The following is a 72,089-nucleotide window of genomic DNA, read 5'->3' as shown; positions in this document are numbered from 1 at the left end:
TGTTTACCGAATGGCCAATACCATTTTCTTACCTTCATCAATTTTTTCGTCTTTTTAAATAGGTAAAAATCGAAGACGAGCCGAAACATGTGCAAGCAAACCAGCTGTCAACAATTAACTGAACATTCAAATAGTTGAACAACAACTAAAACAACTTTAAAAGACAGGGTTTAAAAGCTACAAATGCTTTTAAATCTAAAGTGGAACACTAAAGAGCCCCTAAACCTGTTTACATTGTGCTTTGAACCAGTTTTATTTAATTAAGAAATATTGAACACCATCATAAAAATTTAACAACTAAAATCTTCAAAACTAATCGCTCAATGCAAAACCTGCCAGGGATTTATGAATACAATAAATTACTACTGCAAACCGCCAAAACGCATAAAATGCTCTGGGCATAAGCAGTATACCGCAAAAATCCAGATAAAGACAACGAAGCCTCGAAACTTAGTGGCCAACGCGTCATAGTTATGTTTTAAAATTTTAATTTTTTATATGTTATCAATTAATTATACCGAAAAATATTACTTGTTAACTTTTCTAGAAGTAATATTAAGAAATGTAAAGCTTTTTTTATATTTCAATAAAAAAAACTAAAAATCAAAAATCTATTAAATATGCTGGCCGACATGTTGATGGTCAATCTGCCCTGGTAAGAATCAAAATTGTAAGAGCAACTTCGGCTGCCACCACGGTAAAAAGAATTGAGAATTCGAAATCGACAAAATCAGCTGTCAGGTTATGTTTATAAAACAAACTGAGATTGTGTGAATATGTGTGAAATTATAGTGCAAATTGCGGCTGACGATAAGTTTGTGTTACTGATATACGAAAAAAATCAACACAGTCTCCGCTCATGTTGCTTCGTTGCCATCTGAAGAACGACTGATTGGACGAGTGTGTGAATACATGTGAAATCATGGTGAAAAGAATAAAGAAAGTGAGGCATTTACAGACCGTTATCTGCGTCCCAGGGAATTTTACTGAATCAGCTGATGGTCTGACGTAGCCCGGTTTGTTTACGAAAAAAACAAGAAGTGTGTTTAGTCATATATGAAAAAAACATTAACGCATTATCCCTTTGTTGCCGTCTGAACAACAAATCATTGGACGAGTGTGTGATTATGTGTGAAATTGTCGTGCAGATTTCGGCTGGCGATAAGACTGTGTTAGTGCTATACGAAAACGATCAGCCTCCGCCAATGTTGGCTCGTTGCTATCCGACAACAACTGAATGGATAAATGTGTGAATACATGTGAAATGAAAGTGCAGAATTCGACATTCGAATCTCCAGTGACGTGGCCGCCTATTGTTTTCCACCATAGTTATTGGGCAAAACTTGTAAGTCTATCTTCCTTGATTTGAAATGATCAATGCATAGACTGCCGAATCCCCTGTGATGTGGCAGCCGAAGCTCCCTTCACAATTTTCTTTTTCACCATGGTTAATAATATTTTTCTTCTTTATTGGCGCGATAACCGCTTACGCGATTTTGAACGAGTTTATCAAAGCACGCCAGTCGATTTTTTTTCGTGCTAACCACCGCCAGTTCTACACACCAAGTGAAGCCAAGTCCTTCTCCACCTGATCTTTCCAACACAGAGGAGGCCTTCCTCTTCCTCTGCTACCATCCAGTTAATGTAGTCGCTGAATCTTTATTCGCTGCGCTAAGTCTAAATCTTTCTCCCAAACACTCAAAGTGACGTCTCATCGAATGTTGTCACCGTCCAAGCTTTCCGCCATACGTATGGACGGGCATGATAAGAGTCTTGTAGAGTGTTAGTTTTGTTCGTCGAGAGAGGATTTTACTACTCAATTGCCTGCTTCCTCCAAAGTAGCACTTGTTGGCAAGAGATATTCTTCGCTGAATTTCAAGGCTGACATAGTTTTCGGTGTTAATGCTGGTTTCTAGATAAACGAAGTCTCTTACAACCTCGAAGTGCGCCGACTGTTTGTTTGATGACAGGAGGTACTTTGTTTTGTTCTCGTTTACCACCAGATCCAGTATCACGAGCTACGAATAGTGTGAATTGTGAAAAATGAAGCGTAACCGCAAAGACTTTTTCACCTCGCCTAGCTCGACAGCGGGGAAGTTCTTAACTGAGCTGATTACACTGAATTCTGAGTACACTGGCTCTGCACAGTTTTTGGCTTCTGTATGAAATTAAATTGGCGAATGGCCAACAGCATTTTGCAGCGTTTTAGAATATGCATTTCTATGTTCCTTTGCCAAACGAAATTTTATTCAGTTTACTTTATGTTATAGGGAATAATGTGCATTTAGATGATAAATTGTATACATTTTTTAAATTTAGAATAAATAAAAGAAAAACTTCAAGACACCTATAACCATGGACAACTAAGCAAAATTACAATGGCATATATAATTCGTATAATGTTACACACATACATTGTACATATGTACTGAAGTGACTATGACCTGCCTCACGAGGCATCGCCTTATCTTATGTACAAATAATAATGAGGGAGGAAATATCCCAATGATCGAATTCCTGCCTAACAAATCCTAAATCAATTCTCATTTGCACAAACCATTGAAAGCCGAAAAGTGCTCCGTTTATCTCCAGCGAGGCAACCGTTAAGTAGAACTTCACGGGAGGGGGAGCGGCCTATTGCTTCTTCATGGAGATCTATGCTGTTGCTCAGCGGGCCGCAGTTTGGAGACTGCTATGTTTACCATATTACATACAACGGACCAATGTTCTTCTGACTCAATCATAATATCTACCAGATTATCAGGCGTAATTGGCTTCCCCACCCTAGTGCTTAACTCCTCCCTTTCGAACACAAATCGCGGACAAACAAACAAAATATGAACCGCGCCTTCTCCTCTCATTTGGAAATTATAGGAATCAAGCGGTACGTCCAGCGTCCGTTGAGGGACGAACTCTATTTTTCTTGCCGTGAACGCAAGCTCCGCTCTCTTGCTTCCTTGCGTATTATCAGCCGTTCTGAAGTAGCTTTGTTTTTGTAAACTTCAGCATACGCTTTTGCCATTAAATTAATTGATAGTAGTCCTGCAATAACCATAATGGCGTCTTCTGATACCGTGCGAAACGCGCAGCACACTCTGAAGGCACTCAATCGCTACACTGATTTCATACACTTACCATATGAGTTGTGATTGTAACAATGTGGCTTCCGCCCATGCTGGAGCTGCATACAGCAAAATCGATGAGACGACAGTGTTGAGTAGTCTCCTGCAGTTTTGCCTAGGACCTATGATGTTCGCCATTATGCGCGATCATACAGTTACTGTTTCAGCTGTCCTGGTGCTCGGGTACGCCAAGTGTCCTTTGAAATTGAGCCTACGGTCAATTATTACGCGCAGGTACCTAATGAAAGGCTTCGATTCTATGCCGTGATCGCCAACCATTATTTTGGCCGACTCTACAATCCTCCTGCTACTAATTAGCTCTGCTTTAGTTTTATGGTCCGCAAGAGTCAGACCTCTGTTGCACTACCATCATTCCTTTACCGTCAGCACGCTTACATGCTTCTTCGGTTTGAGGGAGTGATTTAGCCACGACCACAATAGCAATATCGTCAGCAAAGCCTAAAATTTGTGACCCTAGAGGTAGATTGAGGAGCAAAACTTCATAACGCTCCATAAAAAGGGGCTTGGGACTGAGTTTTGTGGAACTCTGCCAGTTATTTTGTGCTCCTTTACACCAGCATCGGTTTTATAGCGCAGGGTTCTGTCAGAAAGGTAACTGGCGACAATCCTACGAATGTGCATTCCAATGTGGAAACTAGCAAGCGCGATCAGAATTTTTCTCCATTTCGCCGTTCTTAACAGCGTCGCAATTAGGCAATATAGCCTTCAATTGCCTTCTGCGCAATGGTTTTGACTGCACATACAACATCTGTGGTTGAACAGGTTTTCCGGAATCTGAATTGTTGGGGTGATAGACCTACAAAAATGTCGGTATGACTTTGAATTGCAACTTTTAGTGCCTCGTTGGGGTTTCCATCCCGACCTGGAGCTTTATTATTTTTGATCTGTTTGATAATCATCAAGAGTTCTTCTTCGTTTTTTAACTACAAATTTTGGTAGTCTAATCCGATTCATACTATTGTATAGTGTCTTTTACGGGGAACAGTGTTTGCATGTTGTTGGAAGTGGCTTAAAGACTTTAAGTTTTCTCATAGCAAGCCTGTACCCGAGGCCCCAAGGATCATTATCGGCATCGTCGCATAGCTGAAGAAACCACCGGCGTTTACTGCTTTTAACTTCCTTTTTAGGGTCTTCCTTCTTTGCTTATATTGGAGCTAGTTTCCTTGGAAACTGACCGTACGCCTTACTCTTTTACACTGGCTGCGCAATTCTGCAAATGTCTGCTGTCCACCAGTATACAGGCTCACTGTTGTGCTTATTGGGCCTCATTTTGGACATGGCTGCCTCGCATGCTTCTGCTAGGTGCTTCATGGTTTGCGTAGTCTTCTCAGATACATCGTTACGAGAGTTACATCTGCCGGCATAATTTTAATAATCTCAGCCTCCTTTGTTTTAACTTTGTACGTAGTGTCGTAGTTAATTGAGAACCTTTCTTTGCCGTGCTTCCTTATTTCACAAATTATTGAGAGGTGATCGCTCCGAGGCTAACGAACCATTTCTTGCAGCAAAAAAAGATTAGAACTCACGAAGGAAAGGTCCATTATGGAGCCCGTTCCCGCATTTTGATGCGTCTTCTGATTTACTGTGTTTATCAAGACGCCCCAGAAGAGTTTGACCACTAGGATTTATCTGGGAGCATCCTCAGTTAACAGCCCAAGAGTTGAAATCTCCAGATGCGATTATAGGTCTATGCTTCTTTACAGCCTGGGCGAGATTATCTAGGATGCCTGTTGCTTCCAACAGATTTAAGCTGGGAGGCAGATAGCAACTGTAAATGTATGTGCCTTCAACGCGCGCACGTATAAATACGCGTTCTGCAATCAACCTCATCAGTTGGGATCTATTTTTTACACAGTTCCAGATCGTTGACTATGTATATACGGGTGAACGATATGAAGTGTTACCTATTCAAAACACCATAACTTTTTTGTGTGAAATTAGTTTTTATTGATTTCAAAGACAAAATTGTTCAAAATGATTACAATTTTAACAAATATTCACTTTAGCTCCATAGGACCACCTTTTGCCTTGACTATAGCCTTCAAACGGTCAAAACATGAGTTGCATGCTGCACGAATGTGATCTTGAGGTATTTTGGCCTATTCTCGTATAATCGCTTTTTTCAGCGCATCCATACTGACATATTTTTTAGTCTTCACCTTGCTCTCCAAAATGGATTTAATACTCCGTCGGATTTGCGTCTGGCGAATTCGAAAGCCATTGTGTGGGCGAAAGGAAGTAAGGAACATGATTCTTTAACCATTCTTGATTAACATGAGCCTTATGAGACGGTGCCGAGTCCAGTTGGAACGTCAATGGTCTATGAGCGGAATGTTTGCGTGTCCACGACTCTAAAGCAGCTTCTAAAACATTTTTCCGATAATAAGTCGTCTTCACTTTGACACCAGGCTCGATAAAAACGACTGAAGAGCGTCCATCAGCGGTCACTGCGGCCCAAACCATTACTTGCGATGGGAAATGGCTTCGAGTGGCCATACGTAGGCTCAAATTCTCGTATGAGCATTCGGTCAAGTACACACGATCGTTTTGAGTGTTTATGAACTGCTCAATTGGGAAATTTTTTTCATCAGAAAACACAATGTTAGGAAATTCGCCACGTTCGAGCAAGCGCAACAACTCCTTTGCTCTTTCGCACCGAACTTTTTTTTGCTGGAGTGAAAGCTCGTGTGCTTTTTGGAACTTATAAGCCTTGACCTAGAGCTCATTTTTCAATATGCGTCGAATGCTTTCTTGCGATATTTTCAGTTCTTAGGCCATTTTTCTTCCACTTCGACGTGGATTTCGTTCAAGTCGAGCCTTCACTTTCCGAACCATTTCTGGCGTTGTTGCGGGTTTTTTTGGTCCACCTCCATAGCGTTTTGCAATGCTACCAGTATCATTGTAAAGTTTTATAGTGTGATACACAAACATTTCATTCACTTGGAGGAGGCTGAGCTCACGAACAATGGCTGGTTGTGATTTTCCAGTCAAATATAACGCAATCACACCATTACGTTTAAATTCCATCACAGAAAAAAAATTCAACAAAACTGAGATGCAAATGCTTTTGATGGCTTATAAACAATATATTGAACTGTCAGTAGAACAATTTTGAAGTGGATGTCATGAACTGTTTTACAGATACAAGCAGTGTAAAGTTGGTAACACTTCATATCATTCACCCTGTACATATGTACACTGAAGAGCAAAACTGTAACAAAATGTAATACTTTCTATTTCAACACATTTTTTTTTAGACATGTTTTAACAAATCAAAATTTTTTTTGCATAACTTTATTGGCATGTATGTACTCTCTCTCTCAAACCGGTTTGGTGTCAATGCAACAACAACAACACTAGTAGCAAGCAATAATGCAAATAAAGACAAATGTTACAGTTTTGCACTCAACCCATTTTTTATTTTTTACAATAAATAAAATAAATATTAATAAGATGTCCAATATCCTTTGGATTTTTTCAGCTCGTGGATACGATTGGGCATACTTCGTGTATACCTCAAGACAAAGTCAGTCGGAATAGCATCCCATACATCACGTGTTCGCTCCCACAGCTCATTAACTCCACTGGGCGGACTTGAATATTCGGCAAGCTTCGATTTTACATGACTCCATAAATTTTCGATTGGGTTCATGTCCGGTGATTGTGGAGGCCACTTCAAGTTACGAAATTTTTGGCGTTGCATCCAATTTCGTACAACATGTGCGGTGTGCTTAGGGTCATTGTCTTGCTGAAAAATTACTTTTTCAGCAGCAAGACCCATACTTTCCACTACACCCGGCAGATTTTGTTGCAATATGGCCAGGTATTCCTCTTTCCGCATTATACCGTCTATTCGTACTAAAGGACCCACACCATTTTTGGAAATGCAGCCCCACACCATAATGGAGCCACCACCATGTTTTACTGTCTGCTTGATGTGATGTGGCTGGACTGCATTTGGGTCTTTAACCCAATACCAGGCCCGACCATCTGACTGAAATCGATTGATTTTGGTTTCATCAGACCAAATAACCTGCAATCGTTTTGAAATTTTATGAAAAAAGGTCTTTTATAATCCATTTATAAAGACGTACCTGATCCCAATTTTCAACTGTCCAGCTTTGGTGAGCCGCAACAAAATCCCGCCTCAACCGCACATGTCTTTTTGTCAGCATTGGCTTGGTTTTCTTCTCCGCTGCCTTTAGCCCCAGTTTTGACAGGCTGCGCCTGGCTGTCCACTGACTGGCATCAATATCCAGCATCTTTAGTGCTTCTTTGGGAGTGACCGCCTTGCTGCTTGTTACCAAATTTGCCAGATGGCGGGCATCGCGGTCGCTTATCTTCCTTGGCCGGCCTCCTTTGTTACTGGGAACAGCGTCTGGTACATTTTTCCGCAGCCTTTGCACAGCCATGTGGCTCACTTCGAATTTTTTAGCTATTTTTCTTATAGACTCGCCCTTCTTCAGCAAATCAATTATTTGGCGTTGTACTTCCCGATTTAACATTTTGTCTTATTCACGGTCACGTTTATAATAATTAAAAATCCACCAAATATAGAATTACGAGAAAAATAACGGAAAATTTGAAAATTAAGAGTGAGTACAAAACTGTAACATTTGTCTTTATTTGCATTATTGCTTGCTACTAGTGTTGTTGTTGTTGCATTGACACCAAACCGGTTTGAGAGAGAGAGTACATACATGCCAATAAAGTTATGCAAAAAAAATATTTGATTTGTTAAAACATGTCTAAAAAAAAATGTGTTGAAATAGAAAGTATTACATTTTGTTACAGTTTTGCTCTTCAGTGTATATGTACGTATGTGCGTAGTTGATGCCCTAGTCAATGCACGTACATAATGTTCATATTTGTGTTATTAGTATACACGCATGTATGTACATATAAGCGCACACACAGGGCACTCACTTTATGCCTCTAAATGTGTATGTCGTCCAAAGCTAAAATTCTATGCTTAGCGACTACAAAAACAAAATGCATTAATAGGCGCAGCCGTAACAGCCATCAATCTAGTTGCCATTGTGCTGAACAGCCTAAAATAGTTGCGGCGGCGCTGAACAGTTTCAACAAAAACTCATCATCAAAAAATTCAATTATAAATTCGAGCTCATATTTCTACGAGCAAAGTACTTTTATTCATAAAATGAGCCGCCCATATGCCAACTTTCTCGACCAGTCGAAAATAGTCAATATTGGAATATTTCGCGTAGAATTATTTGCCAATATTTGGTGAATCGTGAATTTTCGTGAAGTCGAGTGCCCGCGGCTCCGTACATATGTATGCATCAATATATATATATGCAACGTTTTGGGCATTTTCGTTGCGCGAGAGAGAAAAAAGATATAACGTAGGCTATTCAGGTCTCTCTTTTTTGTTTTCGCACCATATAAAGAATCATGGCCGCTGCGACTGCGTCTACGAATGTATTTTGTTTTTGTAGTCGTTGGCTTAGATTTTGGGCTTGGACGATAAACGCATATTCAGGCATGAAGTGAATGCGCTGTGTTTTTGTTGTGTTCTAGAACACTTTAGAATTCGTGGTGCCAAAGCGGCCTTCGCGTTGCGCTTGCTGCTGCTTTTGCGTCAATCAAGGTATTTTGTTTTTGTAAGTGCAATATTCGGAATATCGACTGGTGGAAGACAAAAGTACACGGAAGCAAGAAGGGAGCGCTGTGCCCGAAAGTTTGAACGTGCATGGGTGTAGTTACATATGAATACAATTATTTTGTAGGAAGTTTAGAAGGCAAATAGGTATGTGTGTATGTATATATGCTAGGACTTAAAGTGCGTATATATACATACACACCTACATAGGATTTAGAGCAGAATTGTTTTTGCACTTGTTAGGAAGAAATTCGTTCGCTAGTGCGTATGTGTATCTGATTTCTTGTAAGAATGTGATGTGCTGTGACATGTGAATAAATAAGTCAAGGTTATTTGGGCATACATGCATATGTACATATGAAAGGAAGATGATGTTCTTGCGCTTGTGCATTATTCTTTTTCATATACAAATGTACATACATAAATATGTAAATGCTGTCGAAAACATAAACTATAAATTGAAATACAACATAAAATAAGTGTTGATTTTGTCTATTTGTATTCTCTGCAAATGTTGTGAATTTATTTAGATATATATTCTTTCTCTCTCTCTCTCTCATTCTCTCTCGGGTCTCTCCCTCTACCGTTGTTTGCCTTGAAAGTTTCACATGCTACACGCACTTTTTTGTTCTTTGATAGTAGGCAAACAGTTAATTAATATATTACTTTACGTATTAGTTCTACAATTGCTAAAAGTCCACAAAAACTTATGTATATACCTGCAAAGTTAGAAATTTACTCCAAAACCAGAGTGCGGCTTATTCGGATGTTACTGTACATACATTCCCCCTTCGGATGAAGCCGAAAGTGCTGAACATTTAATATTGAAGGAATCAGTCAAGCTTCTTTGAGCTGTGTTCACCTACAGCATTGTTTATAACAACACAGACCAAAGCCTCAAATTCCTGGATAGCTGCTGAGCACCCGCTGGGCAGTGAACGAATGTGTGAGACGAATGCCCCCCCAGGACATTAAATTTGGGGTTTGCACTGGGTTTGGGACCGCCACGGAAAACAAAAAACAACCAGTGAAGACCGCAATAGCCTCGTATAATGAACCCCTCAACGTTGACGACCGTCGCAAACGAAAACTGGACTACGATTTACGGATATGCAACTGGAATGTCTGAACCCTAAATAGGGAAGGTGCCTCTATCCAATTGGCGGAAGCCCTCGAAAAAATTAAGGCTGATATCACCGCCGTCCAGGAGATAAGATGAACAGGACAAGGCTGCTCTAAGCAAGCAGGCTGCGATATCTACTACAGCTGCCATGCGGAGCGGCGCGAATTAGGATGCGGATTTGTTGTAAGCGGGAAGCTTCGGTACCACGTCACTAGGTTCACACCTGTGAGCGATAGGCTAGCCACAATCCGTATCAAGGCACGGTTCTTCAACATAAGCCTGATTTCCGCGCACGCCCCAACGGAGGAAAAGGACGATGCCATGAATGACAATTTCTATGCGAGACTCGAGCAAGTATATGACTGCTGTCCAGCCCACGACGTGAAGATGGTACTCGGGGACTTCAGCGCAAAGGTTGGGCGAGAATCTGTCTTCGATCCCACTATCGGTCAGTTCAGCCTCCACGAGACGTCATCGAACAATGGTCTAAGGCTGATCGACTTCGATGCGGCGCGAAACATGGTAGTTAGTAGCACCAGATTCCAACGCCTCAGCATCCATAAGACCACCTGGCTGTCCCCTGATCAAAGAACGCGCAACCACATTGATCATGTTGTGATCGACGGAAGGCATGCTTCATGTATGCAGGATGTGCGAACGTTCCGTGGAGTGAACATCGACTCTGACACACTATCTTGTCGCTGCCAAGATACGCATGTGGTTATGCAATGCGAAGAACGTGCGCCCCACTACGCAACGAAAGCTAGACGTCACTAAGCTGCTATCACAACGGACTGCCGAAACTTATTCCGCTCACCTCTCGGAGTTGCTCCTCCACGATTCTCTACCTGCAGATGCAGGCGGACTTTGGGCACATATATCCCGCTCTATGCGAGCTGCCGCTGAAAAAACCATTGGGTTCCAACGCCCACCTAAACAAAACCAATGGTACGACGAAGAGTGTCGCGAAGAACGCAGCCTACAAAAGAACTCTGCAGTCAGCTGCAACCCGGGCCGTGCGAGATAACTACAGGGAAAAGAGATCGGAAGAGAGGCGCCTCTTCAGACGCAAGAAACGAGAACAAGAGAAGCGTGAACGTGAGCTGCTAGAGGAGTACAGGGGCAGGAATGATGCTCGAAAATTCTATCAACAAGTCAAGCGTCTGACACAAGGTTTCAAGACCGGCGCATCAGCCTGCAGAGATAAAAACGGAAATCTGGTTATGAATACACAGTCCACACTGGGCATATGGATGGAACACTTCTGCAATTTACTTGCTGGCGATGACGCACACAATTCCGACCCAGTAGAAGATGACCCGATACCGCCGATCGACGATAATTTGGACGTTCCACCACCTAATCATGCCGAAGTCAGAGTTGCCATTCAGCGGCTCAAGAACAGCAAAGCGGCTGGCGCTGACGCCTTGCCCACTGAATTGTTCAAGACTGGCGTGATGTGCTGATAGGGAGCATGCATCAGCTCATCTGCAAAATATGGCTAATAGAAAGCATGCCCGACGATTGGAATCTCAGTGTCCTTTGTCCTGTACTGAAGAAGGGTGACGACGATCTGCACCAACTACCGGGGCATCAGTCTTCTAACCATCGCTTACAAGGTCCTGTCTAGCGTCCTATGTGGAAGACTTAAGCCGTTTGCCAACACACTGATCGGACCTTATCAGTGCGGCTTCAGAAGTGGTAAGTCCACCATCGACCAGATTTTCACATTACGCCAAGTCCTGGAAAAGACCCATGAAAAGCAAGTCCACACCCATCATTTCTTTGTTGACTATAAAGCTGTATTGCCTGTACGCCACCATGTCTGAGTTCGCTATACCAGCGAAGCTCATACGGCTTTGCAGAATGACGTTGAGCAACACAACCAGCTCCGTCAAGGTAGGAAATAACGTCTCCGAGCCATTCAGTACCATTCGAGGTTTCAGACAAGGCGATCCACTGTCATGCAACCTCTTCAACTTCGTGATGGAAGGGGTGCTCCGAAAAGCAGGTGTGCATCGTAATGACACTATTTTCTACAAATGTGTCCAGCTCCTTGCGTACGCCGATGACATTGACATTATCGGCCGCTGTAAGCGAGATGTCACGGCTGGGTCTGGCGGTGAACTAGGGTAAAACGAAGTATATGTTGTCTACAACGCGGAACACACGGCGTGTAGGAACGCACGCCATTGCGGACAACTATACTTTCGAAGTTGTGCCAGAATTTATTTATCTTGGCACCGCCGTTAACAGCAACGACGATATCAGCCTGGAGATCAAACGGAGAATCACCCTTACTAATAGGTGTTACTATGGGCTAAGTAAGCAATTGAGTAGTCAAGCCCTCTCTCTCATGAACTAACTGACATATTACAAGACGCTCATCATACCCGTGTTGCTTTATGGCGCAGAGGCATGGGTAGTGTCACAAAGCTATGCAGCCGCTCTTGGAGTGTTCGAGAGAAAAGTTCTTCGTAAGATCTTCGATCCTGTGCGCGTTGGCGAAGACTACCGTTCAAGAATGAACCACGAGCTGTATGAGCTCTAGGCCGACATTGACGTAGTTCAACGTATCGCCATCCAACGCCTTCGTTGGCTAGGGCATGTTGTGCGTATGGATGAAGAAGCTCCAGCAAAGAAGGTGCTCGAGGGCAAAGTCCAAGGGAGCCGACGCAGAGGAAGACCATTGCTCCGATAGAAAGACCAGGTGGAGGAAACCCTATGCTCGCTTGGTGCACAGAATTGGAGAAGGCGCGCGCGGAGCAGAGGCGCCTGGAGAGAGCTAGTGAGGTCGGCCGTAACTCGGTAACGGGTTGTTATGGCCACCTAAGTAAGTAAATAAGTACTTCTTAGTAAAGGCCTAAAAAGTTGCTTAAGTAAATTATAAATCACTTTTATTGACGCTTCATAAATCATAATTTTTAACACAAAGCTGTGCAGAGCACGTTAATGTATAAAGAAGTCTCACAAGCTACGAATAATGTGAATTTTCAAAAATTAAGTGAAAACGTGGAGACTTTTTCACCTCGTTCAACTCGACAGCGGGGAACTTCTTAACAGAGCTGATTACAGTGAATTATGTAGAAGCAGAGAATGTTAATAAAAAGAGAAGGTGCAAATGTTACTGTGAGTTTTTTTTAGTACAATAGAGGTTTGAAAGACACCTCATTGACTTTTGCCCACACAAAAATTAGAAACACCACACATCTTTCACCTCAACACACAACACATTTCTCACCTCGACATTAAACCAATTAAATTTCTACTATTTCGTATTTTCGTATTTTTGAAATAATAAGCGAATACGTAAAATTTATTTCATAATTTTTTTTTTCAATTACATAAAAAAAAAACGAATTTAAAAAAAAAAATTAATAAAAAAAAGTTTGCGCCGGGAATTGAAATCGAGTCTAACATGTGGCGAGGAAAAATAGGCGGTGCGTTTATATCTTCGACTGCTTAATTTCTTACCATTTTGTTACTTTTGAAATGATAGGCGGATACATAAAATTTATTACAAATTTTTTTACGATTACTTTAAAAAAAAAAAATTTATAAACGAAAAAAAAAAAAATTGCGCCGAGAATTGGTGGCGAGTCAAGTGGGGAGGATAAATACGCAGAGCGTTTATTTCTGCGCCTGCGTTGTGAACAAAAGGTTTGTGATGTCTACGTAGATATGTATGCGCGCGACGCGAATAAGTTTTAATAAATTCTGAAAGTAATTCATGAAGTTTTTCATTACATACATTCATAAATGAACGTATACTCTATATGTATATAAATGATGGTATATGACAATATACATAATATGTACATATGTACATGTCAATAGGAGGTATTTGCATTCAGAAAATAAAACGGTTTAAGATAAATCAACACTTATTTTATATTGTATGTCAATTTATAGTTCATGTATTCGACAGCACTTACATACATATGTATGTATGTACATTTGTATATGAAAAACAATAATGCACAAGCGCAAGAACATTATCTTCCTTTCATACATATGTACATATGCATGTATGCCCAATAACCTTGACTTATGTATGTACACATGTCACAGCACATCACATTCTTACAAGAAATCAAATACACATACGCACTAGTAAACGAGTTTCTTTCTAACAAGTGCAAAAACAATTCTGCTCTGTGTATGTATGCACATATATATACCCACTTTATGTCCTAGCATATATACATATATACATACATATATACCTACTTGCCTTCTAAACTTCCTACAAAATAATTGTATTCATATGTTACTACATCCATGCACGTTCGTACATTCATGCATATATGCGCGAGCACAGCGCTCCCTTCTTGCTTCCATGTACTTTTGTCTTTCACCAGTCGATATTCCTAATATTGTACTTACAAAAACACAATACTTTGATAGACGCAAAAGCAACAGCAAGCGCAACGCGATGGCCGCTTTGCAACCACACATTCTAAAATGTTCTAGAACACAACAAAAACACATACCTCACATGCGTATATCGCCCGAAGCTAAAATCTAAGCCGAGCGACTACAAAAACAAAATACATTCGTACACGCAGTCGCAGCGGCCATGATTCTAAAACGAGCCGCCCATATGCCAATTTTCGCGACCATTCGAAAATAGTCAATATTGGAATATTTCGCGTGGAGTTATTTGCCAATATTTGATAAATCTTTAATTTTTGTCATGCCGAGTGGCCGCGGCTCCGTATGTATGTATGCACCCTTATATGTATTTAAATATGTCTTCTAGCTGTTCCACAGTCGCGAGTTAATGCGACTTACATTCCTTGAACAATTCCAGCGAATCACACATTTCTGTCCGCAAAGCCGCATATATGTACCCTATAATCAAAAAGTACCGGGAATGTTTAAATTAAACAAAACAAAGTTAAATTTGGCCTTCAGCCCCTTCGTCGTACTCTCTTTGATCGGTGCGATGGCGCGTTATCATCCTGCAAAATCTAAGAATTGTTTGCTCACATTTCCGGCGGTTTGCAACACACAGCATCTCTCTAAGGCTTCAAAACGGATAAATAATATTCTTTATTGACTGTCTGGCCCGATGGCAGGTACTCATAGTGGACTATGCCTTGGCAATCGAAGAAAACAGTCAACATCACCTTCCCGGTTATATTTGCTCATAGGGTGTACATATCCCATCTTTTCACTGACGGACAAGAAGACGGTCGCAGTTGTTGTTTTTTATATGCATACATTTTGCGTTCGTTGAAGGTTTGTATATATTTATATATATGTATATACATATGCGTGTATGCGCGTTTGGCTTTCTGGATGCATCCATGGATATTAGAACATTTTCTCATCAATATGTGTATGTAAGTAGTTCAGATTTGACTAAAGAGATTAAATATAGGAATGCATATTCATATGATTGCCTTTATGGCTGTTTTACATATAAATTAATTCAAAAGAAGTATGAATAATGTTATATAGAAAATAAATTTCTAAATAACAGGTATTAGAAAAACCTGAATACACTATTTTAAATCAATTCTAATTAAACCAAATACAAAAAATTAAATAAAAATATCGAACAAAGAAAAATGTGTACAGGATTTGAACCTGAGTCAAATATGGGACGATGTACTGCATACACAACACGTCTTTCACGATTGCGCTAAACTACAATTACTAATTAACTTTTCTAAATCACTCATTTATTCGATTCGCAGTTTTATATGCACATATTCTGCGTTAGTTGATGGTTTGTATGCGTAATTATATGCATATGTATGTGTGAATGCGTGTTTGGCTTTCAGTCGAAGAAATAAAAGAACGACGCCTTTCTTCTTTTGCAATATTTTTACGACTTGCTCCACCGTCGGGCTCGGATAGCCTTAAATATACTCCTTGCATTTCTTTCGCCCAAAACGTCTACGGGTACTAGACCGACTATAACGAAGGGAGCATCATCCGAAATTGTATGGATGCCGCACATAGTCCGCAAAGCGCTTAGCCGATAGACAGCTATCAGTTTGTTTGTGTAACTATTTGTGCTCAGTACATCAGCCCAGATCGGTGCGGCACATACGAGAACCGAGCTGACTGCCCTGCTATATAGTATTCTTTTGTTGTAGCTTGGTCCGCCGTTGTTTGGCATTATTCGCAACTGACGGGACTGCACACTCGATGCCTTCTTCGTAGGATATTCCAGATGCGTTTTGAAGTTTAAACGGCTGTCAATCATCACCCCTAGGCATTTAATAGCGGGTTTTGAACTAATAGTTATAGTCCCAACATTTACATATACATAGTTTCCACTATCTTTCTGCTGCTTATTAGGACTACATCGGTCTTATGCTCAGCTAATTCCAACTTCATAGACCTTAGCCAAGTCTTGATCATGCTTATTGATTCGCTGGCGATTCTCTCAATTTCATGGATTGCCACCATTACCACCGCGATGCCATCCCCGAATCCACTGATCCCTGAGGTATCCCTGATGTTACGATCTACTCCATAGCGCCTTTGTCGCTTCAACCCCGCAGTTTGCGGTCCGTGAAATAGCTCTCAATTATTCTGATTATATAACTAGGCGACCCTATTTTTGCGAGGGTTTTCACTATACGTTGCCAGCTAACTGTGTTAAAAGCGTTTCTAACGTCCAGAGTTACCACAGCTCAGTACTTTTTTTACCGCCGCGCCATCTCTTGCCTTCAATGGCTTCTGTTGCTAAATCTACAACGCATCTGATGGCGTCCACTGTTGAGCGGGACTTCCTGAAGCCAAACTGGTATGTGGATAGAATACCTTCATCTTCAGTGAAAGACGACAACCTATCGCAAATAATACTCTCGAGAATTTTTCCCATTGTGTCTAGTAGACATATTGGTCGGTAAGACAAGAGGGTTCGCCAGGCTTTTTGTTACCCTTGGGTAAAAGCACATGTGTTTGCTTCTTCCATCTCTTTGGAAAAGTGCCTTCGTTAAGGCAGGTTTGCAATACTGCTGGAAATATTTCTGGACGTTCGGAAATCACTAATTTCAGGGCCCTATTTGGTATACCATCTGGAGCTGGAGCTTTCTTAGACTTTATTTTATTTCACACCGCTTGGAGTTTTTCTTCGGTGACACGAGGGATGTCACCTGCTTCGTGTTTTGTGCAGGATGGCAAAATGTTTTCAGATCTTTGAGGGAAAAAGAGTAGTAAAAATTTTGCGCAGTCTAATTAGGCAAGTAATTTGGGGTGTGTACGCTTTTCGTTTTGAATAATTCCACCCGGTACACGGTGCCCCAAGGGTTGGTATCAGCTTCCTCACAAAGTTTCTAGAAACTTTCTTTCTTGCTAGTTTTAATGGCCTGTTTTAGCGCCTGCCTGGCTGATCTAAGATTTTGAAGATTTTCAACAAAACCAGGGCTATCTCTACTGCGCTGCATCTTGCGTCTAGCGCGGAGGCATTGAGATCTTAATGATAAGATGTTTTTGTTCCACCAGTAGCATGGGTATATGTGTTGCCACATTACTCGCTTGGGCAAGCTTCTCTTAGTCCTTCTACTAGGAGTTTCGTCCTTTTCTTGGCAGAACCAGCAGGCGGTTGAAGTTGCTCAATAATATATTTTAGGGCCTCGCTATCAAGCTTCTCGTCCTACTACTTTTGACCTGTCGGCTTGGGTGCAATTTTAAGCTTCCTTTGAGTAATGATAATGTACATAGTTTGGATAGCTTGATGACCACTGTGGGTGTAGCCCTCGCTCACCCTCCATTTCATCTTTTGAGCGAGGGAATCATTTACCAGGGCAATATCTATAACTGATCCCACTCCCATCTTACGGTAGTTGTAAGTTGACCCGCTAATTAGAACAGTAATGTGGAGTGGATCGAATGCTTCAAGAAGCATCTCTCCTCTTTTGTTTGCGCGCCGGCTGCAACATTCGGTTGCCCAGGCATTGAAATCGCCTGCTATGATTAAAGGCGATGTCCCACTACCAACAATGTTTTGAAGAAGATATTCGTACTGCACTGTTGTCAGACTGGATCGTACGAACCCTTCAGCAGCACTATGATTCTCTTGGAAAACGAGCCCTCCCCAAAACCAAATTGCCGTGCAGTTTTTGCTGTCGGAGGCCCATGTGCTGTTGTTTTCACACTTGTAGGGCTCACTTATGATGGCAATATCTGCTCTAATTTCTTTAGCTCTTTGTGATAATAGGTCTTGGGCGGCCTCACAGTGGTTAAGATTTATCTGAACATTTCTCATTTATTTTTATTTGTTAGAGCTCTCCTGAATGCTGGCAACCTATAGCTCCCGGCAATGTGGTTTATGTTCTCCTTTCTGTCGGTCTCGCAGAGCACACATTTCGGACTATTTTGACAATCCTTAGCGAAGTGACCGTCAACACTACATTTCCTGCACTGCTTAGATATATCGAGTGTACTAGCACAGTTTCGCGACATGTATGAATCTATAGCATTTTTGTAACGAGACACATTCTCGCAAGCGACAGACGACCCATCCAATTTTGACTTTGCCAATCTCCATTAGCTTTTCAGCTTTCAGAGCTGGCAGGCTAATGGTAGCCGTTTGAGTGACCGCATAAGCTGTTCGGAGTGCAGTTATATCGGCCAGCTCCACATCGCCAAAAGATTTAATCGCGTTGTGCACCTCTTCCTTGGAGGTCACTTCATCGAGTCCGTGCATTCTATTATGATGCCATGAGTAAGTGCCTTTACTGTTGCTTCGCTACCTAAGGTGGCACCCACAATAGTTTTAAAATCTGTAGATTTCTTGCGTGATTTCGTCAGTTCGATTCAGTGACCACCTTTTTGGGTTCTCCTTATTTTCAGTACTGAATCAGCGAAATTCTTGAACTTTTCGTCGCTTTCCACTTTTTTTTTAATATCAGCGTAGGAGCAATCACCCGTTTTTCAATTATTATGGCATCGGGTCTTACTCTACCCGTACTGCTTTTATTAATAGTTTGTTTGACCTTGTTGGGTTTTTTTTACCAGTGTCCACTTGTTTGTTGGCTTCGGCTGGACTGGGTGAGAAGAAGCTGATACATGAACCTTTCCAGCTGGTTACATTTTTTCCACTGCTTGCGTTTTTTTTTTCATTTTCCTTCTCGGTGAATCCTCAGTGAATGCCTTTTTGCGTCTATTCTCTATTTGATGTACGGTGCGGCGCTTTCCTTGGTTTTCACTTAGCATGTTCACGAGGGCTCTTACTTGTTCCCCCAACTTGCTAAACCAGTTTTTCGTTTGCAGATCTTGCTTCTGCGTTGATCTGTTAGCGGGTGAGCCAACACCCGTAAAGCTCTGAGGCTCTCCGACTCGGCAAGTCCGATCCGTAGGGGACCTTGCCGATGAATGAGCCAACCGTGAGCTTTTCCTGAAGGTATCTATGTCCTCCAAGGCAAGCATATTTTCTTTTTCTCTATTCTTTAATTCATTTGATTCGTTTTTTCTTTTTTTTGGTTTAATTGATCCATATTTTAGTTTTTGGGTCCCCACTCAGAGTCGTTATCTTTACTCGTATGCGTAGTTACCTATTTGATCCCATGGTTATCTATGTAAACAGGGAGTCATGCGAGGGTTGACACAATCCCTTATGAGGAGTTGTGTTCAGAGCCAGATCCGTAGTAGTCAGGATTAAATCAACTGACCTACGCGACCAACTTAATGGCAACGAATAAAGAGCGTTTTCTGAGTCCTGCCTGGGTTTTAACGGGACGGGGGCAAACTTGGCATTAGCCTGCAAGCCATTTCTGCAGGATGTCACTCCTACATACAAGCAGAATACCAATCTCACCAGCTCAAAGCGAACATAACAAAAATGGGTTTCCAGTATACCATTAAATTCAAACCTTACTGTGCTCGTTTCTAGCATGCAAAAATATTTGTGGGAGCTTTGGTTATTAAATGAATTTATTATAATATATTACTAATAACATGTCTATCTTATTAAGGTAAGAGTTTTGTCCATTGCTACTTCTTCTACTTTTCCTATTGGGTTGTCGTGCACGATTCCTACTGGGATACATTTCATCATATGTACGTATGTACGTGTGGGAGTACAAAGCAATAAAAGAATAAAAATTCTATTGGGTTATATTGCTGTTTAAGAGCGAGCATAGCGGTTAAACATATGATAACGCTATTAGCCTGCATGGTTGTGTATACAATATTACCTACAACAACTTCAGCGGCGTAAGCGATGTACATACTTCGCTATGTACGCATATGGGCACGATCAAGTGTTAGGACCAACGTGAGGAATATACATAATTAACCTAACCTAGCCCACACAGTAGGGACAGAACGGAAAATATAATTTATTTATTATCATTATTATTATTATCATTATCTTTATCTATATATATAAAAAGAATTTACATTTCCTTGGTAATCTTATAACTCAAGAACGGGCTCACCTATCCAAACCAAATTTTTAGGCTTTGTTTGCACTATTCAGTAGATGGTTTGTGTTTTGAAATTTTAAGAATCGGATACCAGGGTCTCGAGAAATAGGCCAAAACGTGAACCCGGGTAACCCTAGGATTTGTTTGTACGATATGGGTAGCAAATGGAAGCTGCTGATGATTCTATAGTAGAGTATTTTTGATGCCGCTCCGAGACTAGGGTCTCGAGATATCGGCCAAAATGTGGACCCCGATAACTTAAGGATGTGTTCGTACAATATGGGTAGCAAATGGGAGCTGTTGATGATTGCTATAGTATAGAGTATTTTTAATGCCCCTCTCGAGATATAGACCAAAACGTGGACCTGGATAACCCTAGGATGTGTTTGAACCACATGAGTATCCATTGTAAGTTGTTGATAAATGCTAATGAAAAGAGGACTTTTCTTTTCGCTGGGTAACTAAGGACTCCAGATATAGACCAATTGGGAACTCGCCTTCAGGTTAAGAGATTGCATTCTTATGTACTACAACCAGTTAAAATGTTTTTAAAAATTCAGATCCGTTATCTACATATATTTCTCGAACTTTACAGATTCAAGGTCAAATATACCATAGAGCTGGGTCTTTGCTACCATTCCCAGATGGTGACCATCAATTTTTGCAAATATATTTTATTGGTGATGAGAATCGTGAATTAGATCAGCGCTGTGCAATTTCGACGAATACGAGAAGATCAATCGTGAATGAATTGCAAACAATGTTCCATCAACACAATGAATTGGTGAAATTGTTCAAAGTGGCACTCGATCTGATGCCCACCGATGGCCACAATATCATAATAAAAGCCGATAAAACACCAATTGGGAGCACGCCAGACGATTCAATGTACCAACGATTGATGAAGTAGCTATTGTTGCGGTTGGTGAACAGTTTCAGCCACGAGATATTGTTTTGTATCGTAGAAATGAGCAATTACAACGTATTTCAGAACTCCATCGCTGTTATGATGCATTGCAATACCCCATTTTGTTTTGCAGAGGGGACGATGGGTATCATATCAACATACCAATGATAAATCCAATAACTGGTACATACACATTTTATTTTTGTTTAAATATGATTTTTAAATAATTTTCATACGCTAATTAATTTTTGCATCGCAGGTCAAAAATCAACGAAAACCGTAAGTGCAATGAATTTTTATTCGTATCGATTGATGATTCGCCCTCAAGAAAACAATTTTATTTTGCGATGCAATCAACTTTCGCATCAATTTTTTATCGAATTGCAAGTCATTTTGGACGTAAATATAATAAAATATTGAATGCTCCAGGAGGAACTGGAAAAACATTTTTAACTTTATTTATTTTAGCATAATTTATTTAGCGTAAAAAATTGAAATGGAAATTAAAGAATCAAAGTTTATTTACAAGTTTTTATCGGCTCTTTCACCTTACCTGTATATATGTAGGTGACTACAACAATAAAATTTAAAAAAAGTACAGAAAAGGCTATTGTGACATCTTTAGAAAGTATGTTGAATGAAAAAAATCAACTAATTCAACTGTTTAAACATTTTACGAGTTCTATAAAGAAAACTTAATATGAAAAATTTCTTGCGATATAAAAAAACATTTTATGTATGGTGGTGCGAAGCCCACTGGGTAATGCTAGTTATTATATATAAATAAATGTTTTTGACGTGATAATGTCTTATAATTCGATGTAGCTGGCAGTACGGACCAAAAAATGCGTCGTTATCTTGCTCGTGCGTCGTTACCTTGCTTGAACTGCAAGCGAGAGCGCGGAACGAACGACAAAGAGGCACACGACCCCCGCGTTCGGCAACGTTCGACATCTGGCTCTCTCCTACTTGAGTGAGCATATATATGTATGTATATGCGCATTTGTATATAAATTCAAATATTTGTATTTGCATATGCTTTCTTCCTGTGTGCATGGAAATTTCTCTATGAGGATTATTAATTTGATTTACTTGAAGAATTTAAAATAAAACCAATTGTATCATCACCATCCTTACCGAATTTATAATTATGTAGTGACGACTAGTTGTTAATGATAGCTGTTGTTTTAATGTTTTTATTATTAATTTATTATTATATAATATATGGAGGAAAAAATGTATGGTAATATTAAAATTATCACATACCTTATAAGATATGTTGTATACTAATATATGTATATAATCATGCATACATATACTTTGGTGCAATTTGCATAGTCTAATATACATACATATGTATGTCCTATGCCAATACATATGCATATATACAATTTCGCTCAATTTGCAAACAAAAAGAACAAATCTACATATACATATGTAAAGATGCATACAAATCATATGGGCATATCAAATGTACGAATCTATTCTGTACGCAAGCAAATGTACAAAAAGTGCAAAATAAACTTCGGTTTGACATACGGAAGGCCCAGCCGAAGATATTCCGTTCTGCGAATGCGATTAAAAAAAATTCGAACTAACATAAAAAAACGGCGCGATACGGGTCTTCCGCCATTCTCAGAATGGGCCTAATTTTTGCTAACTTGAATTTGTTCCACAGTGTTATTTTATTTTCAAGCATTTCTTGAATTTGCTTCTCTACTTCTTTTTTATGAATAAAGGGATATCTATAGGATTTAGTAGAGATTGGGATATTATCAGTAGTCCTAATTTGATGTTTAATCGCTGATGTAAAACTCAATTTGGTATTTTCCTGATAGAAAATATCTGAATATTTGTTTATAACTGGCCAAAGTTTAGCTTTTTCTTGAAGATTAAGGTACTGAATCCTGATCTGTTCTCTTAATGGTTTGTATTCCTTTTCTTCGATGATATTAAAATTTGCATTATCTTCCTCCTGCGTGAATTCGCTGTACAGGTGGCCGATGCGGATTTTCTTTGGGATGCTCGATCAAGCAGCGGTCAATTCTCGGATTATGTGAAAACTGAACTGGCACACGGGAATCCACTTCTGCGATTATCGGTTTGAAAATGCTCATCTCACCTTCCCGATGCTACGCCAGAGATTGGAAGGACAATTTCTTCGAATTTGGGGCTCAGAAAATCCACACGTTACTGTAGAGAAGCAAATGCATCCACAACGAGTCACTGTTTGGTGCGGTTTTTGGTCTGGCGGCATCACCAGGCCATTTTTTTTTTTTTTGAAAATGAGCGAAGAACCGCGGTTACAGTAAATGGCGAGTGTTACCGTGACATGCTCAACGAGTTGTTTCCAAAAATTGAAGAGGCTGACATGGACGACATTTGGTTTTAATAGGACGTCGCAACTTGTTACACTGCCAAAGTTACACTCGAACTTTTGGCTACTGTTTTTGAAAACCGAATAATCAGCTTAAATTCCGATATCAATTGGCCGCCTCGGAGCTGTGATTTAAGCCCGTTGGACTATTTTTTGTGGGGAGCCGTTAAGGGCAAATGCTATGCGAACCATCCAGAGACGATTGATGCTTTAAAACACGAAATCGAAGTTGCCATTCATGAAATTGGAGCCCAAACAATCCAAAATGTGCTTAAAAATTGGGTTGATCGAATGGCCTACTGTAAAGCCAGTCGTGGCAGTCATTTTAACGATATTCAGCCCAATCCTAAATAAAATTTCCGAACGAGTTTTTCCCCTTTCCGTAATCCTACTATCCTAAATAAAAATGTTTTTGCGGAATATCCCCCTTTCCGCTTTCCTCTTATCCTAAACATCTTCGAAAAATTTCGAACACGAAAAGTAGGTATTTTAAACATGAAATAATTGCGGAAACTGCTCACATTTCGTTAGAAATTTTTCATCTGTATTTTGAAAGGGAATTTGCAGTAAAAATGTGAGTATTTTAAACAATTAGAGAAAAATACAAAATTTGTTTATTTAAGGACGAAATCAACAAATAAAACGCAAATGGGAATGCTGGTAAATATGATGGAAGGTAATCCTGCTATTGCGCGGGGATTTTTTAAGGGAAGTAAGGAGGAGGCCGCCAGATTTTGGGAAAAGGTGAATGTGCAGCTGAATGCGGCAGGTCCCCCAATTAAAACAATTGTGGAATGGAAAAAGGTAACTTGAAGGTTTATAAGTTCTTAGTGGCAATGACTCGTTAGTTGCCAATGTTTCAAATAGTTAATCAGTGTATGCATGCCAAATTAGGAGAATAATTTGTAAATGCTTCAACTATACAAATGCGTACGTTGTTTAATTGTTGAATCCTATATTTAGGTATGGGCAGACCAGAAGAAATATGTTCGCCAAAAAGTGGCAAATAATATAAAAATACAAAAAGGTACTGGGGGCGGCCCAAATATGGAGAAGGTACTTTCCCCCCTTGAAGAAGCAAGTTTCAAATTGATTGGCATTAAGCAGTCCGTAAAGGGGCTGACGGTTAAGAAGTTTGGAATTCAGGAGAACTTGGATATGTCCTGTGAAGAAAACTGCCCAGAAGTGGAGTCACTAAATCTGACCCAAACTGGCACATTGGATGGATTTATGGACATCAGCGGAGTAAGTCCTATAAGTCCACCAGTTGTCTTTGTAGATTCTTTGGCGTTTACGAATGAAGACCCCTCTGTAGATAAAAGCGAAGTGGCATCATCAAGTAAAAAATCATACTCTAGCTAAAAGGCTTCGAAAAAAGAAAGTTCCTTATATGCACTAGAAGAGGAAATAAAAATACAAAGGGAGATCAGCGCTAATATAAAGTCTGCGGTTACAAACCAGGACGAGCAACGTGAAAACTTAAAAAAAATATAGCAGCGGTTAATATTAATTTTACAAAAATTTATAAGTAATTAAACATTTTCCTTCATGCAGGCTAGATAAATTATATGTGCTAAAGAAGACGCATTTGAAGGCAATCGAGGCTATTAAAAAGGAGAAACTGGAGGAAATCAAAATTGCTAATGCTATCAAAAGAGAAAAGCTGGAAAAAAAGGCATAACTATGTAATGGAACAAATGAGAAGGAAAGAGATTGAACACAAATTAGAAAAAAATAAAAGACTGCTTGGAATACAAGAACTGGAAACGCCAAACAATTAATTAATTTAATAATGAGACTTTTAAGCTAAGATTTTATGTAACTGAATTACCTATGTTTCGTTTTTTATTTAATATAATTTTTTATTTAAATGATTTTTTATAAGAACATAAGCATTTTACTTATAACTAAACTTACGAAAATTAAATGATCGAGTGTAGAAATAGCAAACATTTCTGTTCTTACATTTTAGTTATTGAGGGAATCACGGATATTATTTCTTATTGATCTCGCAACCTCCATATTTTATGTTGGTATGTTGGAATGGACGTCGTGAATTTCAGGAAGGTTAAACTCCGCTTCGGCATCGGGTGTATCGGGTATATTCGCTCTGAAATGAATGCAGATGTTATGCAAGCAACAAGTAACATTTACAATTTGTGCTGCTTTCTCTGGAGCGTAGTGTAGTTCTCGTCAACCAAGAATGCACCTCCATCGGTTCTTTAAAACCCCATTAGTTCTTTCAATTATGTTGCGACATTTTGAATGCATTTCGTTGAACTTAATTTCTGCTTGGTTCGGCGTCCGATAAGGAGTAATAAGCCATGGTTCTTACGGATGTCCAGCATCACCTTAATAAATAATTGGAAATAGATTTTCTCGGTTAAGATACATTTATAAATATGTGAGTATATAAATTTATAAAATAAAATTTTGTAAATAAACAATTTTTACAAATGTATATTAAAATTTTACCTAACAACCAGAAAGTTCTTTGGTGGTTTGAAAATTGTGTCTCAAAATGTGAACGTAATTCGCTAACGTTCCAAATTAGCGAATCATGACTAGCACCCGGATGAGAAGCGTCGACGTAGCGTATTTTTAATTCATGGTCACATACCTATTATTATAAAGAATCATCAAATGTACTTCAGAAAGGATTTAATAACTTATCAGCAATACATTTAAGCTGTAATAACCCTTTCTGTAGTAGTATAGGTGACTATTTTCGGATGGCGCAATTATCTTAACGTGCTTTCCATCAACGCAACCGACAACAGATGGAATTTTATGCTTAATGTAAAAAGCAGTCGCAATTTTACTTTTTTCTTCGGCTGTCACTAGAAACTGTATCCACCTTGGACATAGATATGGTTCAAATATAAAGAGGACGTCCGCAAGTGCTTTGCAGAAACTGGACTGCGCTAGCCCCACGTCGTGGTCTTTTCCCACACCCGTCTGGTAACCGCCTTCCGCAAAGAATCCCAAACGTGCGCTTAACTTTACTACTGAAGTAACAGCAAACTGCTTCCTAGCTGGTTGTGTATGAGTCGTCACCACTTTTAGCAAGTACTCAATCGCTGGTTTATTCAACCTGAAATACTTCTGAAATCTGTTTAAACAATTAAAAAAAAGTTGAATATTTAGTAATTTTAACACACTTTTCTTCACTCGTTTACTTACAAAGATTGAGGCATCTACAAGGGGTTCATTAAGTCCAGGAGTTTCCTCCTCGCCACTCGTGGCCCGTTTAATTGCTCCCTTTCCTCTTCATTTAATTCACTCACTAACATATTTAATGCTAAGCTATTCATTTTTCAGTTTCCTATTTAAATGCAATTTATATTTCGCAAAAATAAACAATATTCACATTTTAAACGCATTGCAAATTGACAACAATAAGCAAAACAGCTGATTTCGAAAAACACAAGTGAGAAAAAATCCTACTCGCCAAAAATCCTTTTCCTTAAGGGTTTAAAATTGGAGGAATTTTTCTTAGGGGAATTAAAAATGCGGAAAGGAGAAATTCCGCGAGAATATTTAGGATTGGGCTGATTATTTTTCATTCATAAATGACAATGTTCAATCTTCAAAATAAAAAAAAAAGTTTAAAAAAATATTTATTAGTTTTTTTTTCATAGCCGATCATAAAGCAAATTTTACATTCATGACTACTTTTTAAAAACCCGTTTGTTAATTCAGTAATAAAAATCGTAAGAAATGTTAAAGGAATATTAAACAAATAAAACAACAGGTTATACATATGTGTTAAAACATCGAAATATTCTGTAGAACCGAATGTTTCAGCGTGGGGTAATGAGTTACCCCGGTGTGGCCGCTATGTGGGCTGGCTGAGGTGTGGCCGGTGAGGGTGAAGGAAACAAATGGCAAAATAATATTTGATAATATTTATTGTACTTATGTAGCTGATTTTGTTTCCATATTTTACTTTGCTCGCTTAATCGCACATTCGCACGTTTGTATTTCATTTCAGCGCTTTAAACCATTGATAATTAAAAAATTTATCCTCCACTTTAACATACACGTCCAACTTAAGTTGTCGTTTCCTTATTTTGCGATAAAAAAACAAAATTTAAAGTTTTTCTTTTATTTATATATTAAATTCGATTTGACCGGAGAAACAAGACTGACTTAAAACTATTTACATTAAGTACTTTTATAGGGTAATTCAACATTGCATTTTTGTAATGGGAACGGACATGCAATGAATGAGAATTTTACAATTTCTTATTTTCTTCTTTTCTTTTTAAGTTAATTTGTGAAACGGTGGCAATTCTTGGAACTGCGACCGATAAATAGCTTTCCAAAATATTGCATATTCGTTATTGGAACGGAAATGCAACAAATGCGAATTTGAAAATATTTGTTAAAATTTATTATTTTCTTTTTTCTTCTTAACGTTAATTTTTGAAATTGCGGGATTGCGATCGATAAATAGCATTCAAAATATTATCTTTTCTCTATTTTTGCTATAAATTCGTCAATTGGATCATTCTTAATGTATGTGTGTGTTTGTATATGTAACTTCTCCTTCCTTTAGATTAGAATTCTCCTGAATTCTTTTATTTAGTATTACTTTAATATATCTTTGCTTTATAATTACAAAAATTAAGATAATGGTTATTATTATTGCTAATAGAAAATTAAATCCATAAGATACATTACTATGATATTTTAATGCTTTAATATTCATAAAGTTATTGTTGTTTTCTTCTTTAATTTCTTTAAATGTTATTTTATGTGAAAAGCTTTTTACTATATGTGTGTTTTTAATTACATGCTTTTCTTTTTGGTTTTCAATTATATTTGAAAAATAATAATCTTTCATTCTAACTGAACAATTATTCAAATTTATTAAATAATTTCCATTTAAAATAATTTTCTCAAAATTACAACTTTGATTGATACTAATAAATATTTTTTGCATTCTTAACTATGATTGTATGATTTCTAAATCTTTATTCTTTATTGACAATTTTTATTAGTTTTGTTTGTTTAGTGTTTGTTTTCTTCGAATTTATATGTTTTATTTTCAAATTCAATTGTTTGCTCTATTATAGTGGAACAATATATCTTAGCTTAACAGTTATGAATGTTTTGGGTATTTTTCATCCAAAAATTAAACATGAATTATTAAAAAATGATGTTCCTTTTTGAATATATTTTAGCTTATTATTATATAATCTATTGCATATTTTTCTATTTCACTATAAGTTAAAATGCTCGGATGTACAATACCGTATTTTGCGGAAATTACATTATCCTTTAAGTGTTCCATTCTATTTTTAATTAATTGTATGTTTGTCAATTGTTCTAAATATACATTTATATCATCTTCAGTTTCTACAATTTTATTCATACTATTTAATTCTGTTGGCGGCCGCCGTGGCCGAATGGGTTGGTGCGTGACTACCATTCGGAATTCAGAGAGGAAACGTCGGTTCGAATCTCGGTGAAAGATCAAAAAATTAAGAAAAAGTTTTTTCTAATAGCGGTCGCCCCTCGGCAGGCAATGGCAAACCTCCGAGTGTAGTTCTGCCATGAAAAAGCTCCTCATAAAAATATCTGCCGTTCGGAGTCGGCTTGAAACTGTAGGTCCCTCCATTTGTGGAACAACATCAAGACGCACACCACAAATAGGAGAAGGAGCTCGGCCAAACACCCAAAAAGGGTGTACGCGCCAATTATATATATTTAATTCTGTTTCTATTATTTTTCTGTCGTTTTTAACAATAATTTTCAAATGGCTTATAGTTTTATTAAAGTAATCATTAATTAAAATTTAATGGTTGTTATTATCTATAATTTCATCAATACTAAAAGGATGTTTCTAAATGTTCTGTCTGTCTTCGTCGTAACACTACCTATTCCGTTAACTAGTCCTCTTCGCTGTCTGTTTTGTTTTGGTATGAAAGTAACTAATTTATTTTTAGCATCCAACAATTATAATTGAAGTAAATGTTTATTTTTTGTTTTCATTAAGGGGTTACATGGATTTCGTCGGGTAAAAAAAGGCCTATTTTCAATATTTGTTTTTCTATGTAAAAAATTATTTATTTAATTCAAACTTTTTTTTGTCTTATAGATACATATTTAGAGAATAATTTCTGAAATTTAAAAAAAAAAAATTAAAACTACCCCATTGTGACGTCATTTCCGGTGACCCCGGTGCGTCCGTGTTGACATATGTAACTCCTGACAGACTCAGCAAAAATGAAAAAAAACAAAAATTAGTGCTTTAGTTAAGACCATAAACTCGTGCTTGAACGAAGGAAAGAAAAAAAAGTAAAAATTGGAATTTTGGCAGACATTTTTCCAAAAAAATGAAAATTTCGGTCAAATTTGCTTGACATTTTGTTTTTTTTTTAAAAGTTGTTTAATATGTGTTCTATCTCGTGAAAGTTTACTATATGTAGTATTATATCTGATTCATTAACTATGCCTACTTCTTTCATGTAAATGTTTATAAATCCATCATGTTCCGTAAGTCGTCTTGTAGTCAGCTCTCCGTCAGACAATGGTGTCCATGTTATCGTTAGTAGGAATATGATCGTTATCTGTGAATTTTAACGATCGTTTGATATTGCAATGATGTATTCCTTCCAATTTGTTTCTTTTATATTTCGGTTGTTCTTTATGTCTCAGAGCTTTGTAATTTTTATAAACCCTTTTTCTCTTGTTTCCCTATAATCTTATATTTTCAAGTTAAGTTTATCAATTCTCTTTTTCTTACATGCGTCTAATTTCTAATTGCTCGTTGAATTAATTGGTATATCGGTAAATCCTTGCTGGTTTGGTATAAGATTCTAAATTCTTCTGCTATAGTGTTATGGAATCTTTCTATGTCTGAATTTCCTGTGTGACTATTTGGTTTTGTTGAATGCAACTCTATCCCTTGTTCTAGTAAAAATTCTTTTATTCTTAGTGTTTGTATTGTTCGCTATTATTTTATTTAGTTTTCCGGTTTGTGTAATGTGTTCCTCCAGTTTTTCCATTATGGTTAAATGATTTCTGTCGCTTAGTGCATAAGCGGTTCTAAATATGGAAAACTTGTCTATTGTTGCTAGAAAGTGATGACCTTGAATTACATATGTGCCGATATGTATAATTTGGTTCCTATCTGAGGGGGTCTCGGTAAGCTGAAATTTATTTTAAATTGGATGTCTATCATATTTCACTTGTTGCCAAGGTCACATTGAAATATTACTACTTTAATTAACTCCATAAGTTTTGGAAAATATATGTATCTTGTTTTTGATATTATTATAAGATTCGTTGATTCCCGAATGTATACTTTCTTTGATGTGATACAGAGAAATTTGCTTCACTGCTTCTACTTCTGTTTCAATGTTTCGTGCTCTAATTGTACATTTGACAAACTGAATTTGGTTATTATTTGAGAACATATTTATGAGTTTTTCCTGTACTACGTTGTACTTACGTTCTGATAGTTTCTATCTCTCCTTTCGTAATATAATTAATAAATATATCACCTATTGTATTAAAGTCGCATTCTGCGATAAAAATTATTATTTTTCCATGCAATATCTTTACTTCCTCTGTTTTATTATTGGTTAGTATTATTTGAGTTTGGTATTTGTTAACGATTTCTTCTTTTTTGTAAAAATGATCTAAAATATTTTCATCTGCCGAATGAATGGTTGCCATTGACACATTATCTTCTTCAACGTTGTGTATTAGATTTAGGCTGAGTTCGGTATCCTTGAAATTATTTTCGTCCGTCGCATTTTCAAGTCTACTTAGGAAGTCTGCCACTCTATTTTCTTTCCCTTTTATACACTTAATTTCAAGGGCGTATTCTCCTAACTTGAGTAACCATCTTTGATGTCTTGGAGACATGGCTTTTCCTCTATATTTTGAATGTAAGAATTTTATTGGTTGGTGCGGATTTTGAATTTTCTTCCATAAAGATAAGGTCACAGATACTGCACACTCCACAATATGGCAAGAAATTCCTTGTCGGTGGCGGAATAAATCCTTCCACGATTGTTTAGCGTTCTTGACGCCCTTCTTGGGGCCAAACAGCGCATAATTTGATTCGTCTGTTGTTAGCGTGAATTGTTTCTCAAAATTTGGATATCTCAGGATCGGATGTGAGATTATAAATAGTTTAAGTTTTTCAAAAGCTTCTTTATATGTGGGGTCTTAAATATTTATTTTTACTTCTTTCTTTAAATACTTTGTTATAGGTTGAGCAACTTTCACGTAATCCTTTACGAATTTACGGTAATACGCTGTGAGTCCCAGAAAACTTTTTATTTGTTTTTCGGTTTTCGGTAGAGTCAAGTCCTCGGTAGAGTTTGTACTTTTAAGTTGGCCTGGTTCAGAACTCTGAAAATGTCTGTTATTGATTTTGTATGTTCATTCAGAGATGTACTGAAAATGAGGATGTCATCTAGGTTAGTTTACACGTTTTGTTAATGAAATCACGTAGTATTTCGTTCATCAGTCTTTGAAAAGTTGCCGGGAATTTTTCAACCCGAACGGCATCCGTATGAATTCGTATAGTCCATGGGGTGTCACCAAAGCTGTTTTTTTTCTATCTTGTTCCCTTATCAAAATTTGATGGTATCCTTTCGCGAGGTCCAATGCTGTAAAGTATTGTGCTCTTCCCAATTTATCTAAGAGTGAATCTATATTTGGGAACGGGAACTTGTCGTCAATTGTCACTTCGTTAAATTTTCTGTAGTAAATTACTAACCGATATTTTTTCTCTCCTGAATTGTCAGTTTTTTTAGGTACTATTATTAAAGGGCTTGAATATCTTGAACAACTTTTTCTTATTATCCCCTGCTCTTCCATTTCCCGTATTTGTGTCGTCACTTCCATTTTGTGTTGCGGGGGGTATCCATATAGTTTGGAATTTATTTGTTCACCTGTTACCGTTCTAATCTTATGTTGGATTTCCACTGTACTAGTTAACTTATCACCCTCCTTGAAGAATAGTCCTTTGAATTTATTCAACACTTTTACTATTTCGTCATGCTCTTCTTTATTTAAATGGTCTAATTGTATTCTGTTCCAATCAAAGTTAGCTGCTTCTAATGCACACACTTTTACGTTTTTATACGGATTTATTATAAGACTAGTTGTTTTTATTATTGAACGATATTTGTTCTTCCACTAAATCTATTATTATATTGAAACAATTAATTAAATCAATCCCAATTATGAAATCATATCTTCTTCCTTTTAGTTGGGTCATTTTCCAACTGATTTTCGCGTTTTTCTCTACATTGAATTCTAGAGGTGCATCTGTCACTACTTCGAATTTAATGTCTTTTCTGTTTATCGTACTAAATTCCAATGGCTCTCTTAGTAGCGTTTTCTCAAATCCTTTTATATCTTAATCAATTAAACTTATATTTGCACCTGTATCTATTAGTGCGTTGTATTCCTTATTTTTAATTGTTAGTTTTATGATTGGTAGGTAATCTGACGTCGTTCTGAAAAAAACTGATCCTGGCTTTGTGGGGATAGAGCTGTGTTACTGTGACACAGGTCTGGTTCCGAGTGTCCTGCCAATTGATCATAGTTTATTTCTTCAGGATTATGTTCAAGAAATCCGTTTCGTTCTATTCTAGGTTGCGGCAAGTGATATTGGCTGCCTTTTGTTCTAGGGTTTCCTAACTTGGCGGTTTCTTGATTATTATTATTTATTTTATTAATTTCATTATCATTTCCTTCATTCATTTAAACATTATCTAATACTTCCATGGGCTCAGCTGAGCTTTGCCTCGCATGATTCTAACTATTTTGATGGGAATTTGGTCCAGGGTGTCCTGAATCTGTGAACCTTTGGAAGTTACCCGAATTAGAAAATGGGTTGAAATTGTTGACCCTTCCATTGAAGTCATTGTTCTGTCTATATTGTCCTGAATTGTTCATGGGTCTATTGTTGTGATTGTAGTTATCATTGGGTCCAAAAATAAAATAGCCCTGTCCTTTGTTCTGATTATTCTGATTTCTATTGTAATTAGGATTGACGTTATTATATTTATTTGCCTGTTTAAAGGTACTGGAATTGTTTGCCCTAAATTTTCTAAACTCCTGCCTAATACAACTATCTTCATATCTTCTTTTCCTCATTATGTCTATTATGGTACCTAATTCCCTTTCCGAGTATATTTTATCCAGTAGTGCTCCCTGCCTCATTTCCTTAGCTATATTGGTCAACAAACTGTCCACATTAGATAAGTCTATACACTGATCCTCTCGATAATAGATACTTATTTTACTTTTATACTTAAGATTCTGTAGCTCTACAGCTAATTCACTTACCGTATTAACTCGGAGCTCATCAATTCTTCTGTAAATCTGGTGGGGTTCCATGTCCGGCCTGCATTTCACCTTCAAGGTCCTTTTTATTAGTTGCCAATTGTCAGGTTGCTGTATATTGATGATCACATTTTTGGCTTCTCCTTCTTCTTCGGTTCTTCCTCTTGTAGATTGGATAATAAGTATTCTACGCTGCTCAGGAACGAATTTATTGCTATATCTCCACTTCCCGTAAATACTGGTAGGCATGCCACATTTTTGTGAATTCTATCGAGTTGATGAAGTTCCGGCTGTTGTTGTTGTTGGAATTGTAGTTGCTGTTGTAGTTCCAGATATGCCACTCTTAAGCGTTCCAGTTGGGCATCTTTTCGGGCTAGTTCGTCTGCCATATTTACTGTGGCTGCTTGAGCTTGCTCCTCCATTGGTCGTCTTTTATCGAATAGCTGCTGCCTTTTAGAATACACTTTTATTCTTTTTTTTCTGGTCCTGTTCATTTAATGTGCAGGATACTCAGAGTCACGTAGTGAAGAATGTATGTACTTTTATTCTTTTTTTTCTGGTCCTGTTCACTTAACGGAGGATGGTTACATATGTAGAAGTCCACGCAAGTGGGGAAAGTTACTGATTGCCATTCACTTGGGAGTGGCCAGGACGATTCTTCTACATATGGTTCAAGCAGCTCACAACATCCGGGATTAGCCCACGTATCCTCTGGTTAGCTTCCGAACACCCGTTCGGGAGTGAGCTAACGTGAGAAGGCGAAACATTCCAGAATAGCTGGTTGTGCGCTGGGTTTGGGACCCACCACTTAAAAATCCCCCCCAATGAAAATATTAAAAAAGCCTCGGATGAGAGCTCCCTATACTGATGACGACCACTGCAAACGAAATAAGGATAACGATATGAGGGCATGTACCTGGAATGTCCAGTCCCTTAATGGGGAAGGTGCCACTACCCGGCTGGTTGATGTCCTCGTGCGAGTAAAAGCTGCCTCCACTGCCATTCAAGAGACGCGATGGAGGGGGCAAGGCAAGAAAAGCGTAGGACCTTGTGACGTCTACTACAGCTGCTATGTAAAGGAGCGCAAATTCGGTGTTGGATTTGTTGTGGGAGAGAGACTTCGTCGCCAAGTACTGTCGTTCACTCCGGTGGACGAGCGTCTCGCAACAATCCGCATCAAAGTCCGTTTTTCTAACATATCGCTAATTTGCGTCCACGCCCCGACGGAAAAGAAGGACGATGCGACCAAAGACTCCTTCTGTGAGTGCTTGGAACGTTCCTATGAGCGCTGCCCCCGCCACGACATAAAAATCGTGCTAGGCGACTTCAACGCCAGGGCGGGCAAGGAGGGAATTTTAGGTCCCACAGTCGGAAAATTCAGCCTGCACAACGAAACATTTGGTAACGGACAGAGGCTGGTCGACTTCGCCGGGGCCCGAAACATGGTAGTCTGCAGCACCATTCTCCTGATCGAAAAACACGAAACCAGATCGATCATGCTGTGATAGATGGAAGACACGCTGTAGTGTATTAGATGTACGTACGATCCGAGCACCAAACATCGACTCGGATCACTACCTTGTTGCAGCCAAACTGCGCACATTCCTCTGTGCAGCAAAATACGTGCATCTACGTACGCAAAGAATGTTCCTAATCGAACAGCTGCGATCACAACAGACAGTCAGACGATTCGCCACTCGACTCTGACTCCTGCTCCCAGAGAGTACTGCCCAACAAACCGGCATGCACGAACAATGGAGCAACATTTCTCGTTCCCTACGTACCGCCGCCGAAGAAGAAATCGGACTCCGACGAGCCCGAAAAAAAAGTTGGTACGACGAGAAATGTCATGCTGCCGCAGAAAGAAAGGATGCCGCCTATAGGACACCGCTGCGATCGGGCGCAACGCGAGCCATGTGGGATCGCTACAGAGAGCTAAAAAAGCAACAGAGTCGTATTATCCGAAAGAAGAAACGACAGGCCGAAATACGTGAGTGCGAGGAGCTTGAGATGCTGGCCAACAGGAACTACGCCCGAAAATTCTACCAGAAAGTTCGGCGGCTTACAGAAGGTTTTAAGACCGGGGCGTTTTCCTGTAAGAACAAAGACGACGAACTGGTGACTGACGAACAGAGCAATCATAAATTATGGAGGGAACTCTTCTCGAACCTGTTAAATAGTGACAGCTCCAACCATGACGAGGTGAGAATAGCAATATCACGGCTAAAGAACAACAAAGCCGCGGGCACCAACGGACTGCCGGCTGAGCTATTCAAACATGGCGGCGAGGAGCTGGTAAGGTGCATGCATCAGCTTCTATGCAAAATATGGTCGGATGAAAGCATGCCTGCCGATGGGAATTGAAGTGTGCTCTGCCCAATCCATAAGAAGGGCGATCCTGCAATCTGTGCCAATTACCGTGGGATTAGTCTTCTTAATATCGCCTATAAGGTTCTAGCGAGCGTATTGTGTGAAAGTCTGAAGCCCACCGTCAACCAACTGATTGGACCTTATCAGTGTGGCTTTAGACCTGGAAAGTCTACCATCGACCAAATATTCACAATACGCCAAATCTCGGAAAAGACCCAAGAAAGGAGAATCTACACGCATTATCTTTTCGTCGACTTCAAAGCTGCATTCGACAGTATGGAAAGGAGTTACTTGTATGCCGCGATGTCTGAATTTGGTATCCCCGCAAAACGAATACCTCTATGCAATATGACGTTGCTCAACACCAGCAGCGCCGTCAGAATTGGGAAGGACCTCTCCGAGCCGTTTGATACCAAACGAGGTTTCCCACAGGGTGACTCGCTGTCGTGTGACTTCTTTAACCTTGTATTGGAGAGCATCGTACAAACCGCAAATCTTAATCGCTCAGGCACAATATTTTATAAGAGCGTACAGATGTTGGCGTATGCCGATGATATTTACATCATCGGCCTTAACAACCGCGCTGTTAGTTCTGCCTTCTCCAAACTGGATAAAGAGGCAAAGCTAATGGGTTTGGTGGTGAACGAGGACAAAACGAAGTACCTCCTGTCTTCAAACAAACAGTCGGTGCACTCGCGTATCGGCACCCACGTCACTGTTGACAGCTATAATTTCGAGATTGTGAAAGACTTCGTCTATTTAGGAACCAGCATTAACACCGATAACAATGTCAGCCTTGAAATCCAACGTAGAATCTCGCTTGCCAACAAGTGCTACTTTGGACTAAGTAGGCAACTGAGCAGTAAAGTCCTCTCTCGACGAACAAAACTAACACTCTACAAGACCTCTCATCATGCCCGTCCTAACGTATGGCGCAGAAGCTTGGACGATGACAACATCCGATGAAGCGACGGTTGGAGTGTTCGAGAGAAAGATTCTGCGTAAGATTTTTGGACCTTTGTACGTTGGCAACGGCGAATATCGTAGACGATGGAACGATGAGCTGTATGAGCTTTACGACGACATAGACATAGGGCATCGAATAAAGATCCAGCGGCTTCGTTGGCTGGGTCATGTCGCCCGAATGGATACAAACGCTCCGGCTTTGAAAGTATTCGATGCGGTACCAGCTGGTGGTAGCAGAGGAAGAGGAGGGCCTCCTCTGCGTTGGAAAGATCAGGTGGAGAAGGACTTGGCTTCACTTGGTGTGTCCAATCGGCGCCGGTTAGCACGAGAAAGAAACGACTTGCGCGCTTTGTTAATCTCGGCCAAAATCGCGTAAGCGGTTATCGCGCCAATTAAGAAGAAGAAGAAGAAGTAATACAACACTAGCAGACATACAAATTTAATCCTTTTATCTGAAACAAATAGAATACGAAAAAACACTACAACAAGCACTACATACAGATAAAAATTCAAGATTAATTAGTTATAGTACGAAAATGCAACAGAAAGCAAAATAATAATATTAAATTTCTTAACTTTATGTAATTGTATTTTTCCCCCCAAAATATGTATATTTGTCCAAATGCATTTCCGCTAACGAAAATGCAACAGAAAGCAAAATAATTGTACTAAATTTCATAACTTTATTAATTGTATTCTTTTCCCACAATATGTGTCAATATGTAAATTTATTTGTCCAAGTGCATTTCCGGTAACTAAAATGCAACGGAAAACAAAATAATAGTATTTAAGAAAGTGTAAAATAAAGAAAGACAGTTCATTATTGATTCAACCTTAAACCCATGTGTTTTATTTTTTTTTCGTTGTTCTCCGCTCCGGGAATAAACGTGGCGTAGTCGGTAGGATACCCGTGTATCCTTATGTAAATCATTCAGTTTCGAGGATATTGGATATTTTAATATCCCTAACGGGAACTTTAGTTAAAGTGACATTTTCGAATCCTTTAAAAGATTAAAGGAAATTATTTGTGAAAAGAAAAGAACTTTAATTAAAAGTGACATTTCCCAATCCTTTAAAAGATTAAAGGAAGCACAAATTTTTTGTAAAAAAAAAAAAAAATTACTTTAGTTAAAGTGACATTTTCAAATCCTTTAAAAGATTAAAGGAAACACAAAATTTTAATTGAACTTCACAAAAAAAAAAAAAACAACAGAACAAGTTTGGAAAATTGTTCAATACAGTGTTCGATTTAACCATCGGAAAGTTACATTCTTTCAATTACATAAATCTGCACATATTTGTGCGTGTGCAAAGCGAACAACAACAAATAATAAAAAGTAAAACATTACCAAATTACCATTAAGTTTAACCATCGGAAAGTTACACACTTTCAATTACATAAATCTGCACATATTTGTGCGTGTGCAAAGTGAACAACAACAAATAATAAACAAAGAAAACATTACCAAATTACCATTAAGTTTAACCATCGGAACCTTGTCATGTCGGTCTCCTTGCCGCGGGGATGAGGCTTAAGTGGCGAGTTAACCCCATTCTATGGAGATTAACTTACCACGAACTAAGAGGGCAGCTCCATATAGGAATTGGGTATCCACTCAACCGCGGAACGGCGGAATTGGTGGCCACCCAAGTACTATGTGGAGAGTACCGTACCGACAACCTGGCAGGAGGTATAAAATGCATTTCATCGCAATGTGGAGGTTAACAAAGGATCTCTCTGCACGAGGTAACCCACTTTCGGGAAATCCTCCCGTCGAGCAATCGACGGCTCGGGCATCGGATGTGCAGGCCCGAACCCCACATTCCCCTATGACCGGAACTGACACCCAGGGTTCCGGAGGAAGCGCACTACTAGTGGTGAAACATGGCACATTGGCTATGCCAATGGAGAGCCGAGTGAGTTTGAGCGATATACCGCCGTCGAAACGATCTCAAGCAACTGAACAAGTTGTGGAGGATGTGGAGATGGCGGACAATCTCTCAGTAGACTCAGACGAATCTCTGGTACCGAGTAAGTCTTTGACAACGGTTAAACCTAGTGTGAATCAGGTAAGTACCGGTAAAAAGACCGAAGTTATTGGAGAGTCGAACGCAGGTGTTGGTCTAACCGCAAGGCAGATCAAACGAAGAAGACAGAAGGCGAGGCAAGCCGAAGCACTAGCTAAGGCAAGGACTCAAGCTCCGTCAACTTCGACACCTGTAACGGAAACGGGAAAGCGTGGCAGAACAGAGGATTCCTCTGTAGCGCTGCGCTCTTCCGAGAACGAAACGGGGTCTGTGCCAACGACCGGGAAGAGGAGAAAGGCAAAGAAGAGGAAAGTCGAGAGACGGAATTCGGAAATGCCTGCATCCTCGACCCAATCCAAGGCAGACAAACCTTTGCCTGACAAGGCAAAGGCTAAGGGACCTCAAATGTCGAATGACACTCTTCCGTCAACGTCTGGCGAATCATTCGCGAGAATGGCAGCAAAGGCAATGACGGTGGAGATACAAACCGACAAACAAGATGGTCAACTGTCCAAAGGGCAACAAGACTATCTTGACAGCTATCTTTGGAAAGCTATCGGTGAGTCGAAAGACGCGCCGACTTTCGAGGGGAAAAGCGTGGTGGACGGCATCGTAAAGGTGCACTGTTCCAATGCTTTTTCCCGAGAATGGCTAGAAAAAGCGATAGCAAAGATTTCAGCCTGCGAAAACAGCAAGTTTATTCTTGTTGAGAGTCGCAAAGAAAGGCTGGTACGAGCGAGTGTCTGGATTCCGGGTCCTTCCTGTAATTCAGCAGAACTCCTCAAACGCATCCGTGTTCAGAATAAGGATCTTGACACGACTCTCTGGAGAGTATACTCGTGCACCAGGCAGAAATCCGCTACCACTTCGGAGGCGGGTTCCCACCTGGTACTGGGTATCGATCTTGGGTCCCTCAAGGTTCTTAAGTCGAAGTACGGGTGCCGTCCTCACCTTCATCTGGGGCGGATCCAGTTCCACGTCCAGGATAAGGTGGAGGACAAATGTAGAGTACCTCCACTTCACTTTCAAACTTCTTTCGAATTCTTAAAATATATTCTTAACACTCAAACTCAAATTATGTAAACCATGTCAATTCAATTTGCTCTACTTTAATGACATAATTCTTTTCAATTTCAATGACATAAACTCTTTGCCTTTTTTTGAAACCCGAAACATAAGTAAACACATGGCACACACCAAATACACTTTTTGTCACATGATACCCCACTCCAAAGCAAAGCCATAGCTCACTGTGAAGTAAGCTAACCCTGAACAAAATTTAAGTCAACCTAAGCAGAATTTCATTTGTATAGTATTTTTAAGTGTTTACAATTTTGTTATTGATTTTTATTTGTAACAATGTTTGATTGTAATTATATATATATATTTGATGACAAGGCGAAAAGAAAGTATAAAAATAAAGCCATTCTATCAGAAGGCAGCTCAGTCAGCTCAGTCGCTACCTGATAGTTGGAAGGCAGTTATTTGCCCTAACTAAAAAAATAAATCTTTTATTTACAAAGGAATCTTTAGTCGGCAGGTTTGCCCTAAAATAATAGCACCTACACATTGACGATCCTGCTTCACATTACATGCATCACCTTTACATGGCGATCCTGCGGACGATCCTAAACGCTAAATAAATCATTAGTAAAAATGGCTGTCTGGGAAGGAAAGAAATACAAATTAGAAAAGAGTGAAAACTTCGACGAATACATGAAGGAATTGGGTGTCGGTATGGTTCTACGCAAAATGGGTAACAGTGTCAGCCCCACCGTTGAACTGAAGAAGGATGGTGATAATTACTCTTTCACCACTACATCAACCTTCAAGACAACTACGGTCTACTTCAAGCTGGGCGAGGAATTCGATGAAGAGACACTTGACAGTCGCAAAGTGAAGAGCGTCTTCACTCTGGTTGGCAACAAATTGGTGCAAGAACAGAAGGGTGACAAACCATCGACCATTATTCGTGAATTCACTGACTCCGAGCTAGTGACTACTCTCACCCTCAACGACGTGAAGTCCGTCAGAGTCTACAAGGCTGTATAAATGCCTCAGTGCACTACATGCGAAGTTCAAAACAACAGTAACAAAAAGCTAAAGTAATTTAAAATAAAAAATGCTACTTCTTGCGATAAACTAATGATTGAAAAACTAACTATCATACTGCATACATTTTACTTTATATAACTACATATACATATATATATATTTTGGATTGTGAATATCCCAATTTTGTTTATGACTGATTATTTGCTGATTAATGCATAAAATAATGTAATTAAAAGTATGAAGTTGTTATTAGGTAACAATTAACTATTTTTATGTGATTAGGCGGCTAATTAAAGTGAAATAATTCTCAATATTATTAACGACGCGCACCAAATTGTTCACACATGCTATGATAAATATTGTTGAACAGAGATTTTTCGTTAATGCATTTAAATATATTAACATTTAATTTAAAATTTTTATCATTGACAAATAGAATATTTAAGCACAAAACAGGCATAAGAACAAATGTGACTTTTTGCATTCAGTTAAATAAATATAAAATTGAATATTCGTGCGCCTTTTTTTTTTTTTTTTTTTTTTTTTTTATTTCAAACATAATAAGTAAATTACAATGTTTAATTACACTACAACTAGTTCAGAAACTAACGAGCAGTTTGATTCGAAAATAAATTACAATTGATAAAAAGAAATTACAAACAATATTTCTTATTTTCTGTTAATAGCCAGCAAGTTCATGTGGTTTTTTCCTCTTTAATCTTCGAACTGGGCACGGGTTACTAAGGATGCTCCTAGCTTCTTCGTTTACATGCCCTTGAAGTCGAATTTGGTGCGCTTCTGCTATTTTCTTAATTTCTTCAGTTACAGTGTTAACTTTAAGGTCCCGATGAATATCAGCATTTCTGACGTACCAGGGTGCTTTAACGATGATTCTCAGCACTTTGTTTTGAAAGCGTTGTATTACATTGATATTTTCTTCACTGGCGCAACCCCAAAGCTGTGCACCATAGGCCCATAATGGTTTTAATGTTTGTTTATAGAGCAATAATTTGTTATATATGGATAAATGCGATTTCCATCCAATTAGCCAGTTCATTTTGTTTAGCCTGATGTTAAGCTCATTTCGTTTTATTTTTATATGCTCTTTCCATCGCAACTTCGCATCTAGGGTAATACCTAGGTATTTTGCAGTATTAGCGAATGGGACTTTTTCATTAGAAATCATTATTGGTTGGTATTTTGTAATTTTATTTGTAAAATTCACGTGAATGGATTTACTGTTATTAAGTTTGATTCCCCATTTTCTCGTCCATGATACCATAGAGTCGATTGCAGTTTGAAGGTTCCTTGCAGCTTTTTCTTCTGTCTTTTCAACACATAAAATTGCAGTGTCGTCAGCGAAGGTGGCAGTTAAACAATTTGCCATTAGTGGTAAATCTCGTGCGCCTTAATGAAAAAAAAAAAAAAAAAAAAAGTGTAGAATTTATATTAACTTTAATAAAATGCACAATGGGGTTAAAAAAAAAAACAATTTAAAATAAAATTTTTTTTTTTTTTCAAATTTTTAATGTAGATATTAATAAAACAAAAAATATATATCATACAATAAAATGCCGATGCATTATCACGAATAAAGATAGACTCAGACATACTAAAAAAAAAATGATACCAACGAATTGTGATGACAATAATAAAATGTTTGTAATAACAAGGGGAATGTCTGCCAAAAATAACACCAGGGTAGACAAGGAGAACTACAACTCTCATTCGAAGTCAGGCCAACTTCACATTTGGGAATGTACGTCCACAGCTGATATAAGAAATATAAAAAGATTAAAATTCGTATACGAAGAAAAAATGAAAGGATCCGAAATACAGATAAATAAATAAGGGGATATAATAGTCCGATATAGTGAGGAGCCTCTGAAATACGTTTCAATCATGGCGAAACTATCATCAATAGCGACTAAAAGAAATATAGAAAAGCTAGCGCTAGCAAAAGATAATTTATTAAGAGAAATGAATATTGAAAATTTTAAGAATGCATTCAACAAGTTACAAAGTGAAAGATTAGAACAAAAATTAAGACCCTTAAGAATAATTTTATATAAAGCCCCAAAGCAAATTAATGACGAAGAAATTATAAAAAAATGTAATCTTTGAGTATCACAATTCAGCACTAGGAGGACATCTGGGTATAAGAAAAACTATATTATCTTAAAATTAAAACAAAAATACATATGGAAGAACATGAGGAAAATGATAAAACGATATGTAAACAGTTGTAAAGAATGTACTCGAAACAAACAGACAAAGTACATAAAAGAAAAAATGACAATAACGGACACACCTAGTACAAGCTTTGAAAATTTAAGCATAGATACAGTAGGACCATTGATTATATCAAATGGTTTCCGATATATTTTAACGGTACAATGCGAACTGACAAAATACGTATTCTTATTCCCAATGAAAACTAAAGAAGCAATTTCTATCGCAAAGACACTAGTAGAACAGGTAATACTAAAATACGGACTTTTTAAAACATTAAAATCTGATCGAGGTACAGAGTTTGCAAATGAATTAATGAAAAATATATGCGAAATACTAAATATAAAGCAGACCTTTTCAGCACCCTATCACCATCAGACAATAACAGTTGAAAGGAGTCACAGAGTCCTAAATGAATTTCTGTTACACTTCGTAGAAAATCACGAATGGGACCAATGGCTACCTTATTTTGCATTTGCTTTTAATACCACGCCGAACATAGAGACGGAATTTTCACCGTACGAGTTAATATACGGAAAACTTCCACGCTTACCAACTGACATAATCGAGGACAATCAACCAGTATATAACTTAAACAATTACGCAAATGAGATGAAACTTAGACTAAAAGAGCCACTTCTTAGGGCACAAGAACTGATAAAAGTAACAAAACAAAAGAGAAAAGAACTATATGACAAGAACAGTAACACATCAGAATTAAAAGTAGGTGACTGGGTATTTATAAAACTAGAAACTAGAAGAAAACAGCAAAGTCCATATCATGGCCCTTATCTCATAGTGGAGCGTAAAGGAGTCAATTCTGTATTACAAATTAACAATAAGCTTAAGGAATATCATAATAATACCCTTAAGAAATACAAAATCACCTAAAATATTATCATATTAAATAAATTTAAGAAAAATGTACTATAAAACATAGAATTAAAAATAGATTTAGATATACTAAGAAACTTTTAAAGTCATAAAATTATTTTTATTGAAAACCACTGTACTTGCAAAATTTAAACAAGTTTTTTAGCACAGTAATTTTCAATCTTAACCATAGGGGTGTAGAGTACCTCCACTTCACTTTCAAACTTCTTTCGAATTCTTTAAATATATTCTTAACACTCAAACTCAAATTATGTAAACCATGTCAATTCAATTTGCTCTACTTTAATGACATAATTCTTTTCAATTTCAATGACATAAACTCTTTGCCTTTTTTTGAAACCCGAAACATAAGTAAACACATGGCACACACCAAATACACTTTTTGTCACATGATACCCCACTCCAAAGCAAAGCCATAGCTCACTGTGAAGTAAGCTAACCCTGAACAAAATTTAAGTCAACCTAAGCAGAATTTCATTTGTACAGTATTTTTAAGTGTTTACAATTTTGTTATTGATTTTTATTTGTAACAATGTTTGATTGTAATTATATATATATATTTGATGACAAGGCGAAAAGAAAGTATATAGTAAATATATCACCTATTGTATTAAAGTCGCATTCTGCGATAAAAATTATTATTTTTCCATGCAATATCTTTACTTCCTCTGTTTTATTATTGGTTAGTATTATTTGAGTTTGGTATTTGTTAACGATTTCTTCTTTTTTGTAAAAATGATCTAAAATATTTTCATCTGCCGAATGAATGGTTGCCATTGACACATTATCTTCTTCAACGTTGTGTATTAGATTTAGGCTGAGTTCGGTATCCTTGAAATTATTTTCGTCCGTCGCATTTTCAAGTCTACTTAGGAAGTCTGCCACTCTATTTTCTTTCCCTTTTATACACTTAATTTCAAGGGCGTATTCTCCTAACTTGAGTAACCATCTTTGATATCTTGGAGACATGGCTTTTCCTCTATATTTTGAATGTAAGAATTTTATTGGTTGGTGCGGATTTTGAATTTTCTTCCATAAAGATAAGGTCACAGATACTGCACACTCCACAATATGGCAAGAAATTCCTTGTCGGTGGCGGAATAAATCCTTCCACGATTGTTTAGCGTTCTTGACGCCCTTCTTGGGGCCAAACAGCGCATAATTTGATTCGTCTGTTGTTAGCGTGAATTGTTTCTCAAAATTTGGATATCTCAGGATCGGATGTGAGATTATAAATAGTTTAAGTTTTTCAAAAGCTTCTATATATGTGGGGTCTTAAATATTTATTTTTACTTCTTTCTTTAAATACTTTGTTATAGGTTGAGCAACTTTCACGTAATCCTTTACGAATTTACGGTAATACGCTGTGAGTCCCAGAAAACTTTTTATTTGTTTTTCGGTTTTCGGTAGAGTCAAGTCCTCGGTAGAGTTTGTACTTTTAAGTTGGCCTGGTTCAGAACTCTGAAAATGTCTGTTATTGATTTTGTATGTTCATTCAGAGATGTACTGAAAATGAGGATGTCATCTAGGTTAGTTTACACGTTTTGTTAATGAAATCACGTAGTATTTCGTTCATCAGTCTTTGAAAAGTTGCCGGGAATTTTTCAACCCGAACGGCATCCGTATGAATTCGTATAGTCCATGGGGTGTCACCAAAGCTGTTTTTTTTCTATCTTGTTCCCTTATCAAAATTTGATGGTATCCTTTCGCGAGGTCCAATGCTGTAAAGTATTGTGCTCTTCCCAATTTATCTAAGAGTGAATCTATATTTGGGAACGGGAACTTGTCGTCAATTGTCACTTCGTTAAATTTTCTGTAGTAAATTACTAACCGATATTTTTTCTCTCCTGAATTGTCAGTTTTTTTAGGTACTATTATTAAAGGGCTTGAATATCTTGAACAACTTTTTCTTATTATCCCCTGCTCTTCCATTTCCCGTATTTGTGTCGTCACTTCCATTTTGTGTTGCGGGGGGTATCCATATAGTTTGGAATTTATTTGTTCACCTGTTACCGTTCTAATCTTATGTTGGATTTCCACTGTACTAGTTAACTTATCACCCTCCTTGAAGAATAGTCCTTTGAATTTATTCAACACTTTTACTATTTCGTCATGCTCTTCTTTATTTAAATGGTCTAATTGTATTCTGTTCCAATCAAAGTTAGCTGCTTCTAATGCACACACTTTTACGTTTTTATACGGATTTATTATAAGACTAGTTGTTTTTATTATTGAACGATATTTGTTCTTCCACTAAATCTATTATTATATTGAAACAATTAATTAAATCAATCCCAATTATGAAATCATATCTTCTTCCTTTTAGTTGGGTCATTTTCCAACTGATTTTCGCGTTTTTCTCTACATTGAATTCTAGAGGTGCATCTGTCACTACTTCGAATTTAATGTCTTTTCTGTTTATCGTACTAAATTCCAATGGCTCTCTTAGTAGCGTTTTCTCAAATCCTTTTATATCTTAATCAATTAAACTTATATTTGCACCTGTATCTATTAGTGCGTTGTATTCCTTATTTTTAATTGTTAGTTTTATGATTGGTAGGTAATCTGACGTCGTTCTGAAAAAAACTGATCCTGGCTTTGTGGGGATAGAGCTGTGTTACTGTGACACAGGTCTGGTTCCGAGTGTCCTGCCAATTGATCATAGTTTATTTCTTCAGGATTATGTTCAAGAAATCCGTTTCGTTCTATTCTAGGTTGCGGCAAGTGATATTGGCTGCCTTTTGTTCTAGGGTTTCCTAACTTGGCGGTTTCTTGATTATTATTATTTATTTTATTAATTTCATTATCATTTCCTTCATTCATTTAAACATTATCTAATACTTCCATGGGCTCAGCTGAGCTTTGCCTCGCATGATTCTAACTATTTTGATGGGAATTTGGTCCAGGGTGTCCTGAATCTGTGAACCTTTGGAAGTTACCCGAATTAGAAAATGGGTTGAAATTGTTGACCCTTCCATTGAAGTCATTGTTCTGTCTATATTGTCCTGAATTGTTCATGGGTCTATTGTTGTGATTGTAGTTATCATTGGGTCCAAAAATAAAATAGCCCTGTCCTTTGTTCTGATTATTCTGATTTCTATTGTAATTAGGATTGACGTTATTATATTTATTTGCCTGTTTAAAGGTACTGGAATTGTTTGCCCTAAATTTTCTAAACTCCTGCCTAATACAACTATCTTCATATCTTCTTTTCCTCATTATGTCTATTATGGTACCTAATTCCCTTTCCGAGTATATTTTATCCAGTAGTGCTCCCTGCCTCATTTCCTTAGCTATATTGGTCAACAAACTGTCCACATTAGATAAGTCTATACACTGATCCTCTCGATAATAGATACTTATTTTACTTTTATACTTAAGATTCTGTAGCTCTACAGCTAATTCACTTACCGTATTAACTCGGAGCTCATCAATTCTTCTGTAAATCTGGTGGGGTTCCATGTCCGGCCTGCATTTCACCTTCAAGGTCCTTTTTATTAGTTGCCAATTGTCAGGTTGCTGTATATTGATGATCACATTTTTGGCTTCTCCTTCTTCTTCGGTTCTTCCTCTTGTAGATTGGATAATAAGTATTCTACGCTGCTCAGGAACGAATTTATTGCTATATCTCCACTTCCCGTAAATACTGGTAGGCATGCCACATTTTTGTGAATTCTATCGAGTTGATGAAGTTCCGGCTGTTGTTGTTGTTGGAATTGTAGTTGCTGTTGTAGTTCCAGATATGCCACTCTTAAGCGTTCCAGTTGGGCATCTTTTCGGGCTAGTTCGTCTGCCATATTTACTGTGGCTGCTTGAGCTTGCTCCTCCATTGGTCGTCTTTTATCGAATAGCTGCTGCCTTTTAGAATACACTTTTATTCTTTTTTTTCTGGTCCTGTTCATTTAATGTGCAGGATACTCAGAGTCACGTAGTGAAGAATGTATGTACTTTTATTCTTTTTTTTCTGGTCCTGTTCACTTAACGGAGGATGGTTACATATGTAGAAGTCCACGCAAGTGGGGAAAGTTACTGATTGCCATTCACTTGGGAGTGGCCAGGACGATTCTTCTACATATGGTTCAAGCAGCTCACAACATCCGGGATTAGCCCACGTATCCTCTGGTTAGCTTCCGAACACCCGTTCGGGAGTGAGCTAACGTGAGAAGGCGAAACATTCCAGAATAGCTGGTTGTGCGCTGGGTTTGGGACCCACCACTTAAAAATCCCCCCCAATGAAAATATTAAAAAAGCCTCGGATGAGAGCTCCCTATACTGATGACGACCACTGCAAACGAAATAAGGATAACGATATGAGGGCATGTACCTGGAATGTCCAGTCCCTTAATGGGGAAGGTGCCACTACCCGGCTGGTTGATGTCCTCGTGCGAGTAAAAGCTGCCTCCACTGCCATTCAAGAGACGCGATGGAGGGGGCAAGGCAAGAAAAGCGTAGGACCTTGTGACGTCTACTACAGCTGCTATGTAAAGGAGCGCAAATTCGGTGTTGGATTTGTTGTGGGAGAGAGACTTCGTCGCCAAGTACTGTCGTTCACTCCGGTGGACGAGCGTCTCGCAACAATCCGCATCAAAGTCCGTTTTTCTAACATATCGCTAATTTGCGTCCACGCCCCGACGGAAAAGAAGGACGATGCGACCAAAGACTCCTTCTGTGAGTGCTTGGAACGTTCCTATGAGCGCTGCCCCCGCCACGACATAAAAATCGTGCTAGGCGACTTCAACGCCAGGGCGGGCAAGGAGGGAATTTTAGGTCCCACAGTCGGAAAATTCAGCCTGCACAACGAAACATTTGGTAACGGACAGAGGCTGGTCGACTTCGCCGGGGCCCGAAACATGGTAGTCTGCAGCACCATTCTCCTGATCGAAAAACACGAAACCAGATCGATCATGCTGTGATAGATGGAAGACACGCTGTAGTGTATTAGATGTACGTACGATCCGAGCACCAAACATCGACTCGGATCACTACCTTGTTGCAGCCAAACTGCGCACATTCCTCTGTGCAGCAAAATACGTGCATCTACGTACGCAAAGAATGTTCCTAATCGAACAGCTGCGATCACAACAGACAGTCAGACGATTCGCCACTCGACTCTGACTCCTGCTCCCAGAGAGTACTGCCCAACAAACCGGCATGCACGAACAATGGAGCAACATTTCTCGTTCCCTACGTACCGCCGCCGAAGAAGAAATCGGACTCCGACGAGCCCGAAAAAAAAGTTGGTACGACGAGAAATGTCATGCTGCCGCAGAAAGAAAGGATGCCGCCTATAGGACACCGCTGCGATCGGGCGCAACGCGAGCCATGTGGGATCGCTACAGAGAGCTAAAAAAGCAACAGAGTCGTATTATCCGAAAGAAGAAACGACAGGCCGAAATACGTGAGTGCGAGGAGCTTGAGATGCTGGCCAACAGGAACTACGCCCGAAAATTCTACCAGAAAGTTCGGCGGCTTACAGAAGGTTTTAAGACCGGGGCGTTTTCCTGTAAGAACAAAGACGACGAACTGGTGACTGACGAACAGAGCAATCATAAATTATGGAGGGAACTCTTCTCGAACCTGTTAAATAGTGACAGCTCCAACCATGACGAGGTGAGAATAGCAATATCACGGCTAAAGAACAACAAAGCCGCGGGCACCAACGGACTGCCGGCTGAGCTATTCAAACATGGCGGCGAGGAGCTGGTAAGGTGCATGCATCAGCTTCTATGCAAAATATGGTCGGATGAAAGCATGCCTGCCGATGGGAATTGAAGTGTGCTCTGCCCAATCCATAAGAAGGGCGATCCTGCAATCTGTGCCAATTACCGTGGGATTAGTCTTCTTAATATCGCCTATAAGGTTCTAGCGAGCGTATTGTGTGAAAGTCTGAAGCCCACCGTCAACCAACTGATTGGACCTTATCAGTGTGGCTTTAGACCTGGAAAGTCTACCATCGACCAAATATTCACAATACGCCAAATCTCGGAAAAGACCCAAGAAAGGAGAATCTACACGCATTATCTTTTCGTCGACTTCAAAGCTGCATTCGACAGTATGGAAAGGAGTTACTTGTATGCCGCGATGTCTGAATTTGGTATCCCCGCAAAACGAATACCTCTATGCAATATGACGTTGCTCAACACCAGCAGCGCCGTCAGAATTGGGAAGGACCTCTCCGAGCCGTTTGATACCAAACGAGGTTTCCCACAGGGTGACTCGCTGTCGTGTGACTTCTTTAACCTTGTATTGGAGAGCATCGTACAAACCGCAAATCTTAATCGCTCAGGCACAATATTTTATAAGAGCGTACAGATGTTGGCGTATGCCGATGATATTTACATCATCGGCCTTAACAACCGCGCTGTTAGTTCTGCCTTCTCCAAACTGGATAAAGAGGCAAAGCTAATGGGTTTGGTGGTGAACGAGGACAAAACGAAGTACCTCCTGTCTTCAAACAAACAGTCGGCGCACTCGCGTATCGGCACCCACGTCACTGTTGACAGCTATAATTTCGAGATTGTGAAAGACTTCGTCTATTTAGGAACCAGCATTAACACCGATAACAATGTCAGCCTTGAAATCCAACGTAGAATCTCGCTTGCCAACAAGTGCTACTTTGGACTAAGTAGGCAACTGAGCAGTAAAGTCCTCTCTCGACGAACAAAACTAACACTCTACAAGACCTCTCATCATGCCCGTCCTAACGTATGGCGCAGAAGCTTGGACGATGACAACATCCGATGAAGCGACGGTTGGAGTGTTCGAGAGAAAGATTCTGCGTAAGATTTTTGGACCTTTGTACGTTGGCAACGGCGAATATCGTAGACGATGGAACGATGAGCTGTATGAGCTTTACGACGACATAGACATAGGGCATCGAATAAAGATCCAGCGGCTTCGTTGGCTGGGTCATGTCGCCCGAATGGATACAAACGCTCCGGCTTTGAAAGTATTCGATGCGGTACCAGCTGGTGGTAGCAGAGGAAGAGGAGGGCCTCCTCTGCGTTGGAAAGATCAGGTGGAGAAGGACTTGGCTTCACTTGGTGTGTCCAATCGGCGCCGGTTAGCACGAGAAAGAAACGACTTGCGCGCTTTGTTAATCTCGGCCAAAATCGCGTAAGCGGTTATCGCGCCAATTAAGAAGAAGAAGAAGAAGTAATACAACACTAGCAGACATACAAATTTAATCCTTTTATCTGAAACAAATAGAATACGAAAAAACACTACAACAAGCACTACATACAGATAAAAATTCAAGATTAATTAGTTATAGTACGAAAATGCAACAGAAAGCAAAATAATAATATTAAATTTCTTAACTTTATGTAATTGTATTTTTCCCCCCAAAATATGTATATTTGTCCAAATGCATTTCCGCTAACGAAAATGCAACAGAAAGCAAAATAATTGTACTAAATTTCATAACTTTATTAATTGTATTCTTTTCCCACAATATGTGTCAATATGTAAATTTATTTGTCCAAGTGCATTTCCGCTAACTAAAATGCAACGGAAAACAAAATAATAGTATTTAAGAAAGTGTAAAATAAAGAAAGACAGTTCATTATTGATTCAACCTTAAACCCATGTGTTTTATTTTTTTTTCGTTGTTCTCCGCTCCGGGAATAAACGTGGCGTAGTCGGTAGGATACCCGTGTATCCTTATGTAAATCATTCAGTTTCGAGGATATTGGATATTTTAATATCCCTAACGGGAACTTTAGTTAAAGTGACATTTTCGAATCCTTTAAAAGATTAAAGGAAATTATTTGTGAAAAGAAAAGAACTTTAATTAAAAGTGACATTTCCCAATCCTTTAAAAGATTAAAGGAAGCACAAATTTTTTGTAAAAAAAAAAAAAAATTACTTTAGTTAAAGTGACATTTTCAAATCCTTTAAAAGATTAAAGGAAACACAAAATTTTAATTGAACTTCACAAAAAAAAAAAAAACAACAGAACAAGTTTGGAAAATTGTTCAATACAGTGTTCGATTTAACCATCGGAAAGTTACATTCTTTCAATTACATAAATCTGCACATATTTGTGCGTGTGCAAAGCGAACAACAACAAATAATAAAAAGTAAAACATTACCAAATTACCATTAAGTTTAACCATCGGAAAGTTACACACTTTCAATTACATAAATCTGCACATATTTGTGCGTGTGCAAAGTGAACAACAACAAATAATAAACAAAGAAAACATTACCAAATTACCATTAAGTTTAACCATCGGAACCTTGTCATGTCGGTCTCCTTGCCGCGGGGATGAGGCTTAAGTGGCGAGTTAACCCCATTCTATGGAGATTAACTTACCACGAACTAAGAGGGCAGCTCCATATAGGAATTGGGTATCCACTCAACCGCGGAACGGCGGAATTGGTGGCCACCCAAGTACTATGTGGAGAGTACCGTACCGACAACCTGGCAGGAGGTATAAAATGCATTTCATCGCAATGTGGAGGTTAACAAAGGATCTCTCTGCACGAGGTAACCCACTTTCGGGAAATCCTCCCGTCGAGCAATCGACGGCTCGGGCATCGGATGTGCAGGCCCGAACCCCACATTCCCCTATGACCGGAACTGACACCCAGGGTTCCGGAGGAAGCGCACTACTAGTGGTGAAACATGGCACATTGGCTATGCCAATGGAGAGCCGAGTGAGTTTGAGCGATATACCGCCGTCGAAACGATCTCAAGCAACTGAACAAGTTGTGGAGGATGTGGAGATGGCGGACAATCTCTCAGTAGACTCAGACGAATCTCTGGTACCGAGTAAGTCTTTGACAACGGTTAAACCTAGTGTGAATCAGGTAAGTACCGGTAAAAAGACCGAAGTTATTGGAGAGTCGAACGCAGGTGTTGGTCTAACCGCAAGGCAGATCAAACGAAGAAGACAGAAGGCGAGGCAAGCCGAAGCACTAGCTAAGGCAAGGACTCAAGCTCCGTCAACTTCGACACCTGTAACGGAAACGGGAAAGCGTGGCAGAACAGAGGATTCCTCTGTAGCGCTGCGCTCTTCCGAGAACGAAACGGGGTCTGTGCCAACGACCGGGAAGAGGAGAAAGGCAAAGAAGAGGAAAGTCGAGAGACGGAATTCGGAAATGCCTGCATCCTCGACCCAATCCAAGGCAGACAAACCTTTGCCTGACAAGGCAAAGGCTAAGGGACCTCAAATGTCGAATGACACTCTTCCGTCAACGTCTGGCGAATCATTCGCGAGAATGGCAGCAAAGGCAATGACGGTGGAGATACAAACCGACAAACAAGATGGTCAACTGTCCAAAGGGCAACAAGACTATCTTGACAGCTATCTTTGGAAAGCTATCGGTGAGTCGAAAGACGCGCCGACTTTCGAGGGGAAAAGCGTGGTGGACGGCATCGTAAAGGTGCACTGTTCCAATGCTTTTTCCCGAGAATGGCTAGAAAAAGCGATAGCAAAGATTTCAGCCTGCGAAAACAGCAAGTTTATTCTTGTTGAGAGTCGCAAAGAAAGGCTGGTACGAGCGAGTGTCTGGATTCCGGGTCCTTCCTGTAATTCAGCAGAACTCCTCAAACGCATCCGTGTTCAGAATAAGGATCTTGACACGACTCTCTGGAGAGTATACTCGTGCACCAGGCAGAAATCCGCTACCACTTCGGAGGCGGGTTCCCACCTGGTACTGGGTATCGATCTTGGGTCCCTCAAGGTTCTTAAGTCGAAGTACGGGTGCCGTCCTCACCTTCATCTGGGGCGGATCCAGTTCCACGTCCAGGATAAGGTGGAGGACAAATGTAGAGTACCTCCACTTCACTTTCAAACTTCTTTCGAATTCTTAAAATATATTCTTAACACTCAAACTCAAATTATGTAAACCATGTCAATTCAATTTGCTCTACTTTAATGACATAATTCTTTTCAATTTCAATGACATAAACTCTTTGCCTTTTTTTGAAACCCGAAACATAAGTAAACACATGGCACACACCAAATACACTTTTTGTCACATGATACCCCACTCCAAAGCAAAGCCATAGCTCACTGTGAAGTAAGCTAACCCTGAACAAAATTTAAGTCAACCTAAGCAGAATTTCATTTGTATAGTATTTTTAAGTGTTTACAATTTTGTTATTGATTTTTATTTGTAACAATGTTTGATTGTAATTATATATATATATTTGATGACAAGGCGAAAAGAAAGTATAAAAATAAAGCCATTCTATCAGAAGGCAGCTCAGTCAGCTCAGTCGCTACCTGATAGTTGGAAGGCAGTTATTTGCCCTAACTAAAAAAATAAATCTTTTATTTACAAAGGAATCTTTAGTCGGCAGGTTTGCCCTAAAATAATAGCACCTACACATTGACGATCCTGCTTCACATTACATGCATCACCTTTACATGGCGATCCTGCGGACGATCCTAAACGCTAAATAAATCATTAGTAAAAATGGCTGTCTGGGAAGGAAAGAAATACAAATTAGAAAAGAGTGAAAACTTCGACGAATACATGAAGGAATTGGGTGTCGGTATGGTTCTACGCAAAATGGGTAACAGTGTCAGCCCCACCGTTGAACTGAAGAAGGATGGTGATAATTACTCTTTCACCACTACATCAACCTTCAAGACAACTACGGTCTACTTCAAGCTGGGCGAGGAATTCGATGAAGAGACACTTGACAGTCGCAAAGTGAAGAGCGTCTTCACTCTGGTTGGCAACAAATTGGTGCAAGAACAGAAGGGTGACAAACCATCGACCATTATTCGTGAATTCACTGACTCCGAGCTAGTGACTACTCTCACCCTCAACGACGTGAAGTCCGTCAGAGTCTACAAGGCTGTATAAATGCCTCAGTGCACTACATGCGAAGTTCAAAACAACAGTAACAAAAAGCTAAAGTAATTTAAAATAAAAAATGCTACTTCTTGCGATAAACTAATGATTGAAAAACTAACTATCATACTGCATACATTTTACTTTATATAACTACATATACATATATATATATTTTGGATTGTGAATATCCCAATTTTGTTTATGACTGATTATTTGCTGATTAATGCATAAAATAATGTAATTAAAAGTATGAAGTTGTTATTAGGTAACAATTAACTATTTTTATGTGATTAGGCGGCTAATTAAAGTGAAATAATTCTCAATATTATTAACGACGCGCACCAAATTGTTCACACATGCTATGATAAATATTGTTGAACAGAGATTTTTCGTTAATGCATTTAAATATATTAACATTTAATTTAAAATTTTTATCATTGACAAATAGAATATTTAAGCACAAAACAGGCATAAGAACAAATGTGACTTTTTGCATTCAGTTAAATAAATATAAAATTGAATATTCGTGCGCCTTTTTTTTTTTTTTTTTTTTTTTTTTTATTTCAAACATAATAAGTAAATTACAATGTTTAATTACACTACAACTAGTTCAGAAACTAACGAGCAGTTTGATTCGAAAATAAATTACAATTGATAAAAAGAAATTACAAACAATATTTCTTATTTTCTGTTAATAGCCAGCAAGTTCATGTGGTTTTTTCCTCTTTAATCTTCGAACTGGGCACGGGTTACTAAGGATGCTCCTAGCTTCTTCGTTTACATGCCCTTGAAGTCGAATTTGGTGCGCTTCTGCTATTTTCTTAATTTCTTCAGTTACAGTGTTAACTTTAAGGTCCCGATGAATATCAGCATTTCTGACGTACCAGGGTGCTTTAACGATGATTCTCAGCACTTTGTTTTGAAAGCGTTGTATTACATTGATATTTTCTTCACTGGCGCAACCCCAAAGCTGTGCACCATAGGCCCATAATGGTTTTAATGTTTGTTTATAGAGCAATAATTTGTTATATATGGATAAATGCGATTTCCATCCAATTAGCCAGTTCATTTTGTTTAGCCTGATGTTAAGCTCATTTCGTTTTATTTTTATATGCTCTTTCCATCGCAACTTCGCATCTAGGGTAATACCTAGGTATTTTGCAGTATTAGCGAATGGGACTTTTTCATTAGAAATCATTATTGGTTGGTATTTTGTAATTTTATTTGTAAAATTCACGTGAATGGATTTACTGTTATTAAGTTTGATTCCCCATTTTCTCGTCCATGATACCATAGAGTCGATTGCAGTTTGAAGGTTCCTTGCAGCTTTTTCTTCTGTCTTTTCAACACATAAAATTGCAGTGTCGTCAGCGAAGGTGGCAGTTAAACAATTTGCCATTAGTGGTAAATCTCGTGCGCCTTAATGAAAAAAAAAAAAAAAAAAAAAGTGTAGAATTTATATTAACTTTAATAAAATGCACAATGGGGTTAAAAAAAAAAACAATTTAAAATAAATTTTTTTTTTTTTTCAAATTTTTAATGTAGATATTAATAAAACAAAAAATATATATCATACAATAAAATGCCGATGCATTATCACGAATAAAGATAGACTCAGACATACTAAAAAAAAAATGATACCAACGAATTGTGATGACAATAATAAAATGTTTGTAATAACAAGGGGAATGTCTGCCAAAAATAACACCAGGGTAGACAAGGAGAACTACAACTCTCATTCGAAGTCAGGCCAACTTCACATTTGGGAATGTACGTCCACAGCTGATATAAGAAATATAAAAAGATTAAAATTCGTATACGAAGAAAAAATGAAAGGATCCGAAATACAGATAAATAAATAAGGGGATATAATAGTCCGATATAGTGAGGAGCCTCTGAAATACGTTTCAATCATGGCGAAACTATCATCAATAGCGACTAAAAGAAATATAGAAAAGCTAGCGCTAGCAAAAGATAATTTATTAAGAGAAATGAATATTGAAAATTTTAAGAATGCATTCAACAAGTTACAAAGTGAAAGATTAGAACAAAAATTAAGACCCTTAAGAATAATTTTATATAAAGCCCCAAAGCAAATTAATGACGAAGAAATTATAAAAAAATGTAATCTTTGAGTATCACAATTCAGCACTAGGAGGACATCTGGGTATAAGAAAAACTATATTATCTTAAAATTAAAACAAAAATACATATGGAAGAACATGAGGAAAATGATAAAACGATATGTAAACAGTTGTAAAGAATGTACTCGAAACAAACAGACAAAGTACATAAAAGAAAAAATGACAATAACGGACACACCTAGTACAAGCTTTGAAAATTTAAGCATAGATACAGTAGGACCATTGATTATATCAAATGGTTTCCGATATATTTTAACGGTACAATGCGAACTGACAAAATACGTATTCTTATTCCCAATGAAAACTAAAGAAGCAATTTCTATCGCAAAGACACTAGTAGAACAGGTAATACTAAAATACGGACTTTTTAAAACATTAAAATCTGATCGAGGTACAGAGTTTGCAAATGAATTAATGAAAAATATATGCGAAATACTAAATATAAAGCAGACCTTTTCAGCACCCTATCACCATCAGACAATAACAGTTGAAAGGAGTCACAGAGTCCTAAATGAATTTCTGTTACACTTCGTAGAAAATCACGAATGGGACCAATGGCTACCTTATTTTGCATTTGCTTTTAATACCACGCCGAACATAGAGACGGAATTTTCACCGTACGAGTTAATATACGGAAAACTTCCACGCTTACCAACTGACATAATCGAGGACAATCAACCAGTATATAACTTAAACAATTACGCAAATGAGATGAAACTTAGACTAAAAGAGCCACTTCTTAGGGCACAAGAACTGATAAAAGTAACAAAACAAAAGAGAAAAGAACTATATGACAAGAACAGTAACACATCAGAATTAAAAGTAGGTGACTGGGTATTTATAAAACTAGAAACTAGAAGAAAACAGCAAAGTCCATATCATGGCCCTTATCTCATAGTGGAGCGTAAAGGAGTCAATTCTGTATTACAAATTAACAATAAGCTTAAGGAATATCATAATAATACCCTTAAGAAATACAAAATCACCTAAAATATTATCATATTAAATAAATTTAAGAAAAATGTACTATAAAACATAGAATTAAAAATAGATTTAGATATACTAAGAAACTTTTAAAGTCATAAAATTATTTTTATTGAAAACCACTGTACTTGCAAAATTTAAACAAGTTTTTTAGCACAGTAATTTTCAATCTTAACCATAGGGGTGTAGAGTACCTCCACTTCACTTTCAAACTTCTTTCGAATTCTTTAAATATATTCTTAACACTCAAACTCAAATTATGTAAACCATGTCAATTCAATTTGCTCTACTTTAATGACATAATTCTTTTCAATTTCAATGACATAAACTCTTTGCCTTTTTTTGAAACCCGAAACATAAGTAAACACATGGCACACACCAAATACACTTTTTGTCACATGATACCCCACTCCAAAGCAAAGCCATAGCTCACTGTGAAGTAAGCTAACCCTGAACAAAATTTAAGTCAACCTAAGCAGAATTTCATTTGTACAGTATTTTTAAGTGTTTACAATTTTGTTATTGATTTTTATTTGTAACAATGTTTGATTGTAATTATATATATATATTTGATGACAAGGCGAAAAGAAAGTATAAAAATAAAGCCATTCTATCAGAAGGCAGCTCAGTCAGCTCAAGCAGCTCAGTCAGCTCAGTCACTACCTGATAGTTGGAAGGCAGTTGTTTGCCCCTAACTTAAAAAAAAATCTTTTATTCTCAAAGGAATCTTTAGTCGGCAGGTTTGCCCTAAAGCTCTTCCATAAGATAATAGCACCTTTACTTTCACGATCCTGTTTCACACACGTGACGATTCAGTATCACTTCACATGACGATCATTTAAGCACTTTACACAAAGCGTAAATATACTCAGTCTCATGACTGAAGTAATATTTACACAGATAAATCTGCAGCATAGCAAAGCGTCTACGGCTCTCTTGTGCCGTAGGCATGCAAAACTGCAAACAAACCCACACATAATGCTTATACAAGAACCATGGGTATGTCACAAGCGTATCTGTGGTCTAAGTGCTATGTCGTGGGGACAAATACTTCATTGTGAAGGGAATGTGAGACCGCGAGCATGTATTATCATGCCGAGGTTGATCGAACACACGATGTTAAAAGAGCTATGCTCCGGAGATATCGTTGCTGCAAAAATAAAGTACTTGAAAAGTGGGAACAGTGTCGAAGCTATCATAGTTTCGGCCTACCTACCCTATGACTCTTTACAGCCACCTCCTTCGAGGGAGCTAAGAGAAGTGGTCAAGTACGCAGAATCCAATAATCTGGGGCTAATAGTGGGCTGTGATGCAAATTCACAGAACATTGTGTGAGGAAGCAGCAAATGCAACTCCAGAGGTCTCAAGTTACTGGATTTTATCCTGTCATCCGATTTGGTCATTCAAAACACTGGTAACAAACCAACTTTTGTGACCAGAAGGAGACAAGAGGTGATTGATTTAACACTTACCAATAGGTCAGTTGGAAATCAAATCAACCGATGGCGAGTTTTGGAAGAGGACTCTCTTTTTGATCATCGTCTTATCGAATTCTGACTGGGAATTGACACAATATCAATACCTTCCGGTAGCAATCCTCGAAATGTGGACTGGGACAGGTATGGTGAGCTTGTAACAGAGCGATTACCAAACCTGAAAAAACTCAAATCAGCAGAAATGATTGAAGATGCTACTAAGAAATTAGAAGGTTCTTTAATCAATTGCTTTGAGGAACTGTGTCCACTCAGGCAAAGCAGACAGGGGAAAGCGGTTCCTTGGTGGAACCCTGAACTGTCGAAGCTTCGTGTACGGTCCAGGAAACTTCTTAATAAGGCCTTGAAGACCAAAACAGAAGAGGACTGGGCCAATCATCGACTTACACAGAGAGAATATAAGAAAAATGTACGGCAAGCCAAACTTGAATCCTATAGAAATTTCTGCAGTAACGTCGAAGAAATGAGGGAAACAGCGAGACTTTGTAAGGTCCTTCATTTAGACCGCTCAGTAAGGCTGGATTCCATTCGAAAACCTGATGGTTCATACACCATTTCCAAATCGGAAACGTTTAATGCTCTTCTCGAAACCCATTTTCCTGGTAGTAGAACTCTCTCTGAAGTTGAGAGTGGCATGAACAATAACGGTGGCAACGGTGGAACCTCTAGGTACAGCTGGTATATTGCTAGTCGGATAGTGACACGGGAATCGATAAGGTTTTCCTTATCTTCCTTTGAGAACTTTAAGTCCCCTGGACCTGACGGAATATATCCAGCAATGCTTAAAAAAGGAGGAGACAGGCTGAACGAGGCCCTGAAAAGGATCTTCACAGCCTGTCTTGCATTTGGTTATATACCATCCCAATGGCGACGCGTAAGAGTAGTATTTATTCTGAAACCAGGACAAGATGACTATTCCCTAGCAAAGTTTTAAACCAATCAGTTTGACATGGTTCATGTTGAAAAGTCTGGAACGAGTGGTGGAGAAACATATTCGAGTGGGAGTATTGCCGAGAAGTCCACTTAGTAGAAATCAACACGCTTACCAGAGTGGAAAATCATGTGAATCAGCCTTACACGATCTTGTTAGCAAGATTGAAGCTGGGCTGGAAGCTGACGAATACACAATGGGCGTGTTCGTGGACATTGAGGGGGCTTTTGATAATGCCACTTTCGGCTCGATATGTTCTTCTGCCGAACGACACGGAGTTAATCAAGCCATTATAAAATGGATATACTCCATGCTCTCTGAGAGGCTATTAACCGCTGGTGGGAGCGATGACGAGCAAATCACAGTCAGGGCCAAGCAAGGATGTCCCCAAGGGGGTGTTCTTTCTCCGCTGCTGTGGTGCTTCGTCGTAGACTCCCTATTAGTGGAGATGCAGGAACTCGGCTTTCACGTCCAAGCATATGCGGACGACGTCTGTGCGCTAACATCGGATAAATCCTTAAGGAGGCTTTGCACGAAAGTGCAGAGGATTCTTGACAAAATCGATGATTGGTGCATGAGACAAGGTCTTTCCGTTAACCCGAACAAAACAACCATAGTCTTGTTTACGAGAAAACGGAAATTGGATGGACTCAGTCTTCCAACACTGAAAGGTGTGACACTTGGTCTTTCCAACGAAGTTAAATGTCTAGGAGTAATCTTGGATAAGAAGCTGACTTGGGAGACACACGTTTCACTGAAGGTGAATCGTGCATTGCAGATTTTTCAGCAATGCCGTAGAGCCTTTGGCAAAACTTGGGGTCTGAAACCTGCTGTGGTCCTATGGATATACAAGGCACTTATCAGACCAATCATCACTTACGCTTCTGTGGTCTGGTGGCGACGGAGCATGGTTAAGTCCACAATCCGGGAACTATACAGGCTGCAAAGAAGTGTATGCTTATGCATCACGGGTGCCATGAGTACAACCTCTGGTGATGCCCTAAATGCTATGCTTGATTTGCTCCCCCTGGATATTAAGATACAACAGGAAGCAATAAAAGCAATGTGTAGATTCCATAAATATGGTTTCTGGCACGAAGATGGAACTATGGAACACAGAGAAATCTTTAAGTTGCTGTCGGAGCAGTATCCACTGTTTTTGGCACCTAAAGATGACCCGATACCCACAGTTTCATTTGGAAGGAAATTTGATGTGAGCAATGGAGCAATCCAGAATGCATGCAGGGAGGTTTGACGGATATTTTCTTTACCGATGGGTTCAAGACTGAAATAGGGTCTGGAGCCGGATGGTACTTAAACGATAGTAATAAGTATCACTATGCTATGGGGGGAATGGCGACTGTTTTCCAAACAGAAGGTTTTGCCATCCTAAAAGTAGCCGAATGGATAATTGAGAGGGGATGGAGCGGGAAACAGATTGGAGTCTTCAGTGACAGTCAGGCTGCATTGAAGGCCCTGGAGAACGCGAAGCAAACCTCAAAGATTGTTCAAGAATGTAAGAAGAAGCTTAATTCTGTCGCAAGACAAAACAGGCTTGTACTTATATAGGTTCCGGGACACTCCGGTGTTCAAGGAAACGAAATTTCCGACGAACTGGCCAACCGTGGATCAGCGGTGCCCCCACAGGGGCCAGAGCCAATAATCGGAATCAGTCCCGCAGGAATCAAGAATTGGATCAACGATTATGTAGGCAATCTACATAAAGAGCGATGGTCCGGTCTAGAACGCTGCAGAACTGCAAAGTGCTTTGTGACAAGTCCGAACAGAAAACTGTCAAACTTTCTACTAAAACTTAGAAGGAAAGACATTCGGTTGATGGTCGGCATCATTACAGGACACAACCCATGGGGTCAGCATATGACCACCATTGGAATCATCGAGGACCCGGTATGCCTGTCATGCTTGGAGGAGGCGGATAGCACTGAGCACTTTCTCTGTTAGTGTCCTGCCTTTGCTAGAGCGCGACTACGAGTATTGGGTTCCGATGTCATGAGAATGAGTAATATTCGTTCTCTAAAACTGGAGGATATTTACAAATTTGCCAAAGAATCTGGAAAATTCTCACAGGACTAACTATCTCTATCTCTGTCTCTATTCTTTCCTATCTCTTTCTCTGATACTTTTCTCCCTCCCTCCTTGACTATCTACCCCCTTTCCAGAGCTTTAAATACAATGGGCTTTTTAGCCTGAGTGTTTTAGGAGCCACCAAATCTCCTGGTGCTCCTTGGCTCGACCTTTTCAAATTCAAAAATTCAACCATCGGAAAGTCAACCAGCAAAAATCAAACAGCAGCAAATATTTCCCGATTTGAATTACCACCATCACACTCGAGAAAGGCAACAACACAGGACATCCACCGCAAGAGGAGGACATCGCAGAAGTGAGTCAATTAAGTAAAATTATCAAAAGTTATCACTAAATTATATAGTATGGTAATATTATAAAATACCAAAAATTAAATGGCCCAAATAAATTTCGACCCTCTTAAGTATTTAGGGACTCTTCCCGAATTTAATGGAGATTTTAGGGACCTCCGGACGTTTCTAATTTGGATAGACAAAATCCACCCGTTACTCCAACAATATGACGAACTGTCACAATCCCTCTTTTCGGATCTAATAAGAAGCAAACTGAAAGGAAAAGCTAGAGAAATTGACGAAATTAATTGCCAAGCCATTTCGTGGAGCGATATAAGGGATGTACTACAAAATAATTTCGGCGATAGGTTAAGCTGCGACGATTTATTTGATCTACTCAGGGCAACAGTCTTCAAAAGTACTAGCGTAGAATTTTATGAAGAAATAAAAAATAAATTAAGACGGTTAAATAACAAAACGCTTTCGGTTCTCGGGGAAGAACAAGGAGGACTAAACTACGGACAATTTAGACCAAATTTCTACCAACAGAATAATGGACAATATAATGAAAATTTCCAACCAAATAACGGACATCTGAGACAAAATAATTATGATGGGCATAACGAACAAAGAAATAACTTTACTCAACCAAACCAGAACAGTAGGATCAATAACCAAAATCCTTTCCAAACGAATAACAGTTACAATAAACAACCGCCACCCGAACCGATGGATGTTAATAGTTATGAATTTAGTATCAAACCAGGTGAACGGACGATCCAAAATTTTCAGGAATCAGCCTCGGAGAAATACCATATTTAACCCTTAACTGGTCCGGCGTCGTCTGAGAGACTACGTCATATAAACAAATCCTGTTTATTTGCTACTGGAACCACCTACATACGGGTCGCTCCGCCTATTCCTTCCCCTATTGGTCATTAAAAAATAGTCACATTTCTGTCGATTTTGTTCAGTTATACTCTAAGTTAGGAACGATTATATTTGCGCGGTAGTCTGTCAGACTACGCCGGACCCTTTACGTTACTTTAGTGCGTGTTTCAAATATAGTGAGTTATGGCTGGGCCATCTAAACGGGTGCGTTTGGGCGATTGTGATTATGAAGAAACTCTCTCTAAGTGGAATAACGAAGACACTGATAGTGGTAGTGATATAGACGATGTGTCGGACGACTATAATATTGAGTCAGAGCATGACACTAACTCGGAATTATCTGAATGTGAGGAGGACAATGACAGTGATGAAGTGGACTCAACGGAAAGTGAAAAGAAATATATATATGGCAAAAATCGGTATAGGTGGTGTACTTCAGAAGTTCGTCCATCATCTAAATTCCGAAAACATAACATTGTGATGAAAGTTCCCATACTGAAAGCAAAGGCAAGGATGCTTGGTGAGTCTGCAGATCCGATAGCTATTTGGGGCTTACTTTTTAGTGACAATATATTGGAACATATTATGCAGTGCACTAACAAAAAGCTAAATTCGATGAGTGCAAAATATTCTGCTATTTCAAAACACCACCTAAGAGAAACAGATATAACTGAGTTGAAAGCTTTTTTTGGACTTCTCGTGTACACGGCAGTATTTAATTCAAGTCATGAACACCTAGACTGTCTATTTGCAACAGATGGAACTGGAAGGGACATATTCAGAGCAGTTCTCAGTAAGAAAAGCCTTTGGCTGCGATAAGATTTGATAATCGAGAAGATAGAGAAGAACGCAAAAAGGATGACCCTTCTGCAGCTATATCCTTCGTGTTTAACAGTTTTATAGAGAATTGCCAAAGTTTATATGGATTAGGGCAATCTGCTACTGCGACGAAATGCTGGTGAGTTTCCGTGAGAGATGCCGCTTTAAGATGTACATGCCAAACAAGCCAGCAAAATATGGCCTTAAAATTCAGTGCTTAACAGACGCGAGAAACAGCTATCTTTATAATGCTTATATCTATTGCGGAAAGGACTCGGATGGTTTTGGTCTCAGTGACGAAGATAAGAAACTTTTAAAACCTACGCAAGCAGTATTACGCCTAGCAACGCCGTTCTTCAACAGCAATCGCAACATAACAGCTGATAACTGGAATTCTTCAATACAGTTAGTGGACGTCCTTCTAAAGAAAAATTTAACGTTTGTAGGCACCCTAAAAAAAATAAACCCGAAATACCACAGACCTTCCTACCCAATCGCAGAAGAGCTGCTGGATCAACATTCTATGGATTTAGGGAGGAATGCACTATAATTTCCCACGTTGGAAAAGCCACAATTCTGATATCTTCCATGCACGACAGAGAATACACTGACCAAGTAACTAATAAACCAGAAATAATCACCTTTTATAATGAAAATAAAGGAGGAGTTGATTCCATTGACGAAAAGTGTTCAAAAAGTACATCCAGTCGTCGTAGTCGAAGGTTGCCATTGACAATCTTTTTCCGTGTCTTGGATATTTCTGTGGTAAATTCTTATATTCTTCATCAGTGTTACAAAAACAATCCAATAATAAAAGAAAAAAATGTTTTTGGAAAACAGCTAGCTATGCAATTGGTGGAAGATCATATGAAACGGCGCATAACAATGATGAATATACCACGTGGAATACGAACCATGATTAGAAAGATACTTAGAGTTCCAGAAGAACAACCAACTAATGATGGAACAAATCTTATTCTCCAAAAACGTAAGATTTGCCATATATGTCCTAGCAACAAACGCAGGATGACCAAATACCTATGCGTTTATTGCAAGAATCCAGTCTGCTTAGGGTGCACAGATCCAATCTGCAAAAACTGTATCTCAAACTTGTGAACTTTGGGTTTTGCTGGATACAAAACCACCTTCAACTTTCCATATCCTTATGAGTTTTATGGTTATATAATGATTTACAAATCAATTCTTAAAAAAAAATTGTTAACTAGCTTGTTCTCACTTTTTTATGATTTTCGGAAAGAATAAGCATTTTTTTGTAATGTGTGGTACATTATTTCTTCTTGTGCTTATAATTTGTTAGACTTTGCCCCAATTGCATGTATTTTTACTAAATGTAGTTCATTTGTGTTATAATATCGATGTTTATTAAAAAATAATAATAACTTTATGTTGTGTTTTATTCTTGAGCTTCAAAACGTACTCTTCTTACAGACTACGCCGGACCAGCTATGTTACTAATGGAGTACCGGACCAGTTAAGGGTTAAAGATAAAAACAAAATTAGGGCACATAAAGTGTATCATAGATACAGGTGCGAGCCATTCCATATTAAATCCAGGTATATGTAATCCGTCATGGATACATCAAATCCAACCCATATCCATAAAAACTCTACAACATAAAATATTTACTGATAAAAAAGCCAGAATACCAACTTTTAAAGAGTTTGGAAACTCCTTGGAATACTTAGATCTTTACATCATCCAATTTCACGATTTCTATGATGGGCTTATTGGAAATGATATTTTAAGACCGTTAAACGCTTCTATCGACTATCGAACAAACACCATAACTATTGGTGAATCAACACTCCAAATGTATTTCCAAAATAAAAATAGTAACAAGTATAACCATAAGATACAAGTAACACCTAAAACTGAACTCATATATTTTAGAGAAGAAAACGACAATATTGGAATTGTCAACGAAGGAATATTAGAGGTCGAAAATGACGAAGTAGAAATAAATCTTACTTCCACTCAAAATAATATATTCACGCAGAAGGTAGATCACGAAAATTTTAGCATAATCGAAAATAAAGAATTTAAACCATTGAACGACCAAATTAGAATAGGACACTTGAACCCTGAAGAAAGATCACAACTATTACAAATAATAAATAGATATCATAATATTTTTTATCAAGAAAATGATAGACTTTCATTTACTTCCGCAATAAAACATAGAATTAGGACTACAAACTATATACCCATATTCTCTAAGTCATATAGATACCCGTACGTACATAAAAAAGAAGTTGCAGATCAAATCCAAGAGATGTTGGAAAATAAGATAATTAGGAATAGCAGTTCTCCCTATTCAGCCCCAATTTGGATCGTGCCAAAGAAGGCCGATGCCAGTGGAAAACCAAAGTGGAGACTTGTAATTGATTATCGTAAACTGAACGAAGTAACGATCGATGACAAGTTCCCAATCTCGAACATAGACGAGATACTTGAAAAACTGGGAAGAAGCCAGTATTTCACTACACTCGATCTGGCAAAAAGTTTTCACCAAATCGAGATAGAGGAAGAAGATATCCACAAAACCGCTTTTAGTGTCGAAGGAGGACACTACGAATTTTTGAGAATGCCTTTCGGACTAAAAACAGCCCCTGCAACATTCCAGAGATTGATGAACAATATCCTTCAGGATTACATCAATAAAATCTGCTTAGTATACCTGGACGACATAATCATATTTTCAACATCCTTACAAGAATATATGAACTCACTCAAACTTATATTCGCAAGGTTACAGGAGGCAAACCTGAAAATCCAGCTAGATAAATCAGAATTTCTGAAAAGGAAACAGAGTTCCTTGGGCACATAATTACAACGGAAGGAGTCAAGCCCAATCCTAAAAAGATAGAATGCGTTGTTAGCTTTCCAATACCTAAACCGACAAAACAGATCAAACAATTCTTAGGGCTCACAGGGTACTACTAAACCAATGACTAAATACTTAAAGATGGATTCAAAGCTAAACATAAATGACCAAAAGTACGAAAAAAGTTTTAACACCCTTAAGATTCTGCTAACACATGATCCAATATTAGCATATCCAGACTTTTCTAAAACATTTACATTGACAACGGACGCGAGTAATTACGCTTTGGGAGCCGTACTTTCGCAGGATAATCACCCAATATGCTACGCAAGTCGCACCCTTAAGGTACTTGACCACCTTGGAAAGCTAAAAAGTACAACATATTCAATAATTTTTTTTTCATGTTCTGTATAATATATTAAAATAATTTTTTTTTTTAATTTTTATTTAGAGCTTATATAATACAAAAAAAAAATTGATTTATTAAAATTTCTTTTTTTAACATATATCCAGGAGGCGCCAAAGACGAGGCCTGAAGAAAATCATGTCTTGCGGCGGACAGTTAATCTTAGAAATGGTAATTCTAAAACAAAAGAGAGAAACAAAATTTTCAAAAGGAAGGTTCCTTGCGTGAGAATTTACCACAAACTGACAAAAAAAAAAATAATAAAAAAATGGCGGATGTTTGAAAAAAAGTTAAGAAAACACCCCTGTTTTTCACAATGTTATGCTTAAAAAGCAATACTTTATTAACTTTTTTTTTGCAAAATGTGGTAAATTGGCATACAAAACATCTTAACAAATAAAACAAGACCAAAATCATTAAAATCGGCTAAGCAGTTTCGGAGATAAAGTGTCCGCCATTCGAAAAAAAGTAATTTCTGGAAAAACGCGTTTAAAGTTAAAACTTGCTATTTTCTTTCCGCTGAGTCAGCAAGTAATGAGTGCAGGATGCGCCTGCACATTTTCACTGATTTCACTTTGTTAGAATTCGAATTTAAAAAAACAGTTTCAGGTGATGATTTTTAAAAGTATAAGGATTGAAAAAATGTAAAAAAAAAAAATTTAATTTTTTGAAACTTATAAGGTGGTCAAGTACCTTAATACACACGAAATAAATTATAGTACAACAGAGAAAGAATTATTGGCTATCATATGGGCTACAAAATATTTTAGACCTACCTCTTTGGTCGCAAATTTGTGATAGAAACAGATCACAAGCCACTAACATGGCTCTTTTCTATAAAGGAACCCAATTCGAAACTTGTTAGGTGGAGATTAAGATTATCCGAATACGATTACGAAATTAGGTACAAAAAAGGAACAAAGAATGGTAATGCCGATGCTTTGTCAAGGATTGAAACTGAACCCAGCATAAATACACTAGAATGTGATAATGTTACAATAAAAAGTACTGCTTCACCAATTAATATGTTTAAAAACCAAGTAGTTATAATGAAAACAACCTCTGAATCAATAAGAATAAAAAATAAATCTGTTTTTAAGAATAAAGGAAAATTAATTTCTATGAAAGAAATGGACAGAGAAACGACAATTACAACACTAAAGAATCATTTTAATCCAACACAGCTTAACGCTATTCTTATTCAAGATGAATTTTATACAATGTTTTAAAATGTTTATGAAGAACTTTTTTCAAATAACACAAATTTTAAGGTACTTAGATGTACACTCATGACAGAAGACATAGAAGATGAAAATCGGTTAACCGAAATTATTAAGAATGAACACCTTAATAAAAACCATAGAGGGATTCAGGCGGCTTATGAGGAATTAATTACGCGAATTTACAATCCGAAATTGAAACAAAGAATAATATGACAGGAAACCTCCAAAGATCCCTTATAAAATTACGGAAACCCCACATAAACCTCTCGAAATATTACACATAGACGTGTTTTATACCTTAGTAAGAAACTCTTTATGACAGCAATCGACAAATTTACAAAATTCGCTTTTGCATTTCAAATAAACGGTAGAAGTTCGACGGAATTCCAAACAAAACTATAGCTGATAATCAATAGCTATGGCAAAATAAATAAAATTATCATGGACAACGAATTAGGATTTAAGGCTATACCAATGCAGGAATTTTTGAAAAAAGAGAACATAGATATTCACTGTATCTCAAATAGTAATTATACGTCCAACGCTCGCATAGAAAGACTTCATAACACAATCAATGAGCACATACGTTTGCTAAGATATGATAGAGAAAACAAAGACGAAAGTATCGAAGATAAAATTATTAGAATAATAGGTTTTTATAACAATACCATACATAGCACGACCGGCATCAAGTCGATTGATTTTGTAAACGCAAAAAAAGAAAAATATACTCAGAAGTTAACTGAAAACCGGAAAGATTTTGAACTGGAAAGCGGACCAAATTATATTAAAGAGATAAGAGGTGGAAAAAACCACAGAAAATATAGGAAAGTTAATGCAGAAAAAATAGACGACGACCACATACAGACGACAGAAACTGGACATAAATACTATAAAACTCACATTAGAAATATATTACAAAGAAATACCAAGACAAATATAATCCCAAAATCAAGGCAACAATTAAATAAATATATTTTTGTTTAAGATGATTAAATGGATCGTAACAATGGTAACAATTGTTCCAACATATAAAGCTTAACCATTCTGATGTTCTCATAGATTTAGAAAACAATATTTATGGTACATATGTTAAGGATAATCTAAAAAGAAACCTTGTAAAAATTAATGATAATTGTTTAAATAATATACTAAACTTTGAAGAAGCTAACTGCAAAACGCAAACATCAAATACACAAGAAATAATCGAAACCATCCTCCCTTGTATTACTAGAGTCTTTAATTATTGTTATAAGATTAGGTAAGATAACACTGTGGAACAAATTCAAGTTAGCAAAAATTAGGTCCATTCTGAGAGTGGCGGGTGAAAATAGAGGCGAAATTAGAAGACCCGTATGCGCCGTTTTTTTATGTTAGTTCGAATTTTTTTTTAATCGGCCTTCGAAGTTCGAAATCGGAGCAAAATTGTTTATATGGTTTTTTGGCTATAACTCGTCGACTAATTGATATTTTTTCAATCTGTAAAAGCCAAATTATTGCTAGAGACCTGTGCAACAATTACAATTTTTGAAAAAATTGATTTCGAAAATTTTTGTGGTTCTTATGAAACAATATACTGAAAATCGGCATTTGACTGCAAACTTCGAAGGCCGATTAAAAAAAAATTCGAACTAACATAAAAAAACGGCGCGATACGGGTCTTCTAATTTCGCCTCTATTTTCACCCGCCACTCTCAGAATGGACCTAATTTTTGCTAACCTGAATTTGTTCAACAGTGTTATCTTACCTAATCTTATAACAATAATTAAAGACTCTAGTAATACAAGGGAGGATGGTTCCATGTGTAGAAGTCCACGCAAGTGGGGAAAGTTACTGATCGCCATTCACTTGGGAGTGGCCAGGACGATTCTTCTACATATGGTTCAAGCAGCTCACAACGGCCGGGATTAGCCCACGTATCCTCTGGGTAGCTTCCGAACACCCGTTCGAGAGTGAGCTAACGTGAGAAAGCGAAGCATTCCAGGATAGCTGGTTGTGCGCTGGGTTTGGGACCCGCCACTTAAAAATCCCCCCCAATGAAATGAATTGCAAAGCCTCGGATGAGAACTGCCTTTACTGATGACGACCCCTGCAAACGAAATAAGGAATATGATTTGAGGGCATGCACCTGGAATGCCCGGTCCCTTAATGGGGAAGGTGCCTCTGCCCGGCTGGTTGATGTCCTCGTGAGAGTACAGGCTGACATCCCTGCCATCCAAGAGATGCGATGGACGGGGTAAGGTAAGAAAACCATAGGACCTTGCGACGTCTACTACAGTTGCCATGTAAAGGAGCGCAAATTCGGTGTCGGATTTGTTGTGGGAGAGAGACCTCGTCGCCAAGTACTGTCGTACACTCCGGTGGACGAGCGTCTCGCAATATTCCGCATCAAAGCGCGATTTTTTAACATCTCGTTAATTTGCGCCCACGCCCCGACGGAAGAGAAGGACGATGCGACCAAAGATTCCTTCTATGAGCGCTTGGAACGTTCCTATGAGCGCTGCCCCCGCCACGACATAAAAATCGTGCTTGGCGACTTCAACGCCAGGGTGGGCAAGGAGGGAATTTTTGGTCCCACAGTCGGAAAATTCAGCCTGCACAACGAAACATTTGGTAACGGACAGAGGCTGATCGACTTCGCCGGGGCCCGAAACATGGTAGTCTGCAGCACCAGATTCCAGCATAAAAAGATACACCAATCTACCTGGCTGTCTCCTGATCGAAAAACG

General features: G+C 38.4%; 3 protein-coding genes across 3 annotated transcripts; all 3 read left to right on the top strand.

Annotated features, from left to right (window-relative positions):
• The first annotated feature begins 24,230 nt into the window (after positions 1 to 24,230).
• LOC128870385 (uncharacterized) lies at positions 24,231 to 24,926 on the top strand. The gene is made up of 2 exons (XM_054112999.1): positions 24,231 to 24,368; positions 24,528 to 24,926. Exons 1-2 carry the CDS (start codon positions 24,231 to 24,233, stop codon positions 24,924 to 24,926), a joined length of 537 nt encoding a protein of 178 aa, XP_053968974.1.
• Positions 24,927 to 40,859: 15,933 nt separating this feature from the next.
• LOC128869552 (probable fatty acid-binding protein) lies at positions 40,860 to 41,329 on the top strand. The gene has a single exon (XM_054112119.1). It carries the CDS (start codon positions 40,905 to 40,907, stop codon positions 41,298 to 41,300), a length of 396 nt encoding a protein of 131 aa, XP_053968094.1. The 5' UTR covers positions 40,860 to 40,904; the 3' UTR covers positions 41,301 to 41,329.
• Positions 41,330 to 54,807: 13,478 nt separating this feature from the next.
• On the top strand, positions 54,808 to 55,282 carry LOC128869541 (probable fatty acid-binding protein). The gene has a single exon (XM_054112109.1). The coding sequence runs from the start codon at positions 54,858 to 54,860 to the stop codon at positions 55,251 to 55,253; it is 396 nt and encodes a 131-aa protein (XP_053968084.1). The 5' UTR covers positions 54,808 to 54,857; the 3' UTR covers positions 55,254 to 55,282.
• The last annotated feature ends 16,807 nt before the right edge of the window (positions 55,283 to 72,089 follow it).

This window comes from Anastrepha ludens, chromosome X (genome assembly GCF_028408465.1).
Source record: "Anastrepha ludens isolate Willacy chromosome X, idAnaLude1.1, whole genome shotgun sequence".
NCBI lineage: Eukaryota > Metazoa > Arthropoda > Insecta > Diptera > Tephritidae > Anastrepha > Anastrepha ludens.
Note: the sequence above shows the minus strand (reverse complement) of the source record. Positions and strands in the feature narration are given on the sequence as shown.

Coding starts and splice junctions, on each gene's coding strand:
- LOC128870385 (XM_054112999.1), top strand. CDS start 24,231: ATGATGGAAGGTAATCCTGCTATTGCGCGGGGATTTTTTAAGGGAAGT. Junction 24,369..24,527: donor CAATTGTGGAATGGAAAAAG/GTAACTTGAAGG, acceptor TCCTATATTTAG/GTATGGGCAGACCAGAAGAA.
- LOC128869552 (XM_054112119.1), top strand. CDS start 40,905: ATGGCTGTCTGGGAAGGAAAGAAATACAAATTAGAAAAGAGTGAAAAC.
- LOC128869541 (XM_054112109.1), top strand. CDS start 54,858: ATGGCTGTCTGGGAAGGAAAGAAATACAAATTAGAAAAGAGTGAAAAC.